Genomic DNA, 72,089 nt, shown 5'->3' on the forward strand with positions numbered 1-72,089 from the left:
ACAAGATTGGGTTCACTCAGTAGGAGATTCATAAAGATATTCAACGTAAGCCAAGTTCAGATAAATTCCAAAGGTTCCGGATCACAGATCGAGGTACTCGGGCATGCAGCCCAGAAAAGTTTAACGGTTACAAAAACCACTCGGCATTCCGAGGCAAATTTAAGGTGGGACATAAGAGTTTGTTCACTCCGCGGGAGCAGGGCTAGCAGGCTCGACGAACTCATCCAGGTCGACGCCATCGGCAATCCGAGTGGCGGCAGCAAGGAAAGTCTCCATAAAAGCTCGGAACTCGTGCTTCTGGGTGTTGGCGACCTTGATTGCGGCCAGCTTATCTTTTTGCGCCTCCTTGCAGTGGACACGAACCAAAGACAAAGCCACATCAGCGCCACACCGAGCAGAAGACTTCTTCCACTCCAGCACTCGGTCAGGGATTCCGTTAAGACGAGTCATCAAAGACTCAAGATCGTTTTTGAGTGTGGCCTCTGGCCAAAGTGCCGGGTCGATCCGTGACATGGTGACCTTCAGTCGAGACAAGTAGTCCCTGGCACTATCGATGCGAGATTCCAGATGGAGCAGATTCATGGCAGTTTCGTCTTTCACGGGAGAGTTGATTGGATCCAAACCTGGTTCGATCCGCCCAGTCTCCTCTTCAAAGTTCTGGCAAAACTCTGCATTCACGATCCAAGGATAAGTCAATTTTCGTACACTGAGTTGACATAAAAAAATCAGTCGGAACAGAATGTGCACCTTCAAGCTTGATGAACAACTTCTTGGCAAGACTTCTCAGATAGCTCTCCAGATCATCCCTCCTGCAAGCAATGCTTTCCATTTTTTCGCCCTGGACGAGATTCGCCTTCTTCCAGCGCGAGCACTCCTTGTTGGAGTCATTCAGAGCGGTCTTCAGCCTGGTATTCTCTTCTTCCAACTGGCCGACCGAAGCCAGCTTCTGTTCGGCCAGAGTGGTCCTATCGTCAGCCTCCTTACGAGCAGCAGCCAAATCCTCATCCTTCTTCGCCAGAGCTTCTCTCAGTTTTTCTACAAAGAAATGACGATTGATTCAGAAATAGCAGAAGGGTACTCAAGCCTAAAACTGACCAGTCCACATACTCGTCTTACCAGCGGTGCTGTCTCTGACCTTTTGCAGCTCTGTCCTGGCCAGCTCCAAGTCAAGGTTCAGTTGAATCTGTTGCTTCTCCAAGTCAGCAAAGCGAGCTCCAAGATCACAAGATTTCTGAAATCAAAGGGGAGAAGTTATTTTACAGCCATAGTCTCGGGGACTACACCCAGTGGGTGCACTTTGCGTGCCCCCACCGGTTCTGATCCCACTCGACCGGCCCGCCGAAGTCGAGTCCAAAAAAAGAGGCAGAAAGAGAGAAAGTAGAACTCAGACTACAGTCGACTGCCAGCAGTCCACCGTAGTCTCGGGGACTACACCCAATGGGTGCACTTTGCATGCCCCCACTGGTTCTGATCCCACTCGACCAGACTGACTGGAAGAGACAACCTATTTATACATTCGACAAAATACAAAGACTACAGTCGACTGCCAGCAGTCCACCGTAGTCTCGAGGACCACACCCAGTGGGTGCACTCAGCGTGCCCCCACTAGTCCAAAAAATTCAATCGACACACCCAGTGGGTGTACAGATGAAAAGATTTTTGGAAAGAGTCTTCAGATAGCATATCCTAACAGAACAAGCAGCGACCGACTAACCTGAACGTTGCTTTGGAGAGCCGAGCTGGCATCATAGGCGGCTTGGCTGGCGTCCCGCACCGTCTTCATCTTCTCCATCATAATGCCCGCCTGGCGTATGGCTTCCCTAGCAGCATTCACCTCGTCCTTTGGGACATGATGGGTCGCAAAAACTGAAGGCGGGTCGATAGGGGCCCGAGCAGTTGACGAAGAAGGCAAGGCGCTCGACAGTGGCTCGGCGAAGGTAACAGAACCCCGATTGACGTCGCCAGTGTCCTGAACGACTGGTTCCGCCCTCGGCGTCGACTGTGGCGCCTCACTTACAGGAGCTCGCCTATTCTTCCTCGTCAAAGGCCTCTCGGACTCTTCATCATCATTAGGGAGGTCAATAATGTTGGGAGCTGTGCAAAGTTCAATTACCAAAATCACGTCACCCAATGATGCACATTGCACTTGAATCGACCGAATAAAGATAATATGGAAGAAACCATACCCGGATTGGAAGTGACCACATCCTCCATCACCTCATCATCATCCTTGTAAGCTGAGGTCCCGGAAGTGGCAGCGCTGACAATTCCAAAGTTTGTCCAGTTAAAACAAGAAAAACAAACAACACGGAGTGTCGAGTGAATACAAAGAGAGACACTCACGCGGAGGCGACGGGGATATCAATCTTGATCTTCGGCAACGCCCTCCGAGTCCTCGGCTCTGCAACTTTGGGGTGCTTTGGCGCCTTCTCAGTCGAGGTTGGTGAAGAGATCCAAGGACGCTTCGAAGACTAACCAGCCTGAGTAGTTGCCTTGTCGCAGGCACTCGACCGTTCTTGGTCGAGCTTGGATCGCCTCTCCCTGCGAGGAGGCAACTCGACTTCTTCTCCATCACTTGAGTCGTCGCTTCCTCCATCCCCTTCACCATCGAAAGTCCACTCGCCACTGTCGCCACCACTCGCCTCGCCTTCCAGTGCTTGCTCTTGCTCCCCGTTGGGCATTGAATACATTTCAATAATGACCTGAAAGAAAGCAGGGAGAACAAAGTCAGTCGACGCAATATAGGCGGCTGCGCGAGTGAATTCAAATTACAAGCAAACACTCAGAATCAGACCTGCTCTGGTGCATGAGACTGGTCGAATGGGGGAACTCTCCTGGCTCCCCTGGGATTGTCCTTGTTCCCGGTAATGCCTGACAGCCACTTTTCCAGTGTGTCGTCGTCGACCTCCTTCGGGTGGATCCGAGTGGAGTCTTCAAGAACCGAATACATCCACATCGGATGGTCTCGAGCTTGAAGAGGCTGGATGCACCGCTGAAGGAAGACCTCCAAGAGATCCATACCAGTGACCCCGTCACGAATAAGCTGGACCACTCGATTGACCAACACCTTCACGTCTGCCTTCTCCTCCGGGAGCACCTTCAAAGGGGAGGGTTTCTCCACTCGGTCCATGGTAAAGGGAGGGAGGCCAGTCGATTACCCTGGCATCGACTGGTCTTTACAGTAAAACCAAGTCGACTGCCATCCGCGAACTGAGTCAGGAAGAATCATGGCCGGAAAGGAGCTTTTCCCTCTCATCTGGATGCCAAGACCCCCATTGTCGGTGTCAAAACCGGCGGATCTCGGGTAGGGGGTCCCGAACTGTGCGTCTAGGCCGGATGGTAACAGGAGGCAAGGAACACGATGTTTTACCCAGGTTCGGGCCCTCTTGATGGAGGTAAAACCCTACGTCCTGCTTGATTAATATTGATGATATAGGTAGTACAAGAGTAGATCTACCACGAGATCAAGGAGGCTAAACCCTAAAAGCTAGCCTATGGTATGGTTGTTGTATATGAAGTTGTCCTATGGACTAAAACCCTCTGGTTTATATAGACACCGAAGAGGGTTAGGGTTACACAAAGTCGGTTACAATGGTAGGAGATCGAAATATCTGCATTGCCAAGCTTGCCTTCCACGCCAAGGAAAGTCCCATCCGGACATGGGACGAAGTCTTCAATCTTGTATCTTCATAGTCCTGGAGTCCGGCTGAAGGTATAGTCCGGCTACTCGAACACCCCCTAATCCAGGACTCCCTCAGTAGCCCCTGAACCAGGCTTCAATGACGACGAGTCTGGCGTGTAGATTGTCTTCGGCATTGCAAGGCGGGTTCTTCCTCCAAATTCTTCATAAAAGTTTGTAAACACCAAGAGTAGTGTCCGGCTCTGCAAAATAAGTTTCCACGTATTGCCACTGAGAGAATAATATTAACACAAATCTAATCTGCTGACGTATTCCGCAGTGTGACATCACACTACGGCCAAGCCTTTATTCGAATCGTTTTCACTTTTCCACCTCAGCGTGTTTTGCGAGGCGGTTTCCTTGGCACGTCTTGTCAAAGCAGAGATCGTGTCCCCCATTTACGGGATTCTCATCAATACGCATGTGGGTAACCCAACCGCGCCATCTATCACGGCGCTTGGGAGGCAAGCGAGTTTTACTAGGCTGGTGGGGACGCATAGTCGCATCCGCTCATATAAGGGGATAAGGATCCAGCTTTTTACCTACGCCTTCTTCCTACTTTGCCTATCCATCTTCTGCGCACCCGAGCTCCAGCGCCCAAGCCCGCACTTCCTACCTCAACCTTCTCCAACAATGTCCGGAGCGGGAGGCAAGTGGATGGTCTCCTCCGTCACGTAGGGCCATGTCAAAAGGCTAAGGAAGGCCGGATACCTCTCCAAAGACATCGCGCACTGGCTTCCTGAGGAGGGGCAGCTTCTCCCCACCCCAAGGCCCCATGAGAGGGTAGTATTTCTTCCCCACTTCCTCCACGGATTGGGTTTTCCTCTCCACCCATTTTTCCGTGGGCTCATGTTCTACTACGGCCTAGATTTCCATGATCTGGCCCCGAACTTCATCCTCAGTATCTCGGCATTTATCGTCGTGTGCGAGGCTTTCCTCTGCATCCGCCCCCATTTCGGCCTCTCGCTCAAGACCTTCAACGTCAAGCCAAAGGTGGTGCGCGGTAACTAGGCGGAGTGCGGAGGTGCCATGGCGGGCAAAATAGCCAACGTCCTATGGCTCGAGGGCTCCTTTGTGGAGATCTTGAAGGGGTGGCAGTCAGGGTGGTTTTACATCACCGAGCCACGCGATCCGAAGTGGATCGCAGCCCTTGAATTCCGATCCGGACCCCCTACATGGCTCACGTCCTAGAAGGAGACGGGCTTGTCGTGGGGCGACGAAGAAGAGGTGATCGGACTGCAAAAATGCATCCGGTCCCTGGTGAACAAGCAGCTCAAGCTTGTCAACATAGTCCAGGTCATGCTCGTCCGCCGGATCCTTCCGTGTCAAGAACGGGACTTCAATTTGTGGGAGTTCAACTCGGCGCAGCACCGAACTCTGAGCAGGCTCTTCGACACGACGTACGAAGATGTCTGGAAGGGGCTAACCAAAGGCGCTGAGGCTCCCACATCCGCCTCCGAAGACCGCGGATTCAGCTCGCAGCGTCTTGCTGGTGAGGTAAAATATTTTCATCTTTTACAGGATGTTAAGTTTTCTTCATAGTTTGACTCTATGCGGGATCTAAACTCCCTCACCTTTGACAAGATTGGCAGGTGAAGTCCGGAATGATTAACTGTCCGGCTCCCTTGCCCGAAGACCCAGCCCCTGCTCTCCTAGTGAAGCTGCTGGTTCCGGCACCTTATGTGGTGCCGGAGAAGAAGGCCAAGAAGAAGAAGGCCGCGGGGACTCGAAAGAGTTCCCGACATATGGTGGTGTCGGACTTGTCGTCCGATGAGTCCGAGACGCACTCCTCCCGTGAAGACGAGGAGGAGGAAGAAGAAACCTCTCCCCCTCCAGCGGGGGGAGGAAAGAAGAGGAAGGCCACCTTAGTAGGGGAGGCCGAGGGGTCCAAGAAGAGGAAAACCCCTCCGCCGGACTACACCCCCGACGTCGACGAGGACGAAGAGGAGTGGCCGGACAGGGCCAAGCGTCCGGTGAAATCGTAAGTGTTCGGATACCAGAGTAACTCATGATATTCCTTTTGTTGCACAGCTTTCCCTAATGTCGAATATAATCATGCAGCCCGCCCAAGGACGGGCTCGACGAGTCGTCGAGCGGCTCCCTGGATTCATCGGACGTGAATTCAGTTCCGCCTGCTGCCTCCCCCTGTGCTGCGGATGACGCCGAAGTGGCGTCGCGACAAGCTCCGGGGCAAGAGGAGGTGGTCCAGGAGGAGCCGCGAGGTGACCTCCCGGACTCCAGGAGTAAAGGGGACAAGACCCCCTAGGGCTCCAAGTCCGGCTTTAAGCCGGACACCGCGTTGGAATCATCAACGGCTCCGGACCGCGGGAGGTGAACTCCTGCCAAGAGGAGCAAGCCTATTGAGCCGGCGTCCTCCGTCCAACCGGAGGCGCCAGACAATCTACTGGAGGTGCTTAAGGGCGCCTCCATCGACGAGGAGCACCGTACCATCATGAGTAAGGTGATCCAGAAGGTTCGGTCCGCCCAAAGCGGACTTACTGAAGCTTGTGCTAGCCTTCTAACAGGCTTCAAGGTAAGTAAAAATATGTAGAAATATTACCACATAGACAGTAGCCCCTGATGCTCTGTTTGGCGTTCGGAAAGAAAAGCCGAATAGAGGATCTATTAAATATCGCAGGAGTCTAACTAGAAAGAGTCAATATATGTATGCAGGCTTCGCAGCTGGCCACCGCCGCACTGACTGCGAAGGTGGGTGCCCTGAAGCAGGACCTCAAGCGGACCGAGCAAGAGCTCGGCCTTGCCAAACGGCAGCTCGAGGAGAAAGAAGGTAAGAGATACCTTATAGAAAAAATGCCTATAAGAAGACGCAATTGCAAAAAATGATAGGAGTATACTGCTTATTCTAGAGGCCACAACTGAGATGGCGACCCTTAAGCAGGCGCTGTCCGAGGCCAAGAAGAGAGCGGCCACGGAGCGCACCGAGCGGGAGATATTTGAGGCGCAGGTCGGCGAGGTGCAGCAAGAGCTTTAGGCTCTCATGAAAAAGCATGAGAGTTTGGAGCTCGACTCGAAGACGCGAGCATCCGAGCTTGCTGCGGCCCTTAAAACTGCCAAATCTGCCAAGGCCGAAACCCAGAAGGCCCTCCAGGAATTGGATGTGGTGAAGAAGATAGCGGCGGGTAAGGCATTCTCTATGCAAAGCAGACATATAAAAGTAAACTACTTGTTACTTACCCGAATCCGGAGCTCTCCAAGGGCATTCGCAGATCTTCCCCGCAGCGTATCCGATGCCGCCGCATTCTACCGAGCCGAGGAAGGCAGCTCGACGGAGAAGGTGTTCTGGTCTCAGTACGCTGAGGCCGGACACCCTGTGCCCTTGAGTGACCAGCTGAAGCAGCTGGTCGAGCTCCACAAGGCGGCCGAACAGGCCCTGAAGGGCTTCATAGTTCGGCTGTGGCCTGGAGAGGCCCTGCCTGGGAGCTACTTCGGACTAGTGCGGTGGCTGGTGGAGGCTTGTCCAAGGCTCGAGGTCATCAAGCGCTCCATCTGCATCGAAGGTGCCCGCAGGGCCCTTGCCCGTGCAAAGGTGCACTGGGGTAAGCTGGATGGCGAGAAGCTTGTGAGGGACGGGCCGCCGCCGGGGAAGGAGCATCGCAAGCCCGAGAACTATTACAAGGATGTTCTGGCTGGTGCGCGCCTTATGGCGGATGAATGTACCATGGATGTAATTTTTGAATGAACTTGCTCGTGTTATCCTGTGCGCTGTAAACTTGTTCATATGCGCTAAGCAATGCTTGAATTTAAAATATTACTTTCTATGTGGCCGTTTATCAAAAAATTGAGAGATGGCAAGTCGTCGGCTTCTGCCCCCATGCCACTAGTGCTGGGATGTTCAGGATAAACCTGAGCACTCTTTTTCCCATGATTGGGTCCGTCGAGGGAGGCGCTCAGCACAACGAACAAGGCAATCGGACTATAATGCTTGAACACTCTCACTTAGCCATAGAACTCTATAATTTTAAATTTCGACGAAGCCCCTAGTATTCAGAAGACCGAGTTCGGGGCGCTATCCACGCCTTGGCCGGACAAAGCCGGTTCCTCGCTCGAAGCGGCATAAGTCTTTAAGGACTCGAAAAACCTCTCGAACAGCGACCGGTCTCTTGCCTCATCATGACAGTCAGTTTTAGCTTTCTCTACTGAGGTGCTCAGCCCAGCTCAACTGGGGCACAATCGCAGTAGTTCTCCTAGTGCTACCTTAGCCGATATAGCGGAACGTAAGGCACCAAAACATAGGAGCCGGGCAAACCCAACTATTGACCCAAATCATGATTCAGAGCCGATGCATATAGTGCTATAAGTTCGGGGTGCCGCACTTGTGAAAGTGTACGGACTTCTCACGCCATATTGATGGGGACTGAAGCCCCTGGCATATTTTTCCATACCAAAGTGTACGGATGCAACATGTTATTAATAAACATATATATAAAAAGGGGATAATGCAAAAAATAAAAAGCTATGCATTGTTTATAGAAAGGCTGCTATGAAAGCAGAACGATACAAATAGTGCGATAAGCAAAAGAAATTGGACTATTTAACATGTCCTGGCCAGGGGTAGGCCGCGGAATTGTATTAAAAAACAGGTATACTGCTCGCAATAGAGACCACCTGGGAGTTCCATAATGTGGCGTGGCTTGTCTGCTTTCCTGGATCTTGCATCGTTTGTGCGACAGTTGAATTGCCGAACGGGTCATCCGAAGTATGGAGTCCTGAGAGTAAGAGAAAAAAGGAAAAAAAAGGAATCCGGCAGCCCCTGGTGCGGTTTAAGCCGTATTTCGGGCGTGCCGTGATAGTGCCCCTTTCCCTGTGCCCATGGTATTTCAAGAGCGTAGTTATGTACACGAAGCACTGGTTTCGCTATATAGCGAGGGCTAGGGTTGGGGCCGCATTGCTACGGTAGCTCATAACGTGCCAAGCGGTCTTGTTGTAGGGTACTCCGGGCGCGCTTGGCAGTGTCCGGCTTTTTGAAGGCCGAACTGGAGAACTGCCTAGAGAGGCTGCTTTGTACTTCTGCTGCGAGCGCTGCCATGTGCTCCTCCGTTCGGAGGGAGCGTTTGGTGTTCCCATTGACCATGATTACTCCTCTAGGGCCTGGCATCTTGAGCTTGAGGTATGCATAGTGCGGCACCGCATTGAATTTTGCGAATGCGGTTCGCCCGAGCAGTGCATGATAGCCACTACGGAACGGGACTATGTTGAAGATTAACTCCTCGCTTCGGAAGTTATCCGGATATCCGAAGACCACTTCCAGTGTGACTGAGCCTGTACAGTTGGCTTCTACACCTGGTATGATGCCTTTAAAGGTCGTTTTGGTGGGCTTGATCCTTGAGGGATCTATGCCCATTTTTCGCACTGTATCCTGGTAAAGCAGGTTCAGGCTGCTGCCGCCGTCCATGAGGACTCTTGTGAGATGAAATCCGTTAATGATTGGGTCTAGAACCAATGCGGTGAAGCCGCCATGGCGGATGCTAGTGGGGTGGTCCCTTCGATCAAAGGTGATCGGGCAGGAGGACCATGGGTTGAACTTTGGGGCGACTGGCTCTATCACATATACGTCCCGTAACGCACGCTTCCGCTCCCTCTTGGGGATGTGGGTTGCGTATATCATGTTCACCGTCCGCACTTGCGGGGGAAATCCCTTCTGTCCACTATTGTTCGGCGGCCTGGGCTCCTCCTCGTCGTCGCTATGCAGCCCCTTGTCTTTGTTTTTGGCTCTTAACTTGCCTGCCTGCTTGAACACCCAACAGTCCCTATTGGTGTGATTGGCTGGCTTTTCGGGGGTGCCATGTATCTGGCACAAGCGGTCGAGTATTCGGTCCAAACTGGACGGGCCCTGAGTATTTCTTTTGAATGGCTTTTTCCGTTGACCGGATTTGTAGCCTCGGAATCCGGCATTAACTGCCGTATCCTCGTTGTTGTCGCTGTTAACGCGGTGCTTTTGTTTGTTCCGACGCGACCTGTCACTTTTGTCCTTGGTATTTGAATTACCAGGGTTCTTGGTTAAATTGTTGCTGTGAGCTAGCCAGCTGTCTTCTCCCGCGCAAAAGCAGGTCATGAGTGTCGTGAGGGCTGCCATAGATTTTGGCTTTTCCTATCCCAGGTGCCGGGAAAGCCACTTGTCATGGATATTATGCTTGAAGGCCGCTAAGGCCTCTACGTCTGGACAATCGACTATCTGGTTTTCCTTTGTTAGGAACCGTGTCCAGAATTGCCTGGACAATTCCTCTGGCTGCTGAATTATGTGGCTTAGGTCATCGGCGTCCGGTGGTCGCACATAAGTGCCCTGGAAGTTGTCAAGGAATGCGGCTTCCAGGTCCTCCCAAGAACCGATTGAGTCTGATGGCAAGCTGTTAAGCCAATGCTGGGCCGGTCCCTTAAGTTTGAGTGGGAGGTATTTGATGGCGTGTAGATCATCACCGCGAGCCATGTGGATATGAAGGAGATAATCCTCGATCCATACCGCAGGATCTGTTGTGCCATCGTATGATTCGATGTTTACGGGTTTGAAGCCCTCAGGGATTTTATGATCCATTACTTCATCTGTGAAGCATAGTGGGTGTGCGGAGCCTCTGTATTGGGCTATATCACGACGTAGCTCGAAGGAGCTTTGTCGGTTGAGTTCGGCCCGGCCGAATTCATTGTGTCCGGAGTGACGATCACCGTCACATGCCGTGGGGCGCCTGTGCGATCCGTAGATTGATCTTGTTTGCCTTGCCTTGTCCTCCAGTATGTCGCACAGGTCGGGCGCATTTTCCCGTGCCTTCGTATGCTTGACGCGGTGTCGGGGCATGGCTTGAATGGAGGGCCGAGAGGCCTCTCTGTCGCGTCCATGAGGTGGCCGGTCGGCCATGTCATGCGTTGGTGATGTAGGTGCTTCCTCCTCTAGTCGGGGTAGCAGCCTGCGCTTTGGGTAACCCTTGGAGGGGCGTTCGAGTTCATACTCTTCGGCCGCAAGGACTTCAGTCCATCTGTCAGCTAGCAAATCCTGATCAGCTCTAAGCTGTTGCTGCTTTTTCTTGAGGCTGCTTGCCGTGGCCATAAGCCTGCGTTTAAAACGCTCTTGTTCGGCAAGATCCTCTGGCACGATGAACTTGTCGTCGTCAAGGCTTGCCTCGTCTTCGGAGGGAGGCGTATAATTATCGTCCTCAACCTCTTGGTCCACCGCCCTCTCATGAGGGCTGGCTTCTCTGTCCTCCTGTGCTGAATCTTGCTGGAGGGGGTGTTCTTCGGCGCTATCCGGAGTAGTATTATCTCCCATGTCGGAATCACCATTTTTGCTTTGGCGGGATTTAGAGTGGCGCTGCTGACGCCGGCGCTTGGGCTGTTTCTTAGAGGTATCGTCCCCCGCTATTCCATCGCCATCTCCATCCTTTGGAGTGTCCACCATAGATATGTCATATGACGAGGTGGCCTTCCAGCGCCCTACAAGTGCTGGTTCTTGTTCGTTTCTTGCATCCTCGTCCATGCCGTCAATGTCTTCGGAGTCGAAGTCAAGCATGTCGGTTAAGTCATCGACAGTGGCTACGAAGTGGGTGGTGGGTGGGTTTTGAATTTCTTCATCGTCCGTATCCCAACCTTGCTGACCGTAGTCCGGCCAGGGCTCTCCTGATAAAGAGAGAGACTTTAGAGAATTCAGGATGTCGCCGAAGGGCGAGTGCTGAAAGATGGCCGCGGCGGTGAACTCCATTAACGGCGCCTAATCGGATTCGATCGGCAGGGGCGCGGGGGGCTCGGAGTTCGGAGAGGAATCCGGCTCCTCGGAGTCACGGGCCATGCGGAGTACGGGGCTGGAGTTCGGCTCGATCGCCTCTGAGATTGCAGCCCCTGAGGCAGCGTCCAACCGCTGATCCTCGATCGGCGTAGTAGGCTCCGAATCAATGGTCGGAACCGATGCGTGTGCGGCCTCCAAGGCGTTGTTCGGTGGTAGAGCTATATCATGCCCATCGAGACAGTGCGGCGCGCTTGGCTGTGACTCGAATCCGTCGAAGATCAAGTCCCCGCGGATGTCAGCCATGTAGTTTAGGCTTCCAAACCTGACCCGATGGCCAGGGGCGTAGCTTTCGATCTGCTCAAGGTGGCCAAGCGAATTGGCCCGTAGTGCGAAGCCGCCGAAGACGAAGATCTGTCCGGGGAGAAAAGTCTCACCCTGGACTGCATCGTAGTTGATGATCGAAGGAGCCATCGGGCCTAAAAGCGGCGACACAGAGGAACTCTCAATGAAAGCACCAATGTCGGTGTCAAAACCGGCGGATCTCGGGTAGGGGGTCCCGAACTGTGCGTCTAGGCCGGATGGTAACAGGAGGCAAGGAACACGATGTTTTACCCAGGTTCGGGCCCTCTTGATGGAGGTAAAACCCTATGTCCTGCTTGATTAGTATTGATGATATAGGTAGTACAAGAGTAGATCTACCACGAGATCAAGGAGGCTAAACCCTAAAAGCTAGCCTATGGTATGGTTGTTGTATATGAAGTTGTCCTACGGACTAAAACCCTCCGGTTTATATAGACACCAGAGAGGGTTAGGGTTACACAAAGTCGGTTACAATGGTAGGAGATCTAAATATCCGCATCGCCAAGCTTGCCTTCCACGCCAAGGAAAGTCCCAACCGGACACGGGACGAAGTCTTCAATCTTGTATCTTCATAGTCCTGGAGTCCGGCTGAAGGTATAGTCCGGCTACCCGAACACCCCCTAATCCAGGACTCCCTCACCCACACATCTGGATCACTTGGGTCCTCTCGTCACTCGGGTTAGCCTTTTTCACTGTCTGGGAGCGACAAGTGAAAATATGCTTGAAAAGACCCCAGTGAGGCCGACAACCCAAGAAATTCTCGCACAAAGAAATGAAAGCAGCGAGATAAATGATGGAGTTGGGGGTAAAATGGTGGAGTTGTGCCCCAAAGTAGTTCAGAAATCTTCGGAAGAAACGGTGAGGAGGCAAGGAAAATCCACGGTTGACGTGGGTGGCAAGAAGAACACGCTCACCCTCCCGAGGTTGCGGCTCAGATTCCTTCCCCAGAAGCCGCGCCGAGTCATAGGGGATCAGCCCCCCTTCGGCCAGGTCGTCGAGGTCTTCTTGGGAGATCCTCGAGTGGATCCAGTCGCCCTGGATCCAGCCCTTCGGCAGGCCGGTCCGCGAGGAAGATCTGCCCCGGCTGGTCGTCTTCCCCTTCGACCTCGCCGTCGCCTTCTTTGCCCGCTCCAGAGCCGCCGTCTTCTCCTTCCCCATTGTCGTCGGCGAGACGCGCACGGAGCGGTGATGCTGGGGCGAGAGCGAGCGAAGCGGAGGGGCGTGAAGAGGAGAAGAGGAGATGGGAACGCACTGTTCGGGAGACTCCGGTCCAACGCCTTATATGAGGCCGCTTCCGAGTGGCTGACGGGTAGGCCCAGGTGGCTCTGTCAAATCCTGTAACGATCGCGCGCGCGATACGTGGCGAAAAAGGCGGCGCGGGGATCGAGGCAGCTCCGCTCTATCCCATCCGATTACTGCGGCCCCCCCATCCCGCGCGCTTCCCAAAAATTCGGATACCACGAAATCTGCGGGCAGCAAACAACTTGTCAGACCAAAGATCTCCTCCGCACCGTCACTCGGAGCCTTACAAGTAAAGAAACTCACTGGACGAAGAATTAAGAATGGATCAAGGCGATTGAAAAGGAAGTTGCTGTCTTCACTCAGGGTCCGTTGATCCGAAACAAGATATGCTCATAGCATGAAACACGAGTCGGAGAAGTTCTCAACTCCTTCCCCACTCAAACCTCGATCCATTCGGGGGCTAATGATGAAGCTATGTACCTAGGGTAGGGTCACAGACCTGTCCTAACTGCCCTACCCAAGGACATCTCTAGAAGAAATCACCTTTCAATCGACTTGGAGGTGTTCCACTCAATAGACTCGAAGACACTCGACCAAGAAGCAATCTCTCGACCAAGATCCAACCACTCGACAGCCAGGAGACCTAAAGTCACTCCGCACACTAACGGTCGGTCATTAAGTAGCTCTTGTGGTCATCATAGCACTTTATTACTAGCGTTACCAGTAACACCTTGCCTTAATGTACATTGAACCCTTTGTAACATGGGCTGGCCGGGGTCCTGGCGCACTCTATATAAGCCACCCCTCCTCCGAGACAAGGGTTCGCATCTTAGTAATTGATACTCACATAATCCAGTCGACCACCTCTGGGCTCTGAGACGTAGGGCTATTACTTCCTCCGAGAAGGGCCTGAACTCGTAAACCTTGCGTGCTTACAACTTCTCCATAGCTAAGACCTTGCCTCTCCATACTTACCCCCCTACACTACTGTCAGACTTAGAACCATGACAGGGCCCACCGTTTTTCTTCTGCAAGTGAAAGTTCACGGAATGCACGAGCATTTCATAGCATTGTTTCAATGTTGGTCAAACTCACTGGCTCCGCCACCACCACCTCCTCCTCCTCTTCCACCTGAGCATCAGGCAGATCAAGATGGTGATCTGCTGCTTCCACGTAGTCAATAACATTGACGTTCACAACTTCACCATGATGAACCCACCTAGTATATGTGACGGATATCCCATACAAGTGTAGATGCTTTTGCACAGTTGACTGGGGTCTTGTAACTGAATTCATACAACTGCTACACGGGCAGAGCACATCTGATTTCAGACCACCGTACTCAGCTCTGATAAAGTTCATGAACTGCTCAACCCCCTCGACATATGCAGCGGAGAATCTTCGAGCAGAAGTTATCCAAGTCCTGTCCATCTGTTAGACATACAAATTAGTTCTTCTACTGGATATTACAGGAAAACCATATATGCTTTTTTATGAAGTCTAGAAAAAAAATACCTAGGTCGATGTCTAAAGCTATGGCAAGATATTTGGATGAGCAGATCTAAGTAACGAAATATATGTAAAGCTAATTCAGCAAACATATTTGAGTGCCAAATTATGGCAGGCTGTTTCAGCAGTCAATGAGGCTGAGCACACAGCCATCAAACTATCGAAGGCCATCGTAGCAACAAAGATTGATTATAAAACGGTGTAGAGCTATTTCAGCTAACAGATTGGCTACTAGACCATGGCAATCTACGTCACAATAAATATATGGCAGGATATTTTAGCAACTAATCGGCCTTGGCATGCCATCTCAGCTAAGCAGATTGAGTGCAGAATAGGGCAAGGAAGCTTCTTAAGCAGAGCATATTGACAGTAAACTACTTCGGAAACAGTGAGATTAACAACGTCTATCAGCTAACATTCAGCGCTACACCGACATGAACGGGGCCTCAGTCTAGAATGCGCGTACCGTGGGAGAAGCTGACCGCCGTGTGTCTCCACACAAACGTCGCCAGCGGTGGCGGCGCTGACCGCCGTGCGCCTCCACAAGAACATAGCTAGAGGTGGCGGCGCGGCTAGAGGACGACAATCTATGAGAGCGTACTGTGGGAGCGAGAGGATCGCTGAACCGCGGCGCCGAGGTATCGGCGCGGCGGGGAGGGCGTCTTTGGCGGATCGAATGGAGTGGAGGGGGACAGGGGGGAGGGGGTTTGGGGAATATTATTGGCTAGTTGGCCGAAGGGCGGTTGAATCGGATTTGGGGGGAATTTTTGGGTGTGGGGGGGGGGGAGGATTTTCGCGCGGTGGATGGGGGGAGTTTGGCGCATGGTCGGTTTCTCCAAGTGCAGTCCCACGTGTCAGTGAAGAGGCAAGCCGAAGCGCGTTCCATTTGCGTGAGCCGTGTGCAGGACCGAACGTGTGTGGGGTGCAATGCAACCGCGACAGGAGTGCTGTGAGTGTACCGCATTTTTTCCTTTTAAACTAGGTGCTTCGCCCCCTCAAAAAATATGTTGCTTCGTGCGATCCATCGATACTACTACTAGTAATCCGGTAATCCCGACTAAAACGGCGCGGCCGGGTCTTTTCCTGCGCGATATGCTTGGAGGTTGGCTTAGTTGGGTTTTTAGGACGAGTAATGCTACACCTACGTAATCCCAGTTACGTAATTAACGCAATGTGAAACGTGTGAGCTGTTGATTGTAGATTGGGGGGAGGGAGGGGCCCACCACCATGAAAATCAGGGGAGGAGAGAGAGAGAGGCAATTTACGTTAACCCTTTTGTAGGTTCCCGTAGATGTAGAATATGTGTCCGATCCTACAATATAGGCCGTCCGATCTAGATCTAACGGATAGGAAGGAAACTATGACAATTTACCCGCACTCATCTCCACATTTGCAGATAAGGCTTTCCCTCGTTCATCCTTTTCTCCCACAAGATCTTGATCTTCCGTGCAACGCACGGGCATCTTGCTAGTCCTACAATATGTATATTATTGTGAAAGTTCATATACACCGGCCGAGATTAATGCAAACACGGCGGATTTTCATTACATTTCGAAGTTTTATAGGACAAAAAAATAAAAGAAACCCGACCCTAAACCTATTCTACGGCGGCGACCGACGTCCTCCATCTGTGATCTCCATGTACGGGGGCGGGGTTCAAGACCCGTGAAGTGAAGGTGTGGTCTCCGCCGAGGAAAAGTAGAACACGGGAGATGGACCGACCAGTTGGCACACCATGCCCTGCTGCCTCCCATGCCCTACTCATCCTTAGAAGAGTCCTCGACCTCAGCGGTGCTGGATGTTGGACGGCGTCAAGTAGGACGCGTGGCTGACGGTGCTCCCGTCGTCGGGCGCCAGCGTGGCCACCGCTTGTGCAGCGACTTGAGCGAGGGCGGCGACCTCGAGCTCCATCCCTGAAGACAAGCTCTCTCGCAGAGCGTTCGCGCTAGCGGTCATGGCGGATGTGGTTCCAGGTAGGAGGACGATGCGCTATGGTGTGGAGGTTAGCTGGGCGTTGCTGCTTTAAGTAGCGCATTTCGGTGAGGCCAAGCATCCGGGTGCGTCATTAAGTCGCCGGAGTTGGTTCCGCGGGCACTGAGCCTCTTAATGACGACATACGAACGGACGACATGAATGCGGGCAGCTGGCGCCGGCTGGGAACGCACCACGCGACGGCGCGAGGGACGAGGGTTTTGGTGTGCCAGGGTAGTCAGCTGCGGTTGTGGCAACGTTAGAGATGCCCTTTGCTCACATGTGATCCCCGCATGTCATTGGAAAAGCAAGACGACCCGGCATGGTCTCAGGTCTAGAGGATGTAGTTGGCCGCGCTACACCACTCCGCGGACGCGTCGCGGCGCCCCGTGCATCCTCGACGAGCCAGGTGTTGGGGTGTGTTTGGATTGTGGCCAAAGTGCACCTTGCCAAAATTTTGGTCATGACCAAAAGATTGGTCTTTGTTTGGATGGTTTCCATTTTTTTGGCATGCCAATGAACTCTAGCCAACTCTAGTTCATTTTTCTTGCCAATGTCGACCAAATCATTGGCAACTAATACCTCAACCAAAATTTTGGTCATGACCCAAAGATTGGTCTTTGTTTGGACGGCTGCCATTTCTTTGGCATGCGAATGAACTCTAGCCAACTCAAGTTCATTTTTCTTGCCAATGTCAGCCAAATCATGGGCAACCAATACCGCAACCAAAATTTTGGCTACCCAATGCTTTGATGGGGCAACCTTGGGCACAAACCAAACATACCGTTGGTCGTGCCACAACACTAACGCCACCCTCGACAAACTGAAACCGACCGCGTCTAGCGACGATATGAGCGTGTCGCTCACCGCGGTCGCCGTGTCCAGAGGCGGTGCTGGAGCTGCACCCCATTGTTGTCCAGAGGGTCCAGCGTGCCGGGCTACAACGCGAACGCGACAAGAGCGATGTACAGTCAAAACCAATTGACCGGTCGTCACCGGAACCACTATTCACACCAGAACCTTCGCTGCTCGGCCTATGCCAGCCACTGCCCAAAAACCACACCAAATCTCCAGCCCATTCCCCCACCTTTCGATCCCCTAGCCCGCATCAAGCGTCCCCTAGTTCGCCGGAAAGCCATGGTGCGCCGCAAGATCACTTACTACAAGATGCTGAAGTCGGAGCGCCGCGCAGAAATCGCGGCGGCGGTCGGCGCCACAGACCTCTATTCCCAAGCTCGCTTTGCGGCGGGCCAATCCTTGAGTTCTTTGGAGCCAAGCTACGAGGAGGAGGAAGCCGATCCAATGTTCATGGCAGAGGTCGCGGCGCAGAAGGCCCCCGATGGGTATGAGACGATGGACGTCGACTTCGTGCCGACGTCCGAGTCCCCCATGGTGCAGGTGGACCAGCGGTTCAACATGGCGATACTAAAGGAGGACCAGGAGGCAGAGTCTCAACTCGACGCGGAGCGTGTGCATGCCGCTACCATCGAGGCTCTCCTGCAGGCGGAACCAGATGTCGTGGATGTGAACCGGGCGGCGGAGGCTCAACTTGAGGCGGAGCGCGCAGATGCCGCTGCCATCGAGGCCCTCCTGCAGGCGGAACCGGACGTCCTAGACTTGAACCGGGCGGCAGAGACTTGACTTGACGTAGAGCGCGCGGATGCCGCTCTCATCGACGCCTTCCTGCAGGCGGAACCGGACGTCCTGGACTTGAACCGGGCGGCGGAGGCTCGACTCGACGTGGAGCGCACGGATGCCGCTGCCATCGAGGCCCTCCTGCAGGCGGAACCGGACGTCCTCGACTTGAACTGGGTTGTGCTCTCGTCCGTGCAGAGCGCCCGCACGCTCCGCTTGAACGAGTAGCTGGAGGCCGAGGACAACCACGGTGCAGAGACACACGTCGATAGCGACGGCTGGTTCGCGCAGGCAGCCAAAGATGACGAGGTCGTCTCTTTCCGCGAGCAGTGATAGTTTTTCTTTATGTTGTTGTTTTTATGGATCTTTTGCTGTGTAAAAACATATATTTGTTATGCAAGTCGCCTGACTTGGGTCAGTCTACCATTTCAGGCGGTTGGATGAATATCCTACGTCTCCTAACCCTTCTTTCCTTCTTCCTCACCTCTTCTTCTTCCCCAACAGACCACCCCACGGGCCGTATAGATACTCCCCAACATGCGGTTGAATATACATACTCTATGAACGAAAATTATGTGTCAGCGATAGGATGTCTGAGTTTTGTGTGTTCCCATGTGACAACACGTGTCAGTGAGGGTGCGTTCCCTTGATTGGGTTTGCGGCGTGCAGGAGCGACCGTGTGAGGGTGCGGTGCGACCGTGATAGCCGTGCGCAAGTGTACCTCCTTCTCATTTTGAAAACTTTAGGCAAGCTTGGAAAAAATGTGTGGCGAAGTTTGGCAATGCAAGGCCTAGACCCAAACAGGATAAGTACGTATGTACTAGGAGTACTAGTGTTAAAAAAGAAAGGTCGGGTTTTCCTTCGCGGGATTTAATCGATACAAATCCTCATTTCACGTGTTAATTAATGCGTATTTTTTTCTCCAAAGACCAAAGAGCTAACCATCTCACTCCTCATCGCTTGATTAATGCAGCGCCATGCAAACCAACCTTCTCACTTCCGCATGCATGCAAGGGATATTAATGTCCTTGGTTGCTAACCCCATCAATTTTGCCTCGATTAGTGTTAGTGGCCCTTTGCAAATTGTAATTTTGATATACTGGCCTTGTGTACAAAAAAATGGAGGTAGTAACTATATTTGACTTCCTTCCCCATTGCGGTGACGTCGACGATATTTTTTTTGGTGGTTTGGCAAAGTGCGTTCGACGGAGAACACCATTGAGGGAGACCACGGTAAGTCGTTCGCAAGTGCCGCTTGCAAGCCAAGACAACCACCTTATTTGCATCCAGGAAGTCCTTTACTAGTACTACTATAACTAATGCGGTGAGATGGCTTCTCAAAGAAGATGATGGAGAAGCGGAGTCAGCGAAGAGTGAAATGATGGTTGCTTCGTCCGTGCTTTTGTGATTTGACGCCTCACTGCTTTGTGATTTGTGATAGAAGGGACTGGGGAGTAGACTCTGTGCTCTATACTGTATTACATGCGTCCAAGCATGGGAGAAAGAGGAGAGACGTTGCATTTTTTATTCCTTCAATCAATCAACCAGGGAGCTTCGGTTCCATCTTTTTGGCTTTGGCAACACCATTCATAATGGTTCCCACGACGCCAAAAGCTATTTTCACATTTGGCTAGACATTGTGGATGCCCTTAACCGTACCACTTGGTTTTGCTCCTGTGTGCTATCTATACAAATCTCAATTATATTGATCTAAAAAATTATAGAATCGAGATTAGTAAAAAGGAGGTGATTTTGCCGTGCGGATGGCGGGGGAGGTTTCTTATTTTTGGAGGATGTTGTCCTCGCGGTTTGCTAACATGTGGTCCCACGTGTCAGTGCTTTACCAATCCGATCCGCGTCCCACATGAGGCAGAACAACGGCAGAAGCAACACGTGGTTAAGTTGAAGAAGATGAGGGAGAAGCGGATTCAGCAATGAGTGAAATGATGGTTGCTTCGTCCCTCCAACTTAACTGCGGGAAAGGTGCATCTTTGTGATTTGACGCCTCATTGCTCATTACTATGCCGCCGCCATGACTGAGGTGCTTCACCCCGGCTGCTCTGCACTGTATTCCGGTATGTCACATGGACCCGGTAGCTTGATGTCCCACATGTCAGTGAAAGGGACTAGAAGATTTATGAAAGCGAGCGCTCCACTCTTACGACGGAGGAGTAGACAACACGACGGCCCAGTGAACTGTCACTTGTACTGTATAGTACTATAGTTTTGCTGTTTCGCACGATCCATCGATACAAACCCGATTAAACAGGAAAGGGCGGGATTTTTCCCGCGCGGTATATGATACTGGCCATACATTTCAAAGGCAATTTTAATGTATGCAAACTGAATAATTATAAGTAACAATATGATATCTAGTAAAACTAAAAACACATATGATTTATTGTGTTAGAGTGTAGTAGTAGTGCTGTATTGCATAGTTGTTAGATGTAACATGCGAGAACGTGTAGAGATGTAGTTTTGGAGGGCCTACAGAGAGAAAAGCGTAATACGGTCACCGAACTTTAGAATAAGCTGATTACGGTCACTATATACGTTTTGAGGTGATTAGACGGTCACTTGCTCACAGCTCAGCATCGGATTGCACTCTGTTGACCGGCCAAATAGTCTGCGTGGCGCCATGTTGACTAGTTAAATTGACCATGTTCATTGTGGGTCCCACCTGTCAGTTTGCATAGGCAAAATGTCAGATAAACACAAATTTACGCAGGCATGACAAGGCTCCAACCCGTGCGCGGGAATCACCTGGTTATGTATGTGTCTGTCAGGGCCTGATGTGTGCGCATGCACGTGTAGGTTGAGCACTTGAGCGTGAGAGTGTGTGTTGGTCGTGTGGTGTACTGGTGTGTGCATGCATGCGTGCGTGTGCGCGTGTGAGTGTTGTGTGCGTGCGTGCATGGCTGCGTGTGTACGTGTGAGTGTTGCGTGCGTGCGTGGGTGCATGTGTTTGTGTGAGTGTTGCGTGGATGCAGTTCGTGTGCATGCGTGCGTGTGTGTATAATCACCACACCAGCTCCTGTGTGTTAAAACAGATGGCCTAGCATACCAATACAAGGCCACCTTGTCCGTTGTGCCCGCGGTCATGACTTTGAACCACCGTCCAAATATTGTTTTCTCGTTTGTTTTCATTCTTACTAGCAAGATGCCCGTGCGTTGCATGTAACATCAAGATGCATTTGTATGACTTGTTTATCTTGTGAGAGAAAAGGATGAACGAGGGAAGGCCTTATTTGCAAATATGGAGAGGTGTGTGGGTACCTTTTTGCAAAATTGCCATAATTTCTTTCCTATCCGTCAGATATAAATCGGACGACCTATATTCCAGGATGGCAGGAACACCATCATCACCAACTCTGTTTTTTATAAGAGTGTATTTTATGTATTTTATAAGAGTGTAGATGTAGAGTAGATACAAGTCGACAGGTGGGCACGATGGTAGTGAGATAATGTGATGCAACACTAGAGGTGCCACGTGGAGCGTTTAACTGGTCAACTAGTCATGTCATGAGCAAATACAGAGTTGTACGGTGAGCCCGTGACTGCATAATAACCACTAAACGTAAATGGTGACCGTAATGAGTGGATTCTGAAGTCCAATGTACGTATCGTGCTTTCGCTTCAAATACAATGATCGTCATTGCATATATCGCGAGAGAAAGATGAAACATGCGTGAATTTTCCGGGGGCTTACTTTTAGAGGACCTGGAGATAGTTTTGTGTGCATACGTGAAAGGGGCATACAGGGTGCGTATGCGATGGAGAGAGAGATGCTCTTCGTTTCTCTTTATTATGACTAACTTTGTATATAGTATAAAGATATACAAATTCACAGTGCGGAATAAATATCATTATGGGCACCATGCAATGCAAATTAGCGTTCGTACTCCTCCATATAACTTTGTAATGTTGTATATATGAAGAAACTCTAAAATAATTTTTTGGCCACACTTTATTCAAAAGGAATGTTGTATGCGAAATAAACGTGAAGAGAGGGCTTTTTAGATCAATAGGGTACGTGAGGTAACACGTGTGAATGTGTAGTTGATGCATTTGGCGGGGCCTAGAGAGGTATGTGTGTGTATTACGTATTCGAGAGAGGCATGGATAGAGGGTCGACGGGGGGGGGGGGGAGAGATAGCACGAGAAATGAGAGTGGTCTAGAGAGAGAGACGAATATGACGTCACGAAAAGAGATTCCATTCCCTCGAGTGTGTATATGCAAGGGGGGAGGGAATAGAGGCACCAGGAGAAATTTTCTGTGTGTGTGGTGTTTGTGTTGGTATGTGTGGGTGTGAGAAGATAATGAGACGTGGGGGTAGAGGGTGTGTCACCGCGTGAGGTCCGGTGGGTCGAGGTGAGGCCCTTCGTTCTGTTTCGTCCTGCGCCACATTGGTCGGCCCGTGATGCATTTAGGAAGACCCATGGATGACTAGTCGTACAAGACAAAGATAGCAGAATTGTGAAGGACTCTGTGTCCACTGACAAAGCCGGCTAGGATTTGTAACCCTAGGTTCTCGGACTAAGGTAACCCCTTTATCTCTGATATTACTATTCGTCCAACCTAACTTTAAGGGGCATCCTACAGAATGCTCTGCTAGACTTATACTTGTCGATTAGGAAGAGAGGTGTGAGACAATGCGTGAGAGATAGGCGTAAAGATAATGTGCGTACATGAGACACATAGGCAGGTCCATGTATATAGAAAGGGTCGATGAGGATTGTGCGTGTGTATGTTTGCGAGGGGAAGAGTGCTTGTGATAAAGGTTAGTGAAAAAGTTGTAAATGGTTACGAGAGGGAGGGAGGGTTATATCTAGAGCATGTGTGCGAGAAAGACACCTCGGGAGAGAGTGTGTGAGCATGTGTGAGAGACCACCGATGGAGAGTGAAACTACACGTAAAAGACCGCTCTACACATTGATTAAAGATATAAATTGTATCCAAATATTAGGATGGGATCATGGTATTTGCAATTCACGTAAGGAGCGATCATTGATCCATCAGACATCTAGATTCTATCGAATTTGAGCATGTCTATGTTATTATTCGACACAATTGATCCACAAAGTTAGTATTTTGAACTCCAGACAATGCATCGCTTTAGCAATCGAATATAAATGTGAGTATAGTTCATGTTGTGTGTGTAAAGCACATTATACATATGAAAGTTACACAATGGACATTATAAATAGCTACTACCTATGAACTAGCATACATTTGAATTCAACTTAAGGTGGTTTAAAAAAATCAAATTCAACATGAAGTCCATTCAATTATTTGAATTTGATATCATGGCATTTGTAAACCATACCTAAATTATGGGGCACCAATCTTTTCTCTGATTTTGTACATAATAGCATATGTAGTCGTGTACAAAATAGATTCAAATTTAGCTCCTCCATTCCAAAATAATCATAGTTATAGGATTTTCAAGTGTCAAAATTTCAAAAAGAAGCGGATAATTTAATGAGGTTTTCAAACATACAAGGTCAAATATAACGTTGTATATTTAGGTCAATCCTCATAGTTCAAGAGTACTCTAAACGTGAATGCTTGTGTTTCAAAATTTCGAACGAAGTGCCAAAAGAGCCTCTACTCGCCCGAAACCGGGTGAGACCAATGTTTGGTAGTACAAGGAAATTACTTTTCTAATAACTCTGACCCGTGAAACCTACCGGCCCAACGTCCAAAGGTCTAAACCGGGGTAGGTTTGTAGCTTCATCTAGACGCCACGCAACCGCATCCGAAAAACATTCATACACAATGGCCACCTAAGCACACATGCGCGCGGCCGAAATCGCTCCTGCCCACTATTTGGGACACCTGGGATTACCATCCTACCCCCGACCCGCAGTAGGTCCAAAATTTAAGAGGGGGGCAAAGTTTGTACTTTCCCCAAATTTCAAACAAGCGCGTCCCATTTCTGTTCAAAAAAGCAAAAAACAAGCGCATCCCAGACCGAAACATGGTTCCCCCACCCGTCCGATTCCCCATTCGTACTCCGTGGGCGCCAAAACTACTTCTCCACCAGCCGCGAAACCCCGGCGTCCTCCGTCCGCCACCCCATCCCACCCATCAACTGCCGCCCTCCTCCATCACGCCGGAGCCGATACCCCGACGTCGTCGTCCACCACGGCTAGTAGTTGAAGCCGAGGCCGAGCCGTCCGTACCCGAGCCAGTTCAACCACACCGTCCTGCGCCTCACCGCTTCCGCTCCAACTTCGACACCCTCCACCACACCGGAGCTGTTCCTGCTACACCGTCCTTCGCCGCCTCAGATCTGCTTCCCCTCCGCCGACATACGGCCACGGCAACATAGTCAACAATTTGGCCATGGGTTCATCCAAGCCTGCACCCTCCAGAACATCGGTTTCCTCGGTAAAAAGAAGAAAATCGGCACGACTTGTGGAGGTGACCACACCGGCAACCGAAAAAGGTACTCCTCTTCCCTTATTCGTGCAAATCTTACGTCTCTGCTTGCACGGTATTCATCCCACAGAAGACACTAGTTGACCACTTCTTCTTGATACTAGATCTTCCTAGTAACTCGCAATGCATAAGGTTTCTCCTGATATACTATTTCACCTTAGCTAGAGGTCCGTCGCCCCCCTAAATTTCAATTTCTGGCCACTTGATTCCCAATTAACGGAAGCATTCCCCGGCGTAACAGGTGCTAGTACACCTATTACGCCGGGGAAGTAGCGCCTTGGTGTTTATCTTAGGGGTGTGTGTGGCCTAGAGCTACTGGCGCCCGATCTGGAGGTCGGCCGGGATTAAAGGGATGGCCTGGGGGCGCTGCCAAGCACGGCGGTGGTGTGAGGTCGATGGGAGGGCGGGGCGGCGGAGGCAGGGGTCTGGGCCGGTGGTCGCTGGCGGTTTGAGAAAGATCGTCAATAGTGACTGGCGGGAGGTAGGCGAAGGCCATCTGCCCGTTCCTTATAGATCGGACGGTTCATTAAAAAAATCGACTGACCTATTTATTTTCAGTCGACTATTATCTTAGATATGACCACATGTGGTGGTGTGCTGGAGGAGTACCTGCATTTCCTGTGCTCATATATTACAAAATCATACAGAGTAGAATCTAATTTTGTTTGCCATGCAATGTTGTAGAGCTATCATATGTCTCCTGTCATTTATTTTTCAACCACCTGCTATCAGCTACTTTTACAGTGCACTAGTTCTGCACACACTTCACCCTTACTCTCACTATTGTGTTTTTATGCAAGGGTATTTCAGACTCTGCTGCCATGAGAGAAGCCAAAAAGAAAAGAGAGAAGTCGCTCCAGTTTGGTGTGCGGGTAGGCAAGACACGTTTCAGTGCTATAATGGCTGCAGTGTCAGCAGATGGAGATGGTAAACGTAGCTCTGGAGTTGATGACCTCGCTCGCAATGAACCACCATCCCAGGTGCTTGCTTTAACTTCGCGGTGTCATATGTGGTTGCATGTTCCATATGGTGTCTAGCTTGTATTCGAAAGGCCGAAGTCGGTAAGATAAGGAAAGATATTTTTTTTACATGAACCACCATCCTGTGAGCACCAGAAGACAAATAGCTAGTCAGGGCACTGGCCGAGCCAGTGACAAGCCCAGCAAAGATAGGCATCACCTGGAAGCCAACTAAAAAGCTGCGATGGTGGCGAAGCAGCCCGCCTCCCACCAGGCTCTTAGGTCCTAGATGATCATGCTCACCACTCCAGCCGGATGTCTAGCTTGTATTGCTTCCAATTTGGTTAAATTGCATCTTCTTAGCTTACACATTATACCTTTGAATATGACACGCCTTTCTATTTTTGGTACATACTAGTACATCTGTGTATTAACCATGTTCTTACATCAAACTAATGTTCTTGTGTATCCCTCATCAATCACTTATGACGAGGCAGGTAGGCAAGGGGACTAATCCTCATTTAAAGAATGCAGCGTCAGCCTCCCGACATGATTCTCAAGAAACAGAAATGCTAGATGAAGATAGTGAACGTAGCTCTGTAGTTGATTACAACATTTCCCCTACACTAGCATCGCAGGTGCTTGCTCTAACTTGGCAGCGTGATATGTGGTTGCATGTTGCATATGGTGTCTAGATTGTAATTCTTCCAATCTTGTTAAATTACATGTGCTAGTGTGCTTAGCTTATACATTATACTTGTTAATGTGACATGCCTTCCTGTATTTAGTACATAGTACATCTGTCTATTAAGCATGTCCTTACATAAAACTATTGTTTTTTGTATCCCGCATCAATCAACATGACGAGACACCTTTAGTATATGCAGTGCGATATTAGTTGCATCTTTCATATGATTTATAGCATGCGCTGCTTCCAATTTGTTGAAATTCCATTTATGATGGGACGCTTTTAACTTGGCAGAGTCATATTGGTTGCATCTTTCATGTGGTGTCTAGCTTGCATTGCTTCTTATTTGCTGGAATGGTTTCTGCTTAGTTTACACAAACAGTTGTGAACATGCCATGCCGTCCTGTTTTTCATACATATTCCATCCTGGTATCATGTGTTTGCCTTACATCAAAGTAGTGATTGTCAGTATCATGCATGAATGAGTTCTGAAGAGAGAATTTTATTGCTTTTTCTTGTTGGTTTTACTTGACAATTCAAAATCAATAAAGCGGAAGGAAGTTAGCAAGGCAGCGGATAAAGGTGCTCCTTCCGAACGGAGGGCCTCTACAGTTTCTACTCCTCCACACCCCCAAGATGATTTCCAAGACAACACATGCATAGACACTCAACAAAGCTGTGTTTATGATGAGCACGTCTCCCCTAGTGCAGCATCACCGGTGCTCCCTCTAACTTGGCACTGTTATATGTGGTTGCATGTTATGTGTGATGTCTAGCTTGTATTGCTTCTAATTTTGTTGAATTCCATCTGCTTACTTTACACATTATACTTGAATAAGACACGTGTTCCTATTTCTAGAACATACAATATCTGTCTATCACACCAATGTTCTTACATCAAATTACTACTGTTGTGTAACCTGCAACAATCACTTATCATAAGACACGTTTGACTTTGGAGTGTGATATAGGTTACATCTCACATTCTTTTCTAGCTTGTATTACTAATTTGTTGAAATGGCACTTATGACGAGACAATTTTAACTTGGTAGAGTGATATTCGTTGCATCTTTCATATGGTGTCTAGCTTTCATTGCTTCTAATTTGTTGAAATGCCTTCTCCTTAGTTTACACATCATAAGCTGTGAATATGCAATGCTGTGAATATGCAATGGCACTAATGACGAGAGACCTCTAACATGGTAGTGTGATGTTGTTTGCATCTTGCATATGATTTATTTCTTGTACTGCTTCACATTTTTTTAAATGCCATTTATGATGAGACACTGTTAACTTGGCAGAGCAATATTTGTAGCATCTTTCATATGGTGTCTACCTTCCATTGCATTGCTTCTAATTTGGTGAAATGTCTTCTTCTTAGTTTACACATCATAGTTCTGGTTATCTCTTCCGTCCTGTTTTTTATACATATTACATCCTCCTATCATGTGGTTGTCTAACATCAAAGTTCAGTTCGTCTACATCACGCATCAATTTGTTCTGAAGAACTAAATTGTTATTTGTTTTTCTTGTCGGCTTGACTTAACATGGCACAGAGAAAGAGGAAGAAACACAGAATGGCAGGGAATGAGAAGCGGATGAATCCTGCAGATTCTGCCGGTACTGATGGTGTAATAGAAGGTCAAAGTCCAGCAGAAAATTCTACAAACACGGCATCCCATGCTACACGAGTTGCAAAAAAAGACAAACATAAACAAATAGCTGCCACCAAACAAGCAGAGACAACCCTAGTTCTTGCAACACCTACCATAGTACTACCAGCTGCATGACGTACTCATGCGTCAACTGAGCTAGCAGCATGTTCCCAAGCTCGCTTGCCACCTGACACTACTTCCCAAGCACTCTTGACACAAGACGAGTAGGCAATATCAGATGAACCTTGTGAGCTTCAACAACAAGAAGGTAGTTGCTGGAGTCAAGTTACAGTTGCATGCTTCTTTATATGTAGTCTCACAATTTGATGTACACTAACACTTCCTATGTTTGTTGTTGGACTAGCACCTAGGCGCAAGAGGAAACAAACATCAGGGATAATGCTCGATAGGTTAACTAAATCTAGAGGAGGAAGAATGGAGATCCATTTTGAGGCAGATTTAAAAAGGCCACGTGATGCTACAGAGTCAGCCAAGTTAGTATCAGAGGCAGCGGTTGCTGTTAGGTGTCATGTACTCCCAACATGGATTCAGTACAGGAATGACAAAGACGAAACCCAGTTCAACATCTTCCTCGACCATTTATCTGTAAGTATGGTTATGTATGGAAACTAGTAATATCGTCTTGCTTTGTCCAATACTTTCTAGGTTGCTGATAATGAGACTCCCATAATTTTCAACATATGAGGTTCAAGTTGGATAGCCAAGATGATGCAACCAGACAAGCTTGCACCCATGTTTTCAAGTCTGCTCTGTGATAGTATCGGTATAACTTGAGGAAAACTCACTTTGAAGGCAAGGCTAACAGTGAACTTGCCCAAACATCTCCAGTGGAAAATATATCTGATGAAGACTGGAGAGGCCTCGTTAAACACTGATTCGATCCGAAGTATCAGGTACATTATATATATGTCATCAGATCACATGTTGAAGTCCTATTTACACATGTGCCACACAAATCTATCTTCTTGTAGGTGAACTGTTCGAAGAACAAGGCCAACCGTACGAAAGTGAGATTCCAACAGACGACAGGATCTCGTAGCTATATTGCACACTGCGAGGCTCTTGTAATTAGCTGCTGTTTCACTCTTTTCGCCGTACCATATTATCAGATCTATATTGACTTGTTCCAAATGCAGAGGAAAGCCCGCAAGGACCAAAAAGTACCTGAACCAAATGCTGTGGAAATCTTCAAGGACTGTCACACCAGCAAGAAGAAGGGCATGACTACACCAGTCAAAGCCGCTGTTGTAAGTCCTTAATCCTCATGCCTTTTAACTACTACTTACTCTGACTTGTGCCTTGAACTGCATGGTTTGCAGCCAATGTCTATTACTCTTTTCAATTTTATACACAATTGTCTTAGCGTATCATTGCACCTTACAAGGTTTAAAAGAGAGGAGTGATGTTCCTTTGATCTTGACCCATAATCTAGTTCCATGCCGGACTTGCCCACACAACATTACAATTGCCTGTTTGCGTGTTCTCAGTTGTTTTGTGATATGAATGACGTCATACTATGCTTACCGTATTATAAACTTCGTCTCTTTATCCTTAGCCCTCAATACAATGTGAAGAAATAGACAATACATTAGCGATGGTACATGGTCATATGTTTGGAACCTGGTTTTATTATGTACTTTGCAATAAAATACAACTAATATTTTACATGGGTTCACCAGAATACATTCTGTATATAGACCAAAGCTATTTTGTTTGGTTTTGCTGCCTCCTTAATATCTTCTGTTCTGGTACTACTAATGTAAAACCTCAACTTTTCAGCGAGCTATGGAAAAAATGGTGGAACCGCCACCTTCTGAAGATGGCGAGGCAACTATAACCGCAATGTCAGCTCTTGCTGCAGTGGGTCAGTACCTGTCCACTAACAGTGCTAAAAGCACGTTCCTGCGTAATACTAGGTTGGTTGTTAAGGCAATATCGTCCAAACTGCCTCATGATCAAGATATGCGAGCTCAAAGCAATGTTGTATCTGTGCTCTAGACACAAGTCCACTCCCTAAGAGAGACCCTTTGTGAAACAAGGAGAAACATTGCTCAATGTCGTCAAGATATGCATGGTTTTGAAACCAGACTATCAGACATTTGCTATGTTGTTCAGGAGCCTAGGGGAAATGAAGGAGAGGGTTATGGTGCTCCATCGGACAATACAGCATGAAAACATAACAGTCAGGTCAAATGAATTGAGCTTCTGAACTTCTGGTGGTGCATTTATCTGCTAGACTGTTAAGTTTTATGCCAACCTTCCTTTTGTTATATAGTTATAATTTGTTTTGGTGCGATACAAATTTTATTCTTAATGTGCAGCCACCACCTGAAGAAAACAGCAAGCCATTTTTGTATAGTGTAGGGTGTTCCCTATATTTGCACTGGTGGCGATCTTTGATGCCGAGTGGATGTAATCTGTGCAATCGCCTTAATAGCCTAGCGTTAGTTTCGGCCTTATTTATTTCCTAGTCTTCTTTTTCCCTGGTTTGCTAGTGGCCGCAACTACCATGGGCCATATACGGGCCATAGGATCCATGGGTCTCCTACGGGCCGTCGATAAATGGGCCTGTAATCGGTGGGCCTCAGGCCATCGGATAAATGGGTCTACATGGGCCATAATCAGGCGTAATTGGTATCATCCCAGCACGATAACAGGCCGTTAACAGGCCGTAGGACAGCAAAGGCTTAATTCTGTCACAGGCATAACGGGTCGTCAATGGGCCAGAATATAGGACGGGCTGGAAACGGCGCAACGGGTTAACAGGCCAGAAACGGGCCGACTCTTGCCATGGGCCGAATTTGGCCCATTAGGGTAACAGGCCAGTAACAGGCCGACTCTTGCCATGGGCCGAATTTGGCCCATTAGTGGAACAGGCCAGTAACGGGCCGACTCTTGCCATGGGCCGAATTTGGCCCATTAGGGGATCATGCCAGTAATGGGCCGGAAGTAATCGAGGGCCGAAAAGGAGCCCAAGAACGTATGGGCCGTCAATAGGCCAAAAGCTAACATGGGCTGGAAACGGCCCATGTAAATCACGGGCCGTTAACGGGTATAAAGAAAATTACTGTTCATTATGGGCTAGAGTCACCGTGGGCCTTTACCTGGGCCGGCCTATTATGGCACACGAAAATCTTATGGGCCTTTACCTGGGCCGGCCCATTATGGCCCGCGAAATCTTGTGGGCCTTTAGCTGGGCCAGCCCATTATGGTCCGCAAAATCTCGTGGGCCTTTAGCTGGGCCGGCCCATTATGGTCTGCAAAATCTTGTGGGCCTTTAGTTGGGCCGGCCCATTTAAACTTGTTGGGCCGTGCCACGTGTCGACGTATCATAGGCGCCTTGTGTCCAGTGAGTGGATGACATCTGTCCCGACGATGAGCCAACACATGTTTCCTCTAGCCAATGATGATTTTACACATGGAAAATCCCCATTGGTCGGGGCTGTTAACGGGTTATCAGATCCAAAAACCGACCAGATAGCTTAACGGCGTCCCGTTATGGTGGATGCCACGTGTCGGTCACCCTTGATGAAAGCACTTCTGTGACGCGCGATTTATCGTCATGGAAGTGGACACTTCCGTGATGATAATTTTGGTAATGTCATGGAACACTTCTACGACAGCACATGTATGACTATCTTGATTCTGTCATAACTTTATCATGGATGTACATGCATGACAAAAAAAGCGACCTACTGTGACAAACACGTATCATCACGGAAGTGTATTTTTTTGTAGTGTTGGATATATGATGCAAGAGCAATATCAGATGTCCATGATGGGTGAGCTGAAGTTCTTCCTTGGTCTTCAAATACGTCAGAAACGCAACGACATCTTCATATCTCAAGAGAAATACCTCAAAGATTGCCTGAAGAAATTTGGAATGCAAGATTGCAAAGGCTACACGATGCCAATGCCAGCCAAACACCATCTGGGTCCCGACGACAATGGTAAAGAGTTCGATCAAAAGGTATACCGCTCCATGATTGGTTCCTTGCTTTATTTATGTGCATCTAGGCCAGATATCATGCTTAGTGTTTGCATGTGTGCCCGGTTCCAAGCGGCACCAAAGGAATCACATCACTTAGCTGTGAAGCGAATTCTTAGATATTTGGCTCACACCCCAACACTAGGATTATGGTATCCAAAGGGCTCAGAGTTTGATCTAGTTGGATTCTCGGATGCTGATTATGCTGGTGACAAGGTGGATCGCAAGTCTACATCGGGCACATGTCATTTTCTGGGACGATCACTTGTATGTTGGTCTTCAAAGAAGTAGAACTGTGTATCTCTCTCCACTGCTGAATCTGAATACATTGCTGCTGGATCTTGCTGCGCTCAGCTTCTATGGATGAAGCAAACACTCAAGGACTATGGCATTCATCTGAAGCAAGTGCCACTCTACTGCGACAATGAGAGCGCCATCAAGATTGCCAACAACCCAGTTCAACACTCGAAGACAAAGCACATTGAAGTTCGTCATCACTTTCTCAGAGATCATGTTATGAAGGAAGATATTGATATCATACACGTCAACACTGAAGAGCAATTGGTAGATATCTTCACAAAGCCCTTGGATGAGAAGAGGTTTTGCAAGTTACGGTGTGAGCTAAATATCTTGCAATCCGCAAATGTCCTGTGATCAGGCACACTTCCTAACACTTGTGCATGTTGATGACTTAGATGTGCAACACACGAAGTAACATATGTCTTCAATCAATGAAGACTTGCATTCTGAGTGTGAATACATTAACGTGGAATTTGACTTCAGAGCGCCACGAAAGTTGTGCGCCGTGTCTGGGTCTAATACTTCCTATACAGTAGGTAATGCCACCACAAAATTCTTCCCTAAGAAGTGTTTCTCACACGGCGTTACATTTGCAAAGTCTTCGCTTTCTGTCTGTCTTCAATGTTAACATGACCTCATGTTTATCTTCAACATACTGATTTGGTTTCTGTCCTCAATAGCATTCACTTATAGCTATGGCTTCTTGCTGAATCTTTTGAACTAAGTGAATGTGATCGGACCCTAACCCCTCTATGCTTCTTTTCTAAGTCTATCTATCCAAATCATATGCATTCTATTGACACTGTCAAAATGCCTTCTCTGCATCCTTGTCAGCAGAAGATACAGAGACAAACATTAATCCGTTTTCAATGCTAAATCCTTTCACCTAAAACTCAGAGAAGTGGGAACGACCACCCGACAAGTCAGGCATGCGTGGGAACGTGGAACAACCTCCGATGTGTTGCATGATAGCCACGTGTCCTTCAGATGTGAACCACCAGGGGCACCTGTGTAATAACACTGTACCATCCCTATCCCTATATATACATGCCTCACCACAGTCATTATCCTTTCTCCCACTCTCGCACAAAACCTAGCACTACTGCTAGCCCTCGACGATGCCGGTGACGAAGCGCTTAGCTGCCGCAACCTCACCGACCCTGTCTTCACGCTAGCCGCGGACATCGTCTTCTCTCCCGTCGCCGTAGGTGTCCTCCGTCGCCAAGTTAGGATACGGAAGATCGAACTGCTCGGCCTCCTCTCCCACTCCGTCTAGCAGTTCCTCGTGTGGTAAATAAAACCTCCTTTTTACGGTCCCTTTGATCCGATAGATTCATCCTTTTCCACCACAAGCAGTTTCTGTTCACACAAGTTGGATCTATTTCATACTGCATCTCATAATATGCCTAGTATGTTCACTTATACTTCACAAGGTAGTTAGATTCCTCACTTGTACTTATTCATGGATTCATACAAATCTAGAACCAACTCTCTATCTATGAGTGAATGTCTTTGCACTATGAGGTCAATGTCTTCTAAACTGATTTATCTTCAAAATCTTCTGAGAATGCATATGACCTCTTCCCCTTCCCTCGCACCTTAATGCTGTCATAGGTACATGTCCGTGGGAGAATCCCTTGGTCATTCATTTGCAGAATTCTTACAACATCATATAAATTCACCTGAAGCCAGTTCTTGTCTGACCAGTAGACGGAAGACTTTGACAGTTTTGAAGCCTTTTAGTCTAAACTTCATGGCACCAGAAAAATCTGCAAGGAAGGGTGGCAGGCAGCGTCGTGGCAACACCTCAAGAGATTTGCCTCCAGACCTCTATGAGCTCTACAAGACAGATCCGGAGGAGGACTACAATCAGCGGAAAACTCGAATCCAATGGATTCGAAGATATTGGGCAGAACAGTGGTTCAAGTACAGGTTCATGACCCAAGAGTATGCTGAGAAGAATGCCATCAAGCGATTGTGGGGGGAAATCCTATACAAAAATCTTCAACCCAGGTCCAGAGCTGAAGCCATTGAACAAGGCTGCTATCCTTGTATGGTCCGTGGACCACAGCCTGCAGATGCAGACCCATCGTCATTGCTATGGTGTCGTGACGACAATCTGTTCAAGCGCAACCTTTAGTTTGCCAGGAACTCGGCCAAAGAAAACAAGAAGTCGTGGGTCTTAGACTTCAACTCAAGTCCCTCTGCTCCTTGTGCCGATGGCTCACGTGAAGCTGAACCCAATCTTGTTGGGCCCTTCTACAACCTGGAAGGTCTCATCACTCATATTATGGTTCAAGGGGTAGTTGTGAATCAACCTGCAGACGATGCTGAATCTGACGAAGCGCCTGCACCACCGAAGCCAAAGAAGCTAAAGAAGCCTAAAGCCTCAAAGCCTGTCCCTGCACCAAAGGTCTCACGGGTGAAGCCTCTGGCCATTGCACCTCCTGAACATAGTGTGCAGTCTGAAGATCTGTCACGCATCTCCAAGCCCTCCAAAGTGAAGATGCCCATGCAACCCACCAGCCAAGCACTGACCCGTGTTGTTGTTCTGTGAAATGAGAATGACGCCATTGATCTGTCCAGCGACGACGATCTTGGAGATGACGCTCTTGAGCAGTTGATCAAGAGCAAGCAAGAGGCAGAAATCTTCAATGACCTTCCTCTCTTTGATGTTGAAATCATCAACACATTCATTGATGAGTGGTTTGATAGCCCAAATGTTAGCTTTGATGATCTTCAGCTTCCCATTGGCCTCAGCGTCGCCTTCCACGGAGCCATTGCTGTTGAGCTAGCTCTAGCTCAGAAGATTGTTGAGCTGAAGCATAAGATAGATTATGAAAAGGCTCAGTTCAAGAAGCATATGGCCAAGCTCAATGTTGAAGACATTCAAAACTTCCAGACCATGATGCATGAGCTTAAGGAAGCATTCCGAACCAAACGCGAAGAAGCCAAAGGTTCTCGTGAGCGCATGAAGGATCTTGCTGCTAAATGTGTTCAAGGATACAATGAAGCTGAAAAGCGCAAGGCCTTGGGGCGACCAGACATCGACCCTAGAATGGCAGCCAAGAAGAAGAAGAAGCCAGCTGTGGCAGAACCCGAAGCACCAAGGCAGGAAGTACATCCAATTGTCTTCCCAGCCAGTATGACAGTCTCGAAGCCTAAGGTCCCCACAGTGGCTTCAGAACTGAAGAAAACAAGGGCAGCTAAAGCTGAAGCCAGAAAGCGCAAAACCAAGGGCACCACTGATGATGCTCCTCCAACTAAGAAACGCAAAACCAAGAAGAGAGATCGGGCTGCTCCCACAGAGCCCCTTGAGGTCGAGCCAATCTCAGTGGCTCATCCTGCATCTGAAAATCAAGAATGCCAAGTGATAGTTCATGAGCCTGCTTCTCTAGAGGCTCTTGAAGCTGAAGACAATCCAGCTGTTGACCCCACCGCAGCTGAAGACATTGGTCCTCACGACAATGTTGAAGATGATGAAGTCCTTCCTCAGATCGAGCACCAATTGGTATCATCTCCTGTGCTCACGCACAGCGAACTCATCAGCATTGGTCGTCCGCTGACGCCAACTGCTCAGGATGCATCGTGGGCTGACCACCCACAACGACAAGACACCCCAAGCTCTCCCCAACCGCAAGCTACCTCACTAGTGCAAGATGACGATGAATTTGAGGCCCAGCACACTCCATCTCCGCAAGCGTCGCCAGCATTACGTAGGCTTCGCAAAGGACCAAGGCCCCAAGTCACTCCCACTATGCACGTGTCTGAGTCTGAAGCCAAAATGGCTGAAGATATTCCGGCTGCATCAGCCGATGAAGAACAAGAACCAAGAGTTGAAGCAGAAAGAGTTGCTACACCCATGTCCCACCAAGATGTTGTTCTCGAGGAGAACATGTCCGACCCTCCAGCTCCTGAAGTGGAGGTTAACAATCCTGAGGCGGCCACCAACATCACCGCTGAAGCCAATGACATTGTCATGGCTGAAGGTAATGCGGCACCTGAAGCTATTGCGGTGCCAGAAGTCCAAGCACCTAAAGCCACTGCAGCACCCGAAGCCCATACTGAAGCACCGGAGGTACAAGCACCTGAAGCAAATGTGGCCCCTGAAGCTCATGTCAACGACAATGCCAATGCTCCTGATCCCCCTCCAAGACCTCATACAATTGAGCTGGCATTTGATCGTGGTTAGCCTATTATGGTCCGCTGGCCCATTCTGGTTCCTCCACCTGCTGCGGGTCCATAGTTTGAATATCATGTCGAGCACAGACCTCAAGTCCAAAAGCCCAAGCCAAGACTTCCACGATTCCCACTGAGTGACTGCTTGTTTTGATTGGCTTCATACTATCTTCCTACATGATCTATACTGCCTAGCTGCTATTAGTCATTGTGCTTTCACTTCATTGAATACTTGACTATGGCTTGCTTAGTGTAGTCTACCTTCCGTTGCATGGTAATAGGTTTATTTCTATCGTTTGTCTTCGAAACTTCCATGTTTTGAAGACTTTCATAAAAATCGCCTATTCACCCCGCTCTAGTCGATCACTAGCACTTTCAAATCCAGATACCCATACCTGCATCTAAATGCTCATTTTGATTCGTAATTTTGCATTTTGGCGGATTCACTCTCGGGGCGGATGAACTTGTGTCTGTTTACAAGTTTAATGCATTCACTGGATGTTCTAGAACCTCGAACATGATGGGAATTTGGTGTAGGTACGAGTTTTGTGGACAATTTGTCGTTAATTTCAACAAATTTGATTTCGGGTTCTGTGTTCTTCGTCCGCGGGAATGGTTTCCGTAGCTTTTGTGGATTTGTTGTTTTTCTGTGAACATAGAGGGCAGATTTGATTGCAGTAGTGAGATTGGATCGTTCATGCATTGTTAATTTGATCGGGCAGGCGAATACACCCCTAAAATCAGGGGATTGGATCTCGTGTCTGCCCATGTTGGTTCCGGTTCTTCGATGAGACAGCTTGGCGGCTTTATCATTTTGATGTTAGGGCGTAGTAGGATATCGTTCGAGGTCGCGGACTGAGAAGGTGTAGCCACCCAAGTGATTGAATCTAAAAAAACAAATTTGATAGCGCGTATTTTTCCAATGATTCTACTGTCTATCTTACGAGTTGGACTTCTGCACCTTTTGTGCTAGAACTTCCGTCATTTTTATGCATGTTTTTTAAGTGATGTTGCAATACGATTTGTTCGTTTGGTGTTGTTATAAAAATTTTGTGTACGTTTTTTTGTTTTCCAGAGTTCTCATATATGTAAATGTGGAGCTGGTCCATAGACACACGGATCATCTTTTTTATATTTATTCTGTCTTCGGGATTAGTTATTTGGACCATCCACGTTCTGTGGTAGTAGTTGAACTTCTATGGTATGAGTGATTGAACTTCCTGGTTTCCACATTGCAAGGCGATGCAGCATCGCGCTCTATATTTTCTTTTTTTGTTTTTTTGTAATTTTCAATTTTCTAATTTGGGTTTGAGTTTATTCCGTGGGCAACTATGGGATTATTCCCAAATATGCATGCGTTCCTTACTTATTTTTTTGTAACATGTTTGCATACTTTGAACAGTGGTAGAACTTTAGTATGTGTTTAACTTGAACTTACAAGATTTTTGCTTCTATGTAATTTGTTTTTCTACATGTTCATTTGATGTTTTTTCAAAACACCAAACTTCTGTGTGTTTTACAACTTGAACTTCTCTAGTAACTTGAACTTCCTTTCATCCCTCTCTCCCTTTTACAACTTGAACTTCTCCAGTAATTATTGATAATTTTTTTTGGATTTTTTTAAATCATTGATAACCGCATTGCGTCCTGTCAAAACCTAGCGCACAGCAATGCAGTAGCGCGAGGCCAAGCAGGGGGGAGGGGGATCGTGACCCCCTCCCCTCCCCCTGCGAGGCCGAGACAGGAACGAGCCGAAGCAGGCGACGACGCGGTGTGCCGCGTGTCGCATGCGGAGGCGAGTCCGTCACATTCATGACCCCACTATCTATATTAGGGTTTAGGGTTTTGGGTGCATGCGGTGGGGGTGGAAACAGAATAACCGCATTGCGTCCTATCAGAACCTAGCATGCAGCAATGCGGTAGCGCGAGGCTGAGAAGGGGGAGGGGGTCGTGACCCCCTCCCCTCCCCCTGCGAGGCCGAGACAAGAACAAGCCCGAGCAGGCAACGACGTGGCGTGCCGCGTTGTCGCATGCGGAGGCGAGTCCGTCACATCTGTGACCCCACTATCTATCTTAGGGGTTTAGGGTTTAGGGTGCTTTCGGTGGGGGTGGAAACAGAATAACCGCATTAATTGCGTCTTGTCAGAACCTAGCACGCAACAATGCGGTAGCGCGAGGCCGAGCAGGGGGAGGGGGGTCGTGACCCCCTCTCCTCCCCCTGCGAGGCCGAGACAGGAACGATCCGGAGTAGGCGATGACGCGGCACGCCGCGTCGTCGCATGCGGAGGCGAGTCCGTTACATCCGTGACCCCACTATCTATATTAGGGTTTAGGGTTTAGGGTGCATGCGATGGGGGTGGAAACAGAATAACCGCATTGCGTCCTGTCAAAACCTAGCGCGCAACAATGCAGTAGCACGAGGCCAAGCAGGGGGGTCGTAACCCCCCTCCCCTGCGAGGCCGAGACAGGAACGAGCCGGAGCAGGCGACGACATGACGTGCCATGTCATCACATGCGGGGGCGAGTCCGTCACATCCGTGACCCCACTATCTATCTTAGGGTTTAGGGTTTAGGGTGCGTGCGGTAGGGGTGGAAACAAAATAACCGCATTGCGTCCTATCAGAACCTAGCGCGCAACAATGCGGTAGCGTGAGGCCGAGCCGCATGTGTACTTTGTATGTATTTGAATTTTGAAATTCTATATTGTTTTTAAGTTGTGTATTTTAGTTAGATATGGACTTCATCTGTTTTTGCACTTGAACTTCTTCTTTTTGTTTCTTATAGTTTATTGATTCATATGCCTTAACTTCTCTAATTAGTGTACTTGAACTTTTGTTCTTTATTTTTTGAACTTCTTTCTCTTGCTTGTAGGTGCTTATTTGTGTATGTATATTTATTCCCTTGGTAGAGTACTTGAACTTTGTGCTTGCAACCAATTTTTTTTAATGATACCAGTTGATTTGTTATGTGATCTTAACTTTTAAAAATAGATGCATTCAAATAGTGCATTCATCTATCATAGATGCATTTACCTTTTTAGTTGTTCGGGGGGGGGGGGGGGGGGGGTAAAACTGTAATTACCAGGCGCTGCAACCCCCCACTACAGAGAGCTATTAAGTGTCTCTCACCCTCGCCACCACTTGTCAGAAACCCCCCCCCCCTCTCGCTCGCTCTCTTCTTCTTCTCCGTCGCTTCGCTGCCTCCAACTCCCCCCAATTTCTCCGCCTTTATCCCCTGCAGTCGTGCGTGCAGTAACCGGCGCCCGCGACACTCCTATTTCTCCCCCACACCACACTCTCCCTCACGCAGCCCACTCTCCCTCGCGCAGCCTGCTCTGTTCTGCTCTGAAGTGAGGGCGGCAACTGGTTGCGCGGTTGCAAGGTCCGCGTGGCTTCGTGGGGGTGGTAGAACCGCCCTGGATTCGTGTGTGCGAGGGTCGTTTGGAGAGGTACAAATGCTCCCTCCCCCCAATCCTTGCTCTTAGTGTTCGCCAGATCTGACAAGTGCTCTCTGTTTCTTCTGTGCTCGCGCATCCACCTCCCCCCCTTTGTTCTAATGGTTGGGTTGGAGATTAGGTAGGTTTCTTGTGCGTGTGGTGGGTGGATTCCATTCCCCCGTGGTTAGATTTATCTGTGAGATGCTTGTGTGCTATTTCTTCCTTCATACTTGTGTGTATTTCATTTTCCCCTTCGATGGTTTCACCGGTTAGATGCATGTAGGAAGGGTGTGGTGCTGCGGTTGATACTGGATCTGATGCATCTAAATGCATTACTGCTATTGATTTCGTTGTTTAGATTATGTCTGTCACATGCTTTCATTAGTTTATGAGTATTTTTTTGTTGTGCTTGCCTAGATGTGTTTCTGTTCATCTATCATAATTGTTGATGTGTTTTAGTTGTTTCAACCTAGGGTTTGATTTAGTTGGTTTTTTGTATTGTTGTATGATTCTGTACTTGCTAATTGTATGTAATTTCTCCTCTGTTTTTTGTAGGTTGATCTAGGGTTTGGAGCAGCATTCATCAAGTGGGTTGTGTTGTCATGGCTTCAAAACCTTTTCCAGGTATTTTAATGTAGTTGCATCTTGTATTTTAAGTTGAAGTTTTGTTATATATGTCAGCCCACATCTTCAATTGGTTGTCTTGTTGGACTGCCCATTCTTAAAAGTGTGAACTTCTAGCAGAGGTGATGTGTATGCATTTTACCCTTAGTTTAAGTTAGTAGAGTGTTTCTTGATTTTTATTTGTTGAATTGCTTGTGAACTATGTCCCCAAGTGTTGTTGGACTTCCCAAATGTTTTCATATTTATATTGTATACCTTTTCTTTTCTTGTGTGATTATTTTCATGGTATTGGTATTTAGTTTGCGTGTGAAAAAGTATTTCTGCTCATGCTACATCTTTATTATGTGCTACTTAGTTGGCTCACATAGTTGAACTGCTGGTTTTAAATATTGCTTGTTTGTAATGAAATTTGGTTGAGCTTCTGTTCTGCGCATTTGTTTTACTACTTTGTTATATATTGTTGAACTTCTGTACATTCATCTCATATGAGTAACCTCTCCGGTGTAGATTGTTCTATATGTAGTATGTAAATTGTTGACTGTTCATTGTGTTTACTTCTTTGTTAGGTATTTTTGAACTTCTAGGTATTGTACATTGTTGTAAAAGTAGGACTCCCTTTGGTGTAGGATTGCATATTAGAACTCAACTGCCTTTTTACTTGCATTTTTTGTAGTTGGTGATGAATTGAATAGTTCTGGAAAAAATGCCTGCGATCAAGATGGAGCTTCAGAAGTTAATAGTGATGCTCCAATATCTGATGCGGCTAAATCACCCATTTTTCCTTTGACTGTGATTGCTGAGGTTGCTTCGAGCCTTGAGAATATTTCAAGCCTCGAGGATCTTGCTTCTGCAACTCTTGTTTCACCTAGTATGTGCAACTCCTTTTCTTTTCATTTTAAATTCTCGAGCCATGTTTTTTTAACTTGTTCCCATCGGGTGTTTTTGACCTTTTTTATTTTTTGCTTTGCTTTTTTGTGTTCTTATAGATGTGTCCACAGAGGAGGAAGCTGTGAACACCATCAACGATGTTCTATCTGAGTTGGATTTATCAGAAACACTGCTACTGAGCAGGGTGCTCCGTCAGTCGAAGGTTGTGATTCCGTTCCAGATCCTTTGGGCTCTCTTCAGATGTCATAGACGCAGTCGCAGTCTATTGATGGCACTGAACCTGTCGTGCAAGCTGAGGATGTGCCTCTTCAACTTCTTCTGGAGGACCAACGCAAGAGGAAGAAGCAAGAAGATTTTGAGAAGAAGAGGGCAGCCTGCCTTCAGAAAGGTTCTGATGTTCCTGAATCTGTTGATGTTGTTGAGCTCACGGTTGGGCATTGCTCTGTTGCTGAGGAAGACATGCGGTGTGGCACTGATGGCACGGTTGTCCCTGTTAAGAAGAAAATCAAGAAGACCGCTGCGAGGAAGAATTTAGTTGGTGATGTTACTCCTCGGAGGAGCCCACGTGTTTCAAGGCCTGCAGAAGTTGCTGAAGATGAAGGGATAGTCCTCGTTGGTATGCCACCCCATAGTCTTCGTGTGCTTGCCACTGCCGTGCCTACACCTTCTCCGCTTGGTGCTGGCACATCTGGTAAGGGGAAGAAATGTGGCGTCAAGCGCAAGGTTGCGCCTGCAAAGGTCAACAAGGGTGAGAAGAAGCGTTCTCGTGTTAATCCAGAGGACAAGGATAATGCTGATTTCAACACTGATGACGAGGACGACGACGATGCTACTGCTGCTAATCAGGTATGAATGTCTCATGTTTACTGCTTTTTAGAGCATTTGTCGCTATTGTTGTATTTTTTGTGTTTTTAGCACTGCCTTGGCGTACATAGCTGACCTTGTGCTTCGTATAGACGAATAAATTAGCCGAACTCCTTTGCTTTTATGGTATTACTGCCTTTGTGTACATAGTTGGACTTCTGGATATATACATGAAGAAATCAACTTAACTTGTTGGTATACGTGTTTTATTACTGCCTTGGTGTACATGGTTGAACTTCTGCATTATAAATTTCCAACATTTTGAAAGCACATTAACTTGTGGTCATACATGGTTGTATATCCTATGTAGACATAGTTGGACTTCTGAAATACATGTTTGATTACCGCCTTGGTGTACATGGTTGAACTTCTGTTATGTAAATTTCCATCATTTTGAAAGCATCTTTACTTCTCGTCATACATGGTTGTACTGCCTATGTATACATAGTTGGACTTCTGAAATGTACTGCATATGTAGGCATTAGTGGAATTTTGGTGTAGCTTGTGTATCTCGTTGTTCTGCCTTTTCTCCTTGTCATTGCATTTTTTCAGTATCAGCTTGTGGAGTGACCTGACAGGAGGAAGAGAGGAGGCAACATGCCCGAAGAAGGTGGCCAAGGAGGAGATGAGGCGAAACGTTTTAACAAGACTGTTCGCTGCTCACTAAGAGAGGTCAAGACGTGTGCGAAAATGCTGCAACTTAGGCACAAGACGAGGGTTATCAAGGCTGGTTTTGGCTGTGTGTTTGACTTGAAGGTTGATTCCAACATTTCTTGTCCTTTGATGGGCAACATCTACACGAGGATTGACCCTACAACCATGGTTCTGGACATGGGTGAGGCGATCAAGGTTTTGCGTATTACAAGTGATGCTATTCACCATCTGTTTGGATTTCATCAAGGTAATCGTACCCCACCTAGGCCCTCAAATGATGGGTTCGATGATGCTGTTATGAGGTTGAAGGGAAAGCTTGGGTACGCTAGGAGTGACGACATCAAGACAAAGGACCTGCGGAATATCCTCACGGAACTTGTGAAGGATGAGATGAAGTATGATCTTGCTCTACAGGTTTTTACCTGATTGTTTTCATGATGGTGGTTATTCCTGGAACGTCTACACGAGTGTCCAGGGAGGCAGCAATGGCTGAGAATCTTGTGTTTGAGGATATGGCAGATATGGACTACTGCCAGTTGGTTGTTGACAATATTCGAAGTGCCGTTGTTAGGTATCAGCAAGGTACTAGAAGAGGAAAAGCTGTCATAGGCTATGCCATCATGCCGCTTCTTATGTATCTGGACTGCCTTATCATTGGCAAGATGCCTAATATTGACTTGAGGACCCCTCGCATCAATTTCATGGATCAGGTCAAGCTTCTTGAGCTTGCTGCGGCTAACTTGGTCAAGAAGGGTGATGATGACCCAACCAACTGGTTGTTTGGGAGACTGCCCATGAGTGTTTATATGCATCATTCTTTCTTGTGTAGTTTAACTTGAACTTCTGGTTCCGTCTTCTATATTTTTGTTCCCATGTTCCTTCATTTTGTTTTCTGACGTGTTGACTTTTATTTTTTGTATGCAGTGGAAGACACATGCTGAGGTTGTGTTCTTTAGGCATATCGAACGTCCTGTTCTTACTATGCCTTGTGCCGCCGGCCTAGGTAGTGGAACTTCCCCAAGATTTGAATTCTCCTGGGATGTTAATACTGGTGCCCCCCTGTAGATCCAGGAGGTTCTTCTACTCGTGTGAGTGCTGCAGGTGGCGTGTCTTCCGGGAGTTTGTTTGAAGCTGCCAATGTTTCCCTGGTTAGGATTGACGGTCCACTTGAAACTGTTTGTGGGCAGTTGGCCTGTGTTCCTTCAGCTCTTGAGCGTCTTAGTTGCGTTGATGGGATTCTTCCTCCCGGACATGGATTTGATGCTGAGTCTTCGAAGGAGGTCTTGTCAATTGAAGCTAGATTTCTTGAAGAGCTTCGTCAGAGCACTTCCCACCTGCGGACTAGCTTTGGGCTGTTCAAGGAAATGCAGGATGCTTGTTGCAAGCCTTTTGAAGATGAGGCAAGTGTTGTGAGACAGATTCAGAGGCAGGATTCTGTTCGTTTGGGTCGTGAAGGAGGCCACGTGGAGCATACCGAAGAGGTTTGTTTATGTTGGCTTTCGATTTTTCTTTTGCACTAGTGTTCATTGTTAGCTTTCAATTATTACTGTTTGTAGTCATAGGTGACCCTTATTGATTTCATGTGTCGTAAAAATTTTCTTTTTAGTACTAGTGTTTCCTACGTGACCTTCTCTATTTATAGAACCTGAACTTCAAGTGCTACAACAGCTGAAATTCTATGACTGGCCTTTTTGTTCCCTTTTGTATTTTAGAGTAGTTTGATATCTGACCTGCTTTGTTTACTGTATTGGGACTTCCATTATGTGTCAGTTGTGATAGCTGACCTTCTTTGATTATGTAATGTGAACTTCTGCTGATTAGGTATTTGTTTTCTACATGATTTTTTTGTAGGCTGCTGATGATGGTGCTAGATTTGAGGAGGATGTTTTACCTGTGCATGAAGCTGCCCCTGTGCATGAACCTGCTCCCGCTAGTGATGTATTAGTTGATGGGATTGATGGCAGTGAAAATAAGGTACCATTAGTTTATGAGGTTCATGAACCTGCTTCCATTTTTTTATTTTACTTGCTTGTGCATTTTATCACTTTGTGGCCCTTTTTAACGACTTTCTATTCTTGCTGCAGAATGATGATGCTAGTGTTCCTCCAGAGAAGGTTGCAGACAAGTCCGTGTCAGGCACCAGCTGCTCCGACGGGGTGGACCCGACTGAACCTCAGTCATCCATTGGCATTGAGGTTTCTGATGCAGAGCAGGGCAAGACAGCTGAGGTTTCTGATGCTGAGCAGGGCAAGACAGCTGAGGTTTGTGAAGCTGAGCAAGGCAAGACAGCTAGAGATATCAGTTTGGAGAAATATCCCATCGAGGCTGCTGTCGAGGCTAGTGGTAGTGCTGCTGCAGGCCCGGATAAGTCTCTTGCAGCAGAGCCATCAGTTGTTGTTGATGCTGGTTCTCCAGCTCTGCCTAGTGCAGGAGAACCAATGGTTTTTGTTGTTCCAGATTCTCCAGCTGCTCCAACTGCTATTGGTGTCCTTCCCAACGACGCTGCAATGTTTACTGGAGATGACAATGAAGAGACTGAAAGTGATAGCTATGGAGAGGAGGTTGATCATTCCAGTGCTGCCACTGGTCTAGGCAAGAATACATAAAGAGAGGAGCATGCTTCTCTCTTCTTTCCCCATCCCCGTCCCTTTTGTTGTTTGTTTTTTGTCCATGATATCCCTGCGAACTTCCCGTGTCATGCAAGTTGAACTTATGGTTTAATGTTTGTCGTGTGGGTTGTAAATAAAGTTAAGTGAACATGTTTTCTATGTGGGGACAAGGTTTGTAATGCATGGGTTGTGATGTTTATGTTCCTGTGGTTTTATCTTTTCTGGTGTAGCAGCTGATATGTGATTGTGTTTGAATGTTGTGCTTGAATGTTGCTATTAATTAAACCGTCGTGAATCTATGTGCTTGAGTGTTCCTCTTAATTTATATTTCTTTTTGCTAAGCATATAGTGACCTTGCTGTCGTTCGAAATAAGGTTGATGACATTTATTACAGTGTGACTAGGCCTAAGAATGTTCGTTCCAAGAGGTGAGTGTAGCTGTTCAATATTTACATCCATCTACCCCCTGTGAACTGCTTGTGGTTTCATGCCTGAACTTCTTTACTCTATGTTGCTGAACTTCTATTTACTTCTCTGGTACTGAACTTCTGGCCTTTTTGTACTGCCTATTGTGATATAGCTGAACTTCAGTGCTTGTATGTGTTATTAACTTCCCGAGTTTCCTGATGCTGAACGTGTTTTACTTTCTATTGCTTGTTTTAGATCAATGATTATGTTCCAAAACAAGGAGTGTGAAGCTTCTGTTGAAGATGTCGCAATATATTTTGCTCCTCGTGGAATGCTTCGATCTAATGTGGCCGAGGTTGCACTCTACTGTCTACGTGCGAAGCACCAGGGATCGGACAAACTCGTCCTGCCATATTGGGTTTGTGTAAGTCTACCATATAGTGATCTCTTTTCTATTTTGTTCCTTATCATTTTAGTTAAAACTTGTTTGTCTCATTTTTTTATTTTCATATGTAGGTGTTGTCCGCATTATTTTAGGACAAGATTTTCAGAGGTCAACCTGATTCTCGTGTGAGGAAGTACTTCTTGGTGACTGGTCCAGATAGCATGGATGCACATGATTGTGTATGCAATATCTTTGTTCTTTGCCTCTATATTAGCTTTGCACTGCGATCCACTATGTTAATATTCTTTTATTTTTCTTTGTACCATTTGATATTAATTATCTGTTTTTAATGATTCGTGTGTTTATGTTGCTTCAGGTTGTTTTCCCCACTTTTGACCCACCTGAAATTCCTGCTTCCATGGGTGGTGTTGGTCACTGGGTTTCGATATTTCTTGACCTGAAGAATTCAAGGTTCCAGCTTCTCGACTCCTACTGTGGACCAGACAATGACTATGCGGTACGACTGTTTCGGTGGATGACTGATAACATCAAGAAGCTTTGGAACGATGCCAGCAACGACTGGGAGACACCCTTCAGTCCTATTTCTATCGATAATTTCCCTTTGGATTGGATTGATGTTCCCCAGCAGACGAACAAGATGAGTTCCACTTTTCTCTTTATAACTTCTGTTTAACTGTAGTTGTACTTAAGCTACGACGTCTTTTATTTGTTGGCTTTCTTTTTTGTTCTAACACTATTCTTTTTTGTGTTTGATGGCAGTATCGACTGCGGATTCTTCATGCTTACGAATGTTAATTCGTATCATGATGGGGTTCTTGCAAATTATTCCCATCAAAATATAATGGATATCAGGAAGATGTGGTTGTACTCAATCGGTTCTTCCAACCTGTTTGAGACAGACTTCCAAGCTTTGTTTGGCTACTACACATGTAAGTCTTGGAACTTGGACTACTTACCTGTACTGCATCTTTTATTCTACATGAACTACATTTTTCTTGAACTTGAACTTCTGCTTGAGATCTGGTTGGGCTGCTGGTTTCAGATGGAGAGGAGCATTTCTTGTACATGAACTTAATTTTTATCTTTTTTATTTTGCTTGTGTGTTTTGTTTCAGTATTTTTTCCTTTCATTGCTTACTTGGACACGAGCATTTCTTCTACTTGAACTTCAGAGATGATCCCTTTCTATGCTTTTTTAGCTATAGTTGAATGTTTTCCAGTTCATCAGTTTATCTTGAACTGTGCCTTTGGTTGTGCCTGAACTTCTTTTAATTTTTTATATCAACTTGAGTAGTAACCATGTCATCTATTTTAGTTGGACTGCACATTGTGCTGTGCCTGAACTTCAGTTATATTTTAATGGTGTTTTTTCTCTTGCTTTTCTTTGACAGTGGATCCGTTGGACTTGACCGATTACCACTACTCATTCCTCGGGTCATAGGAATACCAGCCTAGGGAGGAATCGATGAGTACAACTCCGAGAGAAGATGATAGACCTTGAACCCTTATTCCTTCCAAGTTGGGGAAGCAGACTGGTGGTATTTGTGGTACTCCAAAAACCCCTTGCTCCAGGAAGGTTGGTGCAGTCGAAGTAGCCGAAGCAGAAGTGATTTCGTCTGATGATGATTTTGAGAAGATTGCTTACCCGAAGAATGGTAAATGTGCTGGTCATACTGTTTCTGGGAGAGGTGGGAAGAATGCTGTCATCACCAGGAGGAAACCGGCAGTTGAGTCTGGCAACATAACTACCTCCAAGAGAGCATCAAGATTGCCTTTGAAGTGGCGTTCTGTTGTCGCTCCCCTAAAAAAATACAGTTACCCTCATCTATCCGAGGCCCGGAAGTTGAGACAGTATGTGCTTAGTGAAAACAGTCTAGAGAAGTATTCTGAGCAAGTTTTCTTCTTCTTAACTTTGTTGCTTCCAGATAGGGTACTCTGTGTCTGAATGTCTATTGTTGTAATATGTGGACTTCTGTTCATTTCTCCTTGCCCTTCAGTTATAGTGTCTGAAACTTCTGTTGTTGTAGCATGTGAACTTCTGTTCATCTCTCACTTGCCTTTGAGTTATAGTGTCTGAACTTCTATTTGTTATTGTATCTGAACTTCAAATATTTTTCCCATCCTTTTAAATCTGCAGCACAAGCTACTGCATGTTCACCATCCATGGGAATGTGATTGACCTCATAGGACATGTCCTTTATACTCTTTTCGGTGAAGGGCAGCAGATGGAAGGAGACATAATGGATTATCTCATAAATTTGTGGAAGGATAAGCCGGAGACCACTGATATATTCTCTTGTGCTGACAGGGTTGTACTTAGTCCCTACTTCATATAGGTTTTAGTTCTTTTGCACCCCTATCTCCCTTTTTTGCTCTAGTTTTGGTGTAGTGGCATTTGGGAGTTGTTTTTAATTATGTTTTTGTGAATGCACATTACTGCCTGGAGTATGATTTTTTCGGTGCATCAGTTCCAAAGTTCGATGTAAAAAAATCTCCTGGTCCCCTCTGAATGTTTGTTCGCAAGGAACAAGACCTTCTTAACGCAAAGCTGGTTAGTTTTTCATAACTCTTGCTTTTTAAATTTTATGCACATCCTTTTGCTGAGTTTGTAAATAAGTTTTTGTTCATCCCGGTTGTTCAATACCTATGCTTTATAGTTTACCGTTTCTTTCATTCTTGGCAGGTTTTTTGATACTATTCAAGCCAATTGGCACAATGGCGCACTACAGTGTGTATGTGCTGAATAGATATCGTGGGAGCATTGACATCCTTGATTCACTTCCTTACAGTAATAAGGGAACGTCACGAACAAGTTTCCACGGAGACTGCCAACATATCGTGAGTGTTTCTTAGCCTGAAACTCCTTTCATATCTACTTGTTTGACACGAAGTTTATTATGGCTTGTGTTGACAAAATATGTTTCTGTCTCTGTTTTGGTAATACTGCTTGAACTGACTATCATTTGACAGTTGAACTTCTGGTATTTGTTTAGCTGGATCGTATGCAAGTGTCCCTTTTATGTACCTGAACCTAACTATTTTGGTTAACATGTTTTTGACTTCATCTTATTTTGGCATTTCCTGCAGATCAAGAGATTTGTTGGGTTGCTCGAGGAGGTGTACGGCAAGGCTGCGTACAAAGCGAGCAAGCAGCCTAACTGGGTGACTATTGCAAAGAGGCCGACTTTTATCGATGTTCCAAAGCAAGTGAATAATGATTGTGGTTTCTTTGCCGTGTTGTTCTGCTCTACATACGATGGCGATGAGCTTGTTGATGATTTTGGTGATGTGGAGGCATGTTTTGTCCTTGTTCTTGTCTGATCATCCTTTCATTTTTGTTGTGTGTTTTTGCTGAGATGCTCCTGCTGTGGTTTTAGTTATCCTTTACTAAACCATCGTTTCATTTCCTGTTGGCAGGCTGCTGCAAATGACTGGAAGGCCGAGTTCATGCACACTCTAATCTTTAGCGAGAAGAATGAAGTCGTGCGTGCAGAGCTTCCTAAAGAGATCCAGTCCTTGGGCCCATGAATTCGAAGCATTAGTTTCAGTGTAGATTTGATCTCGTAAAGATTTAGGTTTGATAATGATTGGAACGATTCTGTAAAGATTTGGTTGTAAGAATTGTTTAGTAATTTGTGTATCTATAGCTGTAGCACTATTACTTATGATATTTGAGGACAAATGTATTTGGTGTGAAGAACGATTTGGCTTGTAAATTTCAATATACTGCATCGTTTTCAGTATCCATGTGTTGTATGTTTTTCCCCAACAGATGTACCTGAACTTCTCCCTCGGCTATGGTTGAACTGCTCGTTTTTTGTGTTGTTTAATTTTGGGCCCCAACATATGATCTTTGATTTGAACTTCTCCTTGAGATCTAGCTGGGCTGCTAGTTTCAGATGGATAGGATTTTCTGTGTTGTGTAATGTATTGTTATTTTTCAACCCAACCAATACGTAGCCTTTTTGCATAGAATCTATATTTGTTTTTTTTTGTGATTTTTCAACTACGAATGGATTTCAACTATAACTTTGTGCAAAAATATTCTCATACACTCCTTATCTTTTCTTTTATATGTTTTGTCGGCATTGTACATGAACTTCTGCACGTATCCAAACAGAACTTCATATCTGAGCGCGTTGTATTAGGCTTGCTAACCTTATTTCATACGGCAAAACTTTATCTTTAAGCATATTTTTCCTACATCGATTTTATATACCAGAACTTCTTCTATAAGCTAACCTGAACTTCAGACTGTATAATTATTTGCTGGTTGCTCTTTTATGGAATACAACACCAGCACCTCCTGCCATAATATACCAGAACTTCCACTGTAATCTTACTTACTTCATAGTGTATATTTTTCATTTTTGTTCTTTCTTGCACTTTTATGAAATACATCACCAGCACAACACTTCCTCTCATAATATACCAGGACTTCTGCAGTAATATTACTTGAACTTCACAATGTATATTTTCCATTTTTTATTACTGCTTGCTCTTTCATGCAATACATCACCAGCACTTTCTCTCATAATATACCAGGACTTCTGCAGTAATATTACTTGAACTTCACAGTGTATATTTTTCATTTTATTACTGCTTGCTCTTTCATGCAATACATCACCATCACCTCCTCTTGTACTATACTAGTACTTCTGCAGTAAGCTTACTTGAACTTCTACTATTTAGTTTCTTTGAAACTTCAACAATAAAAGTTCAAGTAAGCTTTCTCCTAAAATATTGTTTTCTATAGTGGAATAATATTCTGCACATTGACATGACATAAGTTTGCTTTGTGTTAATTGACCTATTCTAACTGTTCATCAGCCTTGAGCTCCTCCTAGGCTTTGGTTGTATTGGTTTTTGCTTGACATGTACCTCTTCCTCTTTCTCTTCCTCTTCATCGTCCTCTTCCTCTTCATCATCCTCTTCTTCTTCCTCCTCACATTCCACTTCCTCTTCCTCTTCGTCTTCCTCTTCTTCGACGGCATCTTCATCTTCGTCTTCCTCTTCATCTTCCACCACTTTCTTGTTGCTGGCTCTAGGTTTTGCTTTCTGTTTCTTCTCTGGCTTTTTGCTTGTTTTTCAGCATCTGCACGCTTCGGGCATGTTCTTGCATTATGTGGTTCATACTCCTTGCATATGCTACAAAGTCTGCTCCTTGCTTTCTGTGGGTGTGGTCCCTTCTTTTGTTCTATAACTCTGGGCTGCTGTTTTTGAACTTTGGGTTGCTTGACCTCCTCGGCATCGTTTCTTTCCAAGAGTGTTGGACAGGTGAGCTTGTTGTGTCCTACAACCTTTTTGCACACACTACATTGCCTGTGTCCAAGTGCCACTCCGTTCTCATCGAGCACGATGACTCTTCCTGCAGGTGGTACCTTTATTTGAGCTCTCTTGTCACTTTTCATTGCTGCAGAAATTTTCTTCCTACCCTTTGTTTCAGACTATAGCGGCAGTTTCATTGTCTCTTGCTGTTGCTGTTCCATTGATTGGTCAGCACCCTGCTTGCATTGGTTGGCTTGAGGGGCGGCGTTGAGCATTTCAGCTGCATAATAATGAAGGTCATCTTCAATTTCAGCATCCTCTTCAGCCATCCTTTCGTCAGCATCCGCTTGATTTGCTGAATGTATTGCATCAAGCTCTTCCATGAGCCTCTTGAGAACATAGTAGGCTCTCTCATATTGCTAGTCACATCTCATCCTTTCTTGTTAACCATCAAATTTAGCTGCAGCAAGATGTCTTGCTTCGATAGTCTTGAGCCACCATCCGATGCAGTTGTGTTGTAGTCCCTTGTATCAAAGGTTGGTTGTGACTTTGTAGTCTTTGTGTACTGTTTGAGGATATACCTGTGTGGAAATTTGTTAGGCTTCAGGTAGTCCAGTATGTTCATGATGTGAAGGTAGAACATGCCTGCATTTTGTGATGAATGCAGAATACATAGTTTGTGAGCCAGCAATGAGTTTCATATATTTTGATATGATACTACTAGTTTAGCTATTTAATGACTTTGTTTTTCCGCTCACCTGTGTGTGTCCAAAGCTTGCATTCACACTCGTATATTTCATTCTCTGGGTCAGCTACATCCCGGAATTCATGCTTTGACCAGGAAAATCTTTCTTCATCATCATGGCCTGGCTTGTTGTGGTAGTACACAAGGTACTTAGTGGGCTCTGCTGTATGCTTTGCGCGAAATAGCATGGATTTTCTCATCCTAGTCCTCATCTCGGTGTACATGGCTCTTGTGTACTTGATAGACATGTCTTCCTCGTAGCTGTAAGTTGTTTTTGTCACAGGATTGGTCTGCACATGTCAAAAAGTAAGATATTAGTCGAAGCAGAGTCATGGGTTTCATTTTTTAAATTTCAAAGTGCACATGTTGAGGGAAAATAGAACATGATGGGGGTGTTTTTTTGTGTCTTCATACCATGCTGGTCATTGTTTGCTCGTTCTCCTTCCGCATCCGAGTTTGTATGCAAGCATTTACCCACCTAGCAAACTTGTGTAGGTTTTGGGTCCCCTTGACAAACCCTTTCTTGAGCATGTGGTTCATGCTCTCGCTTCGTTGTGTGGAAGTCATTCTAGCACAGAAAATGTTCTTGTAATATGCGGAAATCCACATTTTCCTATCACTCCACAGCTGCATCATCATCTGGTCGTTCTCCAGGCTATACTTGTGCATGAGTTCAGCCCAAGCAGCTTCAAACTCCGTTGGCATCAGCGGCCAGTTTAATATAGTTGTGAACTCCTGTTTGAATGTTTTATACTTTTTTACAACAATGCGAGGTATTCCCTGTACTTCTTCATAATGTGCCAATGGCATAGCTTGTGGACGGTGTTTGGAAATGATTGTGGTATAGATTTCGCCATCGATGGGCACTGGTCTGCATGAATTAAAAAAATGAAACTTGCTTCTTTTTGCACTGATGGTGAACTTATGTTGTACAAGTACTTGAACTTCACATGTAGCAGTATGGCTATCTAAAAATGTCACATGTATTTTTTCTTACAGCAGTGTTGTTGAACTTTCGTGGTACCAGTGCTTGAACTTCACAGGTAGTAGTAGGACTACCTAGTAGTGTCACACTCAAAATTCTCTTAAAGTAGTGTTCTTAAACTTCCGTGGTACCAATGTTTGAACTTAACATACAAAACTACATTTTTCCTGAACATGTTACATATATTTTTCTTACAGCTTTGTTCTTGAACTTCTATGATTCCTGTATTTGAACTTCACATTCATAACTAATTTTTTCTAAACATGTGACATATAATTTTACTTTCTTGTACTATTAGTTGGACTTCTGTGCTAACAGTGGTTGAACTTCTTGCTTTACATTATTTTCAGAGAAAACCAATGTACCCAATACAGACCCATAGACTGAAAAGATGATGAAACTTGTAGAGGTTTTTTTTGAACTCACATGTTAGAATGCAAGTTGGGTGCTTGTTGTTCATGCACCATACAAATGTATCGAACATCCACTTGAATGACTTTGCATCTTCGTCTCTGATAAGGGCAACGACAAATATCATTGACTGCAAGTGATGGTTTGTTCCAACAAACACTCCCAGAGGCATATGAAATCTGTTGGTCTTGTAAGTTGTGTTCAATGTTATGCAATCGCCAAAGTCTTGATAGGCTCCTCGGCAGCTTGCATTGGACCAGAAAATGTTTTAAATTGACTTGTCCTTGTCTACTTATATGCCATATAAAAACTCATCATTGATTGCCTTCATGTCTTTGAAGAATTAAAAAAGTTTCAACACATCATCCAAATCATCTTTCCTTGCATTCATGGCTTTCCTTCAAATTACATGAAAACATGCATTTGTTATTTTTGCTAGCAAAGGGTTGTGACCTAGGATGCTATGTAGTATGTGGATGTTTGAATACCTAGTAGTTTAGTAGGTCTCGTTCGGTCATGCTTAGGAAGTAGCTTCCATCTTCATTTTTAGATAGCACGGACATGATTGTTGTGTGCTTGACATCATTGTATTGCAGGAGCTTTACGTACTCCAAAATAGTGGGGTCATAATTCTTGTGTGAGTGTAAGAATACCAGCATGTCATCAGTTTGGATGAGTTGGTGATTATGATTATACTCAATGTCCACTGCCACGCATGTGTTATCCTCCTGCAGCTTCACCCTCATTCTTACATTGCAGCTTGTCCTCTGTGATGTTTTGTTTCGCTTCCTGTCAGCCTCTGAAACAGAAGATGTGTGTATCCCTTGGAATGCGCAAACAAAATACTTGAGGTTGTCATTCCCCCCGTCTTCCTGATTCCAAAACCAGCGTGTCTAGTGTATTTGTTATAAAATTCCCTTGCTTTCTCTACATCTTGGAATCACATCTTTAGTCTTGGTATTAGATAATCCGGGAGATTCGGCGACTGCAGAAAAAGAAAAAAATAATCCAAACGGCACGTTAAAATGCAGTTTATGAACTTGTTATCCTGGAGGGAGCAGAAAATTTGCAAATAATACAAGATGCTTATATAAATATTTTTGTTTCACTTACGTGCGTGTATGATCGCAGCTCCACCGGAGTCTGCTGCTGTCCCTCTGGGATGGGGCACGGCGGAGTAATCATAGCAGGATGCAGGAGTGGATCACGAGGAGGAAGGAGGGCTGAAGATGGCCTCTCTCTTGTTTGCATCCTTTTTTGCTTGAGGTGGTTGTGGAGGTATTGCGATCCTGGTCTTGGTTTGCTCTCTTGTTTTGTGAAGCAATCCATCTACCTTATGTCCCGTACAATTCTGACTTGTAGCAGCAGCAGCAGCAGGATCCAACGGTGGTAGTGTGCAGAGCACTCTCCTCCGTGTGTGTGTTCCTGGACCGCCTTTTCAGTTTCAAAAAAAATAAAAGAAAATGATAGAAATGTCAAAAAAATAAAAGAAAATAAGATTCCCATGTGATATGTGGTCTACTTGTTAGCAAAATTTACAAACATGAATTTTCGACTTTTTTGCAAAATCTCTCGAGAATTTGTAAAAATGGGCATAACTTTTGCGTACGAACTCGGATGAATTTTTTTTATATGAAAAATCATCTACTCAAAAAGTTACATCCAAATTTAACCGGGGGAACCCCGTTAAACATTTTCAAAATCCTCAAAAACCTAACAGAAAAAAAGATACAGGGCTTTTAAGATCTGGAGAGGCAAAAAAATTAAAAAAAAAAAATCAAACTTACTAATGGCGCACCTGCCCATGGAGCGCCATTAGTATCTTCCCGCCTTCAAAATTCAAAATAAGTCAAAAAAATAAAAAAAAAGTTACTAATGGCGCACCTGTCCATGGTGCGCCATTAGTATCTTCCCGCCTTCAAAATTCAAAATAAGTCAAAAATAAAAAAAGTTACTAATGGCACACTTGCCCATGGTGCGCCATTAGTATCTTCCCGCCTTCAAAATTCAAAATAAATAAAAATAATAAAAAAAGTTAGTAATGGCGCACCTGCCCACGATGCGCCATTACTATGTCGTATATATGGTTGGGCGCACCTCCTCCACTCCATCTCCTCCTCTCCTCCACTCCATCTCCTCCTTTCCTCCACTCCATCTTCCCTTCTCTCCTCCACCATACTACCCTCCTCCTCTCCAGCGACCTCCTCCTCCTCTCTCGCGACCTCCTCCTCCTCTCCGGCGACCTCCTCCTCCTCTCCGGCGACCTCCTCCTCCTCTCCGGCGACCTCCTCCTCTCCGGGGACCTCCTCCTCCCTCCTCTCCTCTCCTCCCCTCCCCTCCCCTCACGGTTTCTCCTCCCTCCTCTCCGGTGAGCTACTCCTCCCTCCTCTCCTCCCATTCCCTCATGGTTTCTCCTTCCTCCTCTCCGATGCTTCGGTGAACTCCTCTCCGGCGACCTCCTCCTCCTCTCCGGCGATGTAGGCGAGCGCCTCTCCATTGACCTCCTCCTCCTCCTCTCCGGCGAACTCCTCTCCGGCAAAAGAACACGGCAAAAGAACGTACAAGATCCAAAAACAGGAACAAAATTTGAAATAATATCGTGCCAAAAAACGAGCAAAAAAACTAGCGAAAAATGGGCAAAAAAATCATGATCCAGATCCAAATTAAAAATTCAAAAATAGCAATGGCGCACGGTGGGGGTTAGACGGTGCGCCACTACTATTTTCCCGCCTTCAAAATTCAAAAATTCTAATGGTGCACCGTGGCCTATACTAATGGCGCACTAGTGGCCTATACTAATGGCGCACCATGGCCTATACTAATGGCGCACCAGTGGTACGCCATTAGTATACCAGATACTAATGGCGCACCAGTGGTGCGCCATTAGTAAAAAATACTAGTGGCGTGATACTAATGGCGCACCAGTGATGCGCCATTAGTAGGCAAAATTGGTGCGCCATTAGTAGCCCTTTTCCTAGTATTGCAAGCACTTTTATATTATTTTTGGGACTAACCTATTACCTGAAGGCCCAGTGCAAATTGCTGTTTTTTTGCTTATTTCAGTGTTTCACAGAAAAGGAATATCAAACAGAGTCCAAACGGAATGAAACCTTCGGGAGAGTTATTTTTGGAACAAACGTGATCTAGAGGACTTGGAGTGGACGTCAAGAAAGAAGCAAGGACGCCATGAGGCAGGGAGCCACGCCTGCCCCCCTGGGCGCGTCCCCCGCCCTCGTGGGCCCCTCGCAGCTTCACCGACCTACTTCTTCCTCCTATATCACTACAAAAAATACACTTCCATGATGATACATGTTTGTCATAGTAAGTCGCATTTTCTGTCATGCATGTACATCCATGACGATTTTATGACAGAATCAAGATAGTCATACCTGTGCTGTTGTAGAAGTGTTCCATGACATTACCAAAATTATCATCACGGAAGTGTCCACTTCCATGACGATAAATCCCGCGTCACAGAAGTGCTTTCGTCAAGGGTGACCGACACGTGGCATCCACCGTAACAGAACGCCGTTAAGCTTTCGGGTCGGGTTTTGGATCCAATAACCCGTTAACAACCCCGACCAATGGGGATTTTCCACGTGTAAAATCATCATTGGCTGGAGGAAACACGTGTCGGCTCATCGTTGGGATAGATGTCATCCACTCATTGGACAGAAGGCGCCTATGATACGTCAACACGTGGCACGACCCAACAAAGGCCCATTCCTATGAAAAGGCCGACCCGTTTGACTTGGTCAAAAGGTGGCGGGCTGGCCCATGTAAAGCCTGTTAACGGCCTGTTCGCATATAGCCCATTTACAGCCCGCTAACCCAAGGCCCGTTACGCCCTATCCGAATTAGGCCCAGTAGCATCATCTGGGCCACCCAATATGATTCCAGCCCATTTTCACTACTTTCCCATGATGTCTTTCGGCCTATATGAGGCCCTATGTAACTCTTGGCCTATTAACGGCTCGTGGTGAAACTGGCCCGTAATGAACAGTGTATCACTTTACACCCATTAACGGTCCGTGGTGAAACTGGCCCGTAATGAGCAGTGTATCACTTTATACCCATTAACGGCCCGTTATTCCATTGGGCCGTTTCTAGCCCATGTTATCTTTCGGCCTTCTCAGAGCCCATTTATTCTTGGGCTCATTTCCAGCATTCGTTTACTTACGGCCTGTTACTGTCATTTTCTCTTGTGGGCTAAATTCAGCTCGTGGTTACAGTCGGCCCGTTTGTGGTCCATTAATACGTTGGGCCGTTTTCATAGCGTCATCAAATACGGCCTATTAATGATGGCCCGTTATGGTCGGCCCATGAACGGACGATTCCAACTCTAGCCCGTTTACAGCCATAATGCGGCCTGTTATTGGCCCATGTTTGGCCAATCGATCATACTGCCCGTATAAGGCCCATTGATGATACGACCCATAGAAGGCCCACTATTTCTACGGCCTGTAGGAGGCCCAGTGTCACTACAGTAAATATTAGCCCATGGTTATTGTGGCCTAGTTTTAAAAATAGGTTATTGCAGCCACTAGCAAATCGCGGAAAAAGAACTGCAATGACTACAAGCAAACAAATAAACAAGACAACAAGGAAATAAATAAGCAAGCAACTTACGCTAGGCTATCACGGCTATCACACATATTACATCCACTAGGCATCAAAGTTTGCCACCAGTGCAAATAAATGCGCCGACAAAAGAATATACAAAACTGAGAGCTCTTCAGAAGGCACTAGGCCTGGCCTGGTCGGCCCCCCCAAACAGCTGAAGAAGCTGAGTAGACCTCATTTGTGTCAACGATAGATGCATCAACACTAGATTTAAGTCATGATGGTGCGCACGGCAGTCCTCTGACATCTTCATTGCATCTTTGACTTCAAGTCGGAGCTGAGCTGAAACAAGCCTTTCAGCTTTAAGTTGAGACTGAAGAAGTCGAACTGGTTGAGGCAGCGACTGCACAGAGGTTGTCTCACACCTACTGGTGAGTAGCTTCAACTCACTGTCTTCAGCAAGAGAGGACCTTCGGGTCATCTCGCTGTCCTCAAGATGGTTTGGCTCACTATCTTCCCTAAAGTTCTGCCTGACGTAAGAGATAGGAGTCTGAAAGAGAAATAAGGAGACACGTAATAGGTTTCACAATTATATAAGCAAATAAATGGATCTGTTCTGCATAAGGAACATGTTTTTACAACTACAATTTGAAACTGGTAGTTGTTGCAAACATCCAATCAGATGTAAACAGCAAAGCAAACAGTAGTGGAGGAAATGATGCCTATCCAAATCTATACTAGAATAAAGTTTGAAGGCTTGAGAAGGATGAACTTACATTACATGTTAACACGGGCTGGACAAAGCCCTTCTCCATGTTGATGGAAGGATAATTCAACAAATTCCCCAAAGAAAATTCTTTATAAGCGTTTCCATTATTCTACATTTTGCAAAGAGTAAATATAGATCAAATAATATTGGAAGAAATAGAGGATAATGAAGCTTAGGTGCAGACTGATGATACATAATCAAATAGCAATTAATTAAGTACAGCGTTACAAGGCAAAAGGGAGAGAGGTACTGAAAAGACCAATGCAGAGCCCATTATTGTTTTGAGATCGTATGATCCTTTGAGCAAGGAGATTCATCTGAAATTAGTTTTCATACAAGAGAGAAGGTAAGGCACAAGCAGAAGTTTAGGAGTTCAAATTTTGAATTGATATCATAGATAGTACCTGACGCTGGGCTCCCAGTAGTTCTAATAGGGGTTTGGCCACTAGAGTAGGGGTAAAGTGTGGTACAGTTGGGCCTGTGTTTTCTGTGTCTGCTGATCTATCTGATTTAATAGGTTCATTACCTTTTCCAAATACCTAGTTTGTACTCCTTGAGGATCTGCACTCACCCTCTTCCTTTTGGACATCTATTACGAAAGAACAACATTTGACTGGAAAAACATAGTGTGACGACACATGGAATAGGTACGGAAAATGGATAGGTATGGCCCATACTCATATATGATGCTTAAACTAAGCAGATGGTGTAACAAAGTAGAAGTAATCCAAGAGGTCAGATGCAAAATATGTGCGACCAATACAACTTTGCAAAGTTAGAGCAAGCACCTTGATGGGTGAATAAGATAGGCCATCCTCCACCATGCCACGTTTGTTAGCCAGTGGATCGTTCCGCAATATTCCTCTCGTGCGCCCATTCTCATATTCATTTTGATAATGTTCAATATCTGACATGCATGAAAACATAAAAACAAGTGAGGTTTTCTTTGTAATGCAGAAGTGATTCTAATCCAATACTGCCTCCCTGTAAACGCCTTTGTGCTATCTTTGCAATTCTTCTAAAAGATGCCATGCATGTTGTAATTTGTTGTGTGCATTAATATAATGTGGCCTACTACTCAAAATATGAGAGCTCCAGAAGTGATGACACTTCGCAGATGATAGCTTCAACATATAGTAAAGAAGAACAAGTCGACCTGACCTGACATATTCAAAATATACTAAGGGAGAACAACTCGACCTAACCAGTCGACCGTAAGAGAAGAGTATCATCTTAAAGAAGAGCAGAAGAGCAAGCAGATTGAAGATATTACAAGTCTTTCAATACAATGTCGGTTGGCCACCCATGATGAACCAGAGCGCACAGAGAAATACTATTCTTCCCGGTCTCTCCATATGTGGCTCTCATGCATTTCGAAACTGAAGTAGGAACATTTAGCTAACCAATTAAACATCTCTCAGTTTTACTAATATCAGCAATAATATCAGATATGAATTCGTACAACTAAGCTTGTTTAGCTCGATGGGTGGAGCAGTGATATTACGACACGAACCACGTAGGCCGATTGTGGTCATCATAAAATGGGGAAAACATAAGCATGATGAGTACAGTGTTGACCGTGGCTGTGGGATGGCAGATCTGAAGCTGCAAACCGCGCAAAGGGTAGTTAGCAACCGATGTTTGCTTTGAAATAACAACTAAGATTTGGTATGGACAAGAAAGTACGGTCAACAAGTGACAAAGAAATGCTATTATGCTATCTCTCTATATATCGCGACATGCATTTGGAAACTCAAGTGGGACCTTTAGCTAACCAATTAAATGTGTCGGTTAACTAATATCAGTATCATATCACAATCATATTTGAACAACTAAGCTTTCGAATTCCGAGTGTTGTGTTGTTTAGCTTGAAGGGTGGAGTAATGCTAGTACGACAGAAAGCACCTACACAGATCATAGTAGAGTAGATAAAAGGGGAAAACCCTAAGCATCAAGAGAAAAATCAGGAAAGTGGAACTAGCTGGACCAGTGGGTGGCACACATGCTTTTCGAAACGAATATAGGAACATTAGGTGACCAATTAAACGTTCTCTATTTTAGTGATATGAGCATCATATTAGATTCGTATTTCAACACGTAAGCTTTGGGTTGAGGTCTTGAGGAGCAGTGTGTAACGCCCCGAGACCGATATGCCAGGTGTCTTCCAGTTATTCGCTGTTGTTGCCTTGTCATTTGCTTGTGTGTCATGCATTTCATATCATGTCATCATGTGCTTCGCATTTGCATACATGTTCGTTTCATGCATCCGAGCATTTTCCCCGTTGTCCGTTTTGTAATCCGGTGCTCCTATGTCCTCCGGCGTCTCCTTTTACCTCTTTTCGTGCGCGGGTGTTAAACATTCTCGGATTGGACCGAGACTTGCCAAGCGGCCTTGGTTTACTACAGGTAGACCGCCTGTCAAGTTTTGTGCCATTTGGACTTCGATTGATACTCCAACGGTTAACCGAGGAACCGTAAAGGCCTCGTGTATGTGTGTTGCAGTCCAACACCCCTCCAAAGTGGCCCAAAACCCACCAATACCCCCATCCATCGTCTTGGTCGTTCGATCACGATCGCGTGGCCGAAAACCGCACCTCATTTGGACTCTCCTAGCTCCCTCTACCTATACATATGTGGCTCTCCTCGAAACTTCACGGACGAAACCCTAGCCCTGCTCCTCTCGCGCTGTCGGACATGTCCATCCCGTTGCTGGACATGTCCACCACCGCTGCCACCTCACTCCGGCGAATCAGCGCACGCCACATCAGCCGCGCCATCGCTCCCAGCCTCTCAGCGCCCGCCACTTGTCACCGCCGCCTCCCACCACCGCGCGGCCCGGTCGCCTCCCCCGCCGCCCGCAGGCGTGTGCCCGCACCCTCCGCCTCGCCTCTCACCGGAAATGCCGCGCCCCGCCGCCTTGCTCACCGCGCCTCCATGCGCCGGCCACCGCGCGCCGCATCTGCCGGCGACGAGCACCGTTCGCCACGCCCTCCGCCTGTGTCCGGCTCGGCCCCACCGCCTCCTCCGCCGTCTGGCCGTCGCCTCGCCTCCCTCTGCCGCCGCCCCGCTGCTACATCGCCGGATCTCGCTCCTCGCTGGCGTTCAAGCTCGCCGGAGCTCCCCGGCCGAATCCGGTTGCCAGGACCAGATCCACCAATCCCGCGTACCAAACGCCTCCACTCCATCTCGGATCCCTCTGTCCCGCACCGTCCCGTCCCGGGTTGATTTTTCTCAGAGGGGTATAATTTTCGACTAAGTCCCAACATTTTTTTGCATTATTCATCGCATCATAACTTTGCATCCGTGGCTCCATTTTGGGCGTGTAGCATATCAAATTGTTCGTCCCGATGAGTACTTCATTTCATTCCATTGCACCATGTTCATTGGAGTTCATCTTGATGCCCTAAATTCTATTGCAAGAGTGCTATGCAATGTTAGTTTCAGATTCTTAGCAGAATTTGGACATTTGTCATTTTTGCCATGATTAATGTGTGCCTCCTATGAACTTGAGCCCTACATGTGTTTTGTAGTATGCCATGCCATATTTACAGGGGTGTATGCCATGTATTTTTGTGATCTTTGTGGTGACTAGCACAAGCATGCAAAGTAGCTCTCGTAATGTTGCTGATTTCAGGGACTTAGAAATCTTCCAAGTCTTTTCCCTGATAATATTTTTATGCCATGTATTCATGTTGCTACAGAGTGATCCATGCCTCTTTTGAGCATGATCAGTAAGGATGTTTTGTAGATATTGTTGTGTTGTATCCATCCATGTCTTTGTTTGCAATTATGGAGCACCCTAGCTTGAGTCAATCGAGCTCTACTTTTGCTATAAAATGTTCCTGGCAGAATGTTTACGTGTTAACCATTTTTGCCAAGCTTGTTGTAGTTGATCCATGCATGCTATGAGGTTGTTCTTGCCATGTTTATAATCTATGCCATGTCTACTTGCTGGGTGTTTGCTTAGTTTGTCATGCAATGCCTTGTGGTGAGTGCATCGAGCTCGTAAACATGCCTACTTAATATCTGTTTTGCCATGTTCTAGTTTTCTGCTAAGTCTGAATCTGTTAACGAAAGTTTCTATGTTCACATGGTTGCCATTGTATTTTATGATCCCTTTTGGCTTATGGTCAATGAGGGACTTTTGTTGTATGCTTTGAGTAGCTTCATTCCTTGCCTTGCTTTGCCATGATATGTTCCTGTAGCATGTTGTTATCTTGCTCTAAACATTGCTTCCTGATGTTAATTCCTGACATGTTAATTTCACTAAGTCTATTGTCGGGGGTTGGGTGCGACATATGCTAATGGATGGCTTATCATGGTGGGGGCGAGTAGAACGTTGCCGGTGCCTGGAAGCGGGATGAGGCATAGACACGTACGCCGGTGAACTTTACCTAGGTTCGGGGCTCTCCTAGGAGATAACACCCCTAGTGCTGCTCTGCGGGGTCTTCGCATGATCACAAAGGCAAAAGTGAGTACAATGGTGCTCCTCGAGCTGTATCTGTGGACAGGAGAAGGCTAGGCCAACTCTCTTCCTTCTCTAAGGTCTGGTCTAGTTCTAATGGGTTGGATCCCTTTGCATGGGTGCCCTGGGGGGTTTATATAGGCCTACCCCCAGTGGTACAATGGTAAACCGACTGGGCGCAGGGCCCAGCCGTCAGTCTCTTCGCCTGCCGTCTTCTCTGCCGACTGCTGGGGCCCGCCAGCTGGTGGGCCCCGCCGACTGGTCTGGTACGGAGCCGACAGGCCATACCCGCCGCTTGCGGGTCTTGCCGGCTGCCGATTACTGTAGCCGTGCTTCTAATGACGCAGGCTTGGTCATGGGGTCGTGGCTACAGCCCTGCTACCCGGCGGGCGATTACTGTAGCCACTCCCTGTCTCGTTTGGTTAATGGCGCACGGGATCCATGGGAGGGGCAGGCCGACTTCCGGGGGCCGGCTCCCTTCGGGTCCGGCTGGTGGCGCTCTTGCCGTCTTCTGGACTCTCGCTGGCCGGTAGGGCCCATCGTCCGTGGACCATACCGACAGGCCATCCTGGGTGCAGGACTCCGCTTACCGTTGCTGATGTCAGGGATGGCATGGCAACAGTGCCTCGCCGGACGGAGATCTCCGCTGGTACTTCGCACTGTGGCCTAGCCATCCCATAAAATGGGGAGGGAGTGGGCTTTACTGTGGCCACTCCCGTCCCATCCCCCCTTATGAGGGCATGGGCTTGTTGGTGTCGTGGGCCGACTCCCCGTGGCCGGCTTCTCTGGGAGCCGCCAGGCGGGAGTCGGCCCGTCTTGACCTCGCCTCCAGGACTCGGTCGCATGCGGGCAGTCGGCTGTTCCTTTAGCCAACCTCTGGAAGGCGGTTCTCCATCCTGGTGTCTTGAGGGGTGCAGTCAGCCCCGATGTCTTGAAAGGTTCTGGGCCTCGGGTTAGCCTACCCGTGGCCCATTACTCAGACAGTAGTCCCCGAAGCTGGTGAGGCGCCGCGGACGATCAGCCGAGGAGCCTCAGCAGTTTCTTTCTCCGAGTGCTTGAGGTGAGACCTCGTTTGACTTCTGCCGGGCCGACTGGTAGGAGTCGGAGTCGCCTGACCTTGACTTGTCCAAAAATGCTTTCAAATTCCCCAGCGGGAACTCAGTAGCGTGTGAGCTAAGCTTCCTGACCGCCACCCACTCCGTGCCCGCCACATGGCAACCAGTGGCCAGGCCAGCCCGCCTACCCATCCACGAGATGGGACATGTTTGCAGGCGGGGCCCACCACTACCAGGCCTCAGCATGCGAGCAGATCCGCTGCGGCTGTGGGGGCGGTTGAGGTTCCCACGGAATTACCGCGCGCAGTAACTTTGCGCGATAAACATGGGGGCGTGGAGTAGTGGGCGCAGTAAATCCCACAACTGCCCCTCGGCTTCGCAGCCCACTGGGCTATAAGTAGGGGGAGGAGGGGAGACGGCGGAGCACGCGCGTCCCACCTCCCCACTACTTCTTCTTCTTCTTCTTCTCTCTCTCCACCGCACCTCAAGCTACGTCGAGCGCTGGGCCAGTCTGCTCACGATGAGCTCTTCCTCCGCCGTCACGCCCCCTATGGCGTATTCCAGCACCTGGGATGGTTCGGAGGTTCACGACGACCACGTCGATTTCCTCCACAAGACGCGTCGGTTGCCCGGCGAGGACCTCGTGAGGGTCCGCCTCACGAGGAGGGGAGAGATCTCGCCGGCGCCGTAGGAGGGCGAGCGGGTCGTCTTCCGCTCGCACTGCCTGCGCGGCCTGGGCCTGCCGGCAAGCAACTTCTTCAGCACCTTCCTTGAGTTCTACAGACTCCAGCCTCACCACCTCACCCCCAACACGGTGGTGTTGCTGTCCGCCTTCTTCACCCTGTGTGAGGGCTTCATCGGTGTTCTCCACACCATGGAGCTCTGGAGGGAGTTCTTCTACTCCAAGCTCGGCACCCAAGCCGCGGGCGTGCCGGCTCAGTGCGGCGCGTTCATCGCCGTGCGGAGGTCGGGGGCCGACAACCCGTTTCCCTCCATCAAGCTGATCAAGTCAGTGAAGATGTGGCAGCAGTCGTACTTCTACATGAAGAACGTCTCCGCGTAGGGCGACTGGATCAACCTGCTGGCCTTCGTAGCCGGCCCGCCGGCTAGGAGGCAACCCAACTGGTCGTACCGGGCCCGGATGTTGACGCAAGCGGGAGCGGGTGCCGTTGCGCGGCTTCGAGTACTGGCGCAGTCGGAGGGCCTGACCGGGCCGGACTTGCTGGGCGCCTTCGTGGCCCGCCGAGTGCTCCCTCTTCAAAGTCGCCCCCACATGATCTGCCAGATGAGCGGGCACCGGGACCCGAGTCGGATGTGCATGAAGGAGATGCCTCGTGAGGAGGTGGCCTATATGGTGAATTATCTGGCGAGCTGCGACCTTCGAGAAGAGTGGCAATTCGGCAAGGAGCCGTATTCACGTGCCGCCCCTCCGCCTCTGGTGAGTCATTTTCTTTTTCTCTTTCTCTCTGACTTCTTCGTTGCCGAGTCCGTTTTGTCTGATCTGACCAGCCAGCTTTGGTCAGAACCCCCTCCTCCAGCCAGCAGCCGGCACCGCGGGGACGGACCGCGAATTCCTCCCCGACCGGGCGGAGAGTGTTGACGACCCCGACCTAGGGGCAGCGGCCCTGGAGGACGACGCCGAGGGAGGAGGCGGCGCAGCGGACGGCCCGAGACTTGGGGCCAGTCTCGAGGACTGGCCCGATGATGATGAGGAGGTCGCCCCACGCCACCAGCCAGGAGCCGGCCAGTTGGGCACGGGCTCGTCAGCTCCACCAGACGCACAAGGTGGCGGCAAGAAGCGCAGGGCCGGGGCGAGCCTGTTTGGCAGTCGACCGAAGAAGCCCAAGGGCTCAGCTGCGGCGACCAAGGGGGACGAGGCGGCTGCAAAGGCCAACCGCTTCCGCAAGGTGGTGAAGACGTCGCAACTTATTTCAGCGTAAGCACCACCTCCCCTCGTATCTTCGTATTTCTTTATTGAGTCTATCTGAAATTTCTTTACTTTGTTTTCCGGCTTTAGGGCCCCTCTCTCTCTTGAGAAGTCGGCCGCCGACTCCGTCGTGAAGTCGGCGGAGACCTCCTCCACCACCCGGTGGGTAGACCCCGCCGCCGACCTCCAGGAGGCGACGGATCAGAACGCGCGGGAGGCGCGTGAGGAGCGGGAAGCCGTCCGCCTGAAGAAGGCGGAAGCCGACAAGGCGGAGGCCGCCGCTCTGAAGAAGCTGGCGGAAACCGAGGCCGCCGATGCAGAGAAGAAGCGCGCGGAAGAAGCCGCACGCCACCAGTCGGCAGTGTTTGTCGTCCCCTTGAACTCCGCACCGCCGCCACCGGAGTTCTCGGTGCAGACTGGGGAAGCCGGCGACGAGAACCCAGTCATAGAGAGGGACGCCGAAGTCACCGCTACACCGGAGGTCATTGCGCCGCCACCACCACCCTCCGGAGGCGTGGCAGGCGGACAACCGGTGGATACGCCAGTGCCGCCAACCGGAGGCGCGACGGCGATGGGCCTGGCCCTCGAGGTCGGTACGCCGACGCACCGCCGTCTCGCGAAGGCGGCCTCAGCGCCGCGTCCTCTGGATACCGGCTCTGCGAGCTCCTCGATCCCGTGCACCGAGGTGTCGAGCGTCGCGCCCACCGGGTGGGTGCGGGGAGGCGGGACGGTCCCATTGAACCGAGCACTCCTGGACGTCCAAACCAAGCTCCGGGCCGGGGATGATGCCATCAAGGAGTGCACCAAGTCATACCTGGCATCACGAACGGCCATCCGGGTACGCATCCTTTCTTTGCTTTGCTTCATTGTTTTTTCTTTGTGGGGGCGCGCTAGCACACCCACTGGGTGTAGTCCCCGAAATTCGGGCCGGCTGCTGAGAAGGCGTCTCGGAACTCTAATCGGCGAGTTCCAAGTACCAACGCTTTTTTCTGAAATTTTGATGCAGGATTACCACAATCTTCGCGTGACCTCCTTCAACGCCAATGTTGAGGAGCTAGCCAAGTGAACCGCCGACTTGTCGGACAGCCGGGGTGAGCTTTCTTCTTTCTTTGCGGGGGCACACTGGCGCATGCGCAGGTTGTAGTCCCCGAGATTCGGGCCGACTACTGAGCAGTCGGGCCGGATCTCCCTGACGACCTTTCTTCTTTGCTGACGACAGACATCCCTCCCCCTCTTTTTTCATAGGCCAACGCCGCCCTTCAGCAGCAGCTGGGCGAAGTCAAAACCGCGCTGCGCGTTAGGGAGGAGGAGCACGACCGGCTGGCTACGCAGCTGGCGGAGCAGAAGGAGCTGCTCCAGAGGGCCCAGAAGGAGGCGGAGGACAAGGAGACCGCCCTTCTTGCTGAATTTGCGTCCGAGCGCTCCTCCTGGACCGACAAGGAGGCGACGCTGGTCTCTGGCTTCCAGGCAATCGAAGATCTTGTCGATGGTGAGCTTCTATTTGTTTCCTTTTCCAGGCTGCCGACTGCTAGTCGAGTCGGCCTTAAATTTTTAACTTTGTTTATTTGCTCTTCTTCCTTAGCAGACTTCTTCCCCGGCCATTCTGACGCTGCCAATCAGGCCATTGAGGCTGATTGTGAAGCACGGAGGGCGGACGGCGCACAGGTCGCCGCTGACGCCCCCCGAACTCTTAACGAGCAGATTCTGAGCATCGAGGTCCGTCTTCGGCCTGCCCACCGGATGCTGTGTCGGCTTCAATGTGTCGGCGCCCAGGCGATTGCCGCCCTGTGGCCGGACATGCAGGCGCCATGCACCCCCAGTCGGACTGCCGACTGGTTGGAGGTGGCAGCCGGCCGTCTCGAGGCCTGGAAGGGCTCCGCAGCCCGAGTTGGAGCCCGCTGGGCCTTGGAATTCGCCAAGGCATGGTATCTTGGGCTGAATTTAGCCCAGTTAGCCACGTTCCGGCTGGAAGCTCAGGCGGAGCTGGCAACGGTGGAGGACGATCTCGTCAGGCGTGCCGCATCGATCGCTGAGTACACCGACACCAGTGTCTTCGTCCCAGAGCGGGTTGAGAACGGCGAGGAGGCGCCGCCAGAGTGGTTAGGGCTGAACCCGGATGACAACGAGGACTCGGCGGAGGTGATCGACTCTAGTGGCAAAGAGGAAGGCGAGGAGGAGGAAGGAGACGAGGAGGAGGCGCCAGAGGTCGAGGCAGACGGCCAGCCCCAGCCCGACCGCGCCTCTAGCAACGTGCCACAACTGAGCCAGCTGTCTCTAGGGTGATCAGGCGGAGACCAACCAGCCGACTGCCCCGCCAACTGGCACGGCCGACCCCTCTGGTCCTCCGAGTCCGTCTGCGGCTTCCTAGGCTGCCACTTTATCTTTGTTTTTCCTGCTTAGTAGTCTCAACGAACTTGTTATTTCGCACAATTCCACCCACTGGGTGTGGGTGTATCTTGAGCTTCTATTTGATGATTCGGCCAAGGACCTTTCTATGTAAATATTTATCCGCGTTCTATCTCTTCTTGCTTATTGCTCTTTGACTTTTTCCTTTGCTGCCTTCCCTTGGTTGCCGTTTGGCTAGTGTGACAGCCGCTCAGCGGACTGCTGCTAGATCAAATACTTGGCTTCTTTGGGTGGCAAGTACTTATCCATTTAGAGTTTTTAGCAAGTTAATTGAGAAAACGGCGAGCCGGCTACTCGAGAGTCGGTTGCAAAAGGCTGGAAACCGGCTTAAGCTATGTGCATGCTTTGCGTCCTTAGCCATTTTTCATATGGACACCCATTCTACCTTACTCCTGCTTGCCAGTCAGTCGCTCCGTGATCTGCGGCTTCTAACCGGAGACGGCTTGAGTGCCACACACTAATTGTCCGGCTGCAGGAAGTCATTTCATAGCTCAAGACGGCAAGTCCCCGGGCCGACTAGTCGAACCCGGTGCCAAGCGAAAAAGAATAACATACTCATAGGCATAACCCATTATCATATAGATAAAAGAAGGCAGTCCCTGAGATCTTCTCGAGGGGCCTGAAGTGTTCGTACTTTAATACAAAAGGTAGCGTGATGCATACTGCATTAACTGTAAAATCTTCGGAGGAGATTTGCATTCCATAGTCGCTCCGTCTCCTTGCCGGAGTTGTCTCTTTTGCATGCTCGGGCCTTCTGAGCGTCGATTAGGTAGTTGGAGTTATTGCCCAACACCTTCCTGATGATGAAGGGGCCTTCCCAAGGTGCTGAGAACTTGTGCTAGCCAGTTGTTCACTGAATCAGCCGAAGCACAAGGTCTCCTTCTTGGAAATATCGCGGCTTGACCTTCCGATTGTAGTATCGACGTAGGCTCTGCTGGTAGATGCTGGACCGACTGAGTGCCAACAGCCGGCCCTCTTCCAGCAGATCGACGCCGTCTTGACGTGCTTCCTCTGCTTCCTCCTTGGTGTACATGGTGACTCGAGGGGAGTCGAACTCTATGTCCGTTGGGATGATGGCTTCGGCAGCGTAGACGAGGAAGAAGGGCGTGAAGCCGGTTGACTTGTTTGGAGTCGTGCACAGGCTCCAGAGGACCGCTGGCAACTCATCAAGCCAGCAGCCTGCCGAGCGCTCCAGAGGCTCGACCAGCCAGGGCTTGATGCCAGACAGGATTATGCCGTTTGCTCGCTCTACTTGGCCGTTGGACTACGGATCGGCAACGGACGCTAAGTCCAGTCGGATGCCCTGTGTCGTGCAAAAACGGGCCAAGGCACCTTTGGCAAAGTTTGTGCCGTTGTCGGTGATGATGCTGTGCGGTATGCTGTACCAAATTGAGATGTCGGAGATGAAGGTCACAACAGTCGGACCATTCAAACTCCTGATTGGCTTTGCTTCTATCCACTTGGTGATCTTGTCCACTGCAACAAGTAAATGAGTCAAACAACCTCGCGCCGTCTTGAATGGTCCGACCATGTCTAGGCCCCAAACAACAAAGGGCCCAGCAATAGGAATAGTTTTGAGCACCAAATCCGGCTGATGAGGCTTAGAGCGGAACTTCTGGCACCCCTTGCATTTTTGGACTAGAGACTTGGCATCCTCAAGAGCAGTCGGCCAGAAGAAGCCATGGCGAAAAGCTTTGGCGACGAGTGCTCTTGAAGCCGTGTGATGGCCACATTCGCCTTGATGGATGTCTTTGAGGATTGCCTAGCCTTGCTCTGGCTCCACACACCGCTGGTGAATACCAGTGACTCTGTGCCTTACGAGTTCTCTATTGATGATGGTGTACGCTGCCGCCCGGCGTTGCACTTCCCGAGCCGAGATCTCATCGGCTGGCAGCTCTTTGTTCACCAAGAATTTGAGGATGGGTTGGGCTCATGAAGGTGCTGCAATTTCTGCAACCGCCAAGACTGCAACTTGGACGAGGGTGGGTGGGCCGGGAGGTGGCGGGTTGGAGTCGACAGCCGCTTGCTGCATCGATGAAGTCCCCGGGCAGATTGGCGTAGTCCCCAGGCCGGGTTCTGAAGTCTCCTGGCCGGCCACCGCAGTCCCCGGGCTAGGTGCGACTGCCATGATCCCCGCGACGTTTGCCGGAACACTCACGCCAGTTGCAGGGGCTCTTGAGTCGGATCCGACTACTTTAGGAGGAGCCGGCACGAAGATGGAGTCTGACTCCGGTGATGGCTTGACGGACGGCTTGAGGAGGCGCTGAAGGGCGACGCCAGATGGTATAGCCTGACGGGTGGAGCCGATTCGTGCCAGGGTGTCTGCTTGGTCGTTGTCGTTTCTTGGTACATGGAGAAACTCGCATCCCTTGAAATACCCACTGAGTTGTTGTACGAGGAAGCGGTAGCTCGCCATGTTTGCATCCTTGGCGTCCCAATCGCCTGACGACTGTTGGACCACCAAGTCGGAGTCACCATAACACAGGATCCGGCGAATGCCGAGCTCTTTGGCTAGCCGGAGCCCGTGAATGAGTGCCTCGTACTCGGCAACGTTGTTGGAGGCGGCAAAATGGATTTGCAGCACATACTTGAGCTTGTCGCCCTTGGGATAGGTGAGGACGATGTCGGCTCCCAAGCCGGTGAGCATCTTGGAGCCGTCAAAGTGCATTCGCCAATGGGTGGAGTCGGGCGCTTGTGGTAGATACTAGGTTTCGGCCCAGTCGACGAAGAAGTCGGCCAGCACTTGTGACTTGATGGCGGTGCGAGGCTGGTAGTAGATGGTGTAGGGGGCCAAATCTATGGCCCACTTGGCCACTCGTCCCGAAGCATCTCGGCTGCCGATGATCTCGGCTAGAGGAGCCGTGCAGACCACAGTGATTGGATGCTCTTGGAAGTAAGGCTTCAATTTCTTGGCGGCAAAATGCACACCATAGCACATCTTCTGGTAGTGGGGGTAGTTTTGCTTGGAGGCCGACAGTACTTCACTCAAATAATACACCGGTCTCTGAACTGGTAGTGCTTTGCCTTCCTCCTTGCACTCTACTACAATGACCGTGCTGACCACTCGGCTGGTGGCGGCGATGTAGAGGAGCATGGGCTCCTTAGGAGTCAGAGCCGCCAGAATAGGTGGAGTCGCCAGCATCCTCTTTAGTTGGACAAATGCTTCGTCCACCTTGTGGTTCCACTCGAAAAAAGTGGTCTTCTTCATGAGTTGGTACAGGGGAAGAGCCTTCTCGCCCAACCGACTG

The sequence above is a fragment of the Triticum aestivum genome, chromosome 6A (genome assembly GCF_018294505.1).
Source record: "Triticum aestivum cultivar Chinese Spring chromosome 6A, IWGSC CS RefSeq v2.1, whole genome shotgun sequence".
NCBI classification, from domain to species: Eukaryota; Viridiplantae; Streptophyta; class Magnoliopsida; order Poales; family Poaceae; genus Triticum; species Triticum aestivum.